This window comes from Myotis nattereri, assembly GCF_964212035.1.
Source record: "Myotis nattereri genome assembly, chromosome: 3".
In the NCBI taxonomy this organism is placed as follows: domain Eukaryota; kingdom Metazoa; phylum Chordata; class Mammalia; order Chiroptera; family Vespertilionidae; genus Myotis; species Myotis nattereri.
The window spans coordinates 76,822,897-76,894,985 of record NC_138077.1 but is presented as its reverse complement, the minus strand read 5'-3'; the positions used below and the strand labels follow the sequence as shown (position 1 = coordinate 76,894,985).

The following is a 72,089-nucleotide window of genomic DNA, read 5'->3' as shown; positions in this document are numbered from 1 at the left end:
TTGATACAAACTTCATCAATCCTGAAGGTATAGAGATACAAATTTTTCATATTTTATAACATAATTTTTAGTGTGAAGCTAAAAGTTTGTTTAAACTGAAAACTATGCTAAAACTGGTCTTACCTACCTTTTCCTTTAACTTTGAGAAAAACATATTTTACCACTTTGATATTGTATTGAAGCATTATATACATCTTCTGTAATCCCTTATAATCTTTCATCAGTAATTTATTTATTGAAATATTATTGAGTGCCTCCCATGCCAGGCAGTCTTCTGAGTACCAGGAAAGTATTAGGGAACAAGGAGAACCCACGCAGGGATTGCATTTAGGTCTTGTCGGGAGGGAGAAGACCTATAAACAAGTGCATCATGGAGTACGTGGGAAAATGGTAAGTACTACAAACGCTGATGAGATAGAATCATTCCGGAAGTAATTTAATATCAGATACCTAGTTTATAGCAAGGTGAAGAAGAAAAAGACAGCTCTGAGCTCCATCACTGAGAGGTAACATCATGGGACGGTGGTGGAAATCTATCTTTATTCCTTACCCATTGTACCAACTGCCGGTGAATGTCAATTTCATCATTCTAGGTTTGATTCTAAAAAAAAAAAAATCTCACTTTCATGTCCCATATTGAAAATATACTTATATTGCATGCTCGAAAAGATGTAACTTTCCTATAATTAAGATCCTAAAATACTGACTCATTCACTGTTTTATAATGGCTGCATCTGACCAAGAGGGCTTTTTATTTCATTTTCTAGCTGGGGCAGTTCAGTCACTGTGGCTTAGTTACATAATTTCTAAAGGAAGTTACGAAAGAGCCAGCTAGTTTGAGTCAGGGTGCCTTCCTAGTCTAAATTCGTTTTTTTTTTTAGGAACTGAAGGACATTGGTCGCTTTCCTTCTATTATGAAACATTATGTTCTTTCTGGACAGGATAATTGCTGAGATTTCCACTTCTGGTTGTATCAGGTACTAATGAATATTTTATATGGCTAAAATTATTTCCTGATATGAGCCTATGCTGCATGTACCCCTAATCGAACACTCAGCCAAGTCACAAAGCCTATAAGACAAGAAATCCTCTAATAAAGAACTCAGAATTTTCAGAAAGCTGGTAAAATTTTCCCTTGAAAGTTTGTGGAAAGTAAGACATGGCTGTTCATCACATTTTAAAAATGAAATAGCAACAAATAATGTCAGTTACTTTATCTCAACTATTTGATCTTTTCCTTGCTGAAAGCCTCTAATGGAATTACTATCTTTTTAGCTAACCAACTTGTAGAGTATGTGGGTAGAGGTATTCAATATTTATGAAATGTCCATTTTCTCATAGGATAGAAGCGACTGATTTTTTTTCATAAATGAAAGAACATATTAATTGCTACTTGAACCCGTTACATTTTCATTTTAATTCAAAGGTAGTAGAGGACATAATGGTTATGCTTTCAAAGTAAAAGCTGAACATTTCTTGAAAACATCTCGCTCAAAAGCTTCAGAGTCAAACAGCCTCTGGAAGAGGAAGGAAAGCTGCAGTTCCTGTCAACACAATTAGGAAAAGGCTTCCTAGAATCGTTTTTATGTTTTTAATAAGAGTGCTTAACCACAAAAAGGCAAGGACATTTTCATTAGTGGTATTCAAAAAATTGGTATGTTCAGGTATCTCATATTTACTCATGAGTAGAATGGTATTATAACTACGCTTGTTTATGGAGCTGACATGCCCCTGAAAAACATGAGCCTGGATTTGATGTAGAAATCACTGGAAATCTCTCTCAACACTAAACAGGAGGTGAAGGCAATGTAAATGGCCTCTGGCTACTGTTTTTTTCAGTAGTTACATCAGCTTTAAATTCACCTACCCTTTAGGGGAAGAGTTTGGTTAAGGGGGATTGATTAGAAATCTTAAAAAGCTGAAAACTCTTGTATTTAAATCTCCATTCACAGTAGCCATAGGCAACTTGCCTCTATCACAGAAGCAATTCAGAATGTAAATGTTGTTCAAGTATCCTAAGCCTATTGAACAAACAACAATTTTATCAAGGTATATCCCCCGTGCCTTTTCAGGGTAGCCATTCTTATTAAACAGCAGAGGGAGTGATATAAGCCTACACAATGGGTTCCTGTCTTCCCCCACAGTCATCCCTAAGAACGGTAGGACATCAAGTAAAGCCTTAGTCTGCTCAGAGTATCTCAAAAAGCTTTCCCTGTGGCACCTGAATCCCAGCTTCCCACTTTGCTTCCCAATGAGAAATTATAATAGCTATTGGAGTGGAATCCTTAGATGACGTCCAAACTGGGTCCAAGGCTCCAAAGTCTGGTGGGGTGAGAGTCGTTTGGAGGCCTCTAAACAAAAGCCGAGCTCATGAAGCAGGTTCAGTGCCTAGCTCATTCTTCACAATTGGGTCCTGTTGAGTTTTTTGCATTGACAGCCTCTTAGTCATTATTTTCTCAATCAAACCCGTTTTCACGATGATATTCCATATCCCATTTTCATCGCCACATGAAATGTAGTATTGAAAGGACCAGGCATCTTTCACAAAGCACAACGGGACATTGATAACTGTGCATATTAACTCTTGGTCCAATCTCAGGCCTTGTTTCTTACTTTATGATTTTTTTTTTTTTGACCAGCAGGCTTTCCCTCATCAGGCTGATGGTGGCTCGCTTCACACATACCCCTCAAGACTTCTGTACAGTATAAAATAGAAGATCAAAAAAAGATAAGAGAAAAAGAGTAAGGGAATGAAATGAAAATTGAAAGAAATGTAGTGGGAAGGAAACAAAGGTCTGTTTGATGAGCTCAAGTTTCATGTCGGTGATGATTAGTCTTGCAAACCCTTCTGAGACCTGTGGAAGCATTTGCCTAATATCCAGTTTTTTCTTTCTTTTTGAAGACTTCTAATAATGAACAATTATTCTCTCATCTGAAGGGTTGAGTCTTTTCTGAAAACGTTTGCTAAGGCCAGGCATTTGGACACTCAGTCACATGCGGCAGAAACAGGCACATGGAGGACAGCTGACTCCACAGAACCAGGGACTTGGGTAAGTGCCCAGCACTGAAGCCACCTCCAGTGACTGCAAATGCTGTCTTTTTAGTAAGCACAGAAAACTCAGTTTTGATTTAATAATGTTTTTATAACACAAGGCAACTTCTGGTGACTCTTCTGGTGGTGTGGTTTCAGGAATGGGTAAGGGTTGGTCTGGGCAATACCTTAAATATAGCAAAAGGAAGAGAAAAGCATCTTCCCATATTTGGATATAGAAAGGTAGAAACAAAATTTTACCATGCCAAACATTTTGATTAGATTTGGAGAAAGGACGGACTCTTTTGGTAGCTTCTTCCATTTTTAGGCCAGAGCTTGAGGTCAAAGTTGTGTTGGATTCACCACACCATTGTATTTCTGTCTTTAGTCCTGTCCACAGTCCACCTCCAGTCAGCTACAGCTGACAGATGCTCCATTAATGGAAGCAAACAGATAGTTTATATTTGAGATTTCTTATCAGGGTTCCATCATACCAGAAAAGCTGGCTGAATGTGTGGAGCATCATCTCTAATTACAAAGATGGTATGATCATTGAAAATAATGATTTGATTTCCTTTCAAATGAAAATTATTTTAATGATTAACCTCACATTGTTGCAAGTGACATGGCTCTCACCTAATCTAGGAGAAGTCAACCATGACTCAGAGGAAACATTGTGATTTTCATTTCTCAGGAGATCTCTAAGGCTCCTTCCATTCCAGGATTGCCCTTTGATAAAATCAGTTGTTTTTGATATTAAGGAAGAAACCTTGCTTCTTGGTTTTATGTATTTAAGATAATAATATTTTTGGTTCTTAGGAGCATGACATTATTCATTTGGCTACTCTGAACTGGCCTCTTATAATTCATTTTAGGGGACTAAGAAAAAAATCTAAACTGTCAGTTTAAATAAAATTGGTAGCAACAAAAGAAGGCTAGAGTATAGTTAAAATCTAATATTTCTTTTAAAACACAATAGAAAATACCTATTATTTTATTTTGCAGTCACTAGCTTTATAGTATGAGACACATATCAGAACTATTATTTGAACCATTGCTTTTGGTTATACATTTTTAAAGTCCCTAAGTGATTTTTGAGCTTTCTTCACTGACTATTATAATACTTAGATAAATATAAAAATCTATACTTTCATTTTAGAGATTTTTAGAAACAGCCTCAAAATAAAATATAGTAATCATTATTGTTAACAGCCACATAATATAGTAGGAAGATCATGCTAGCTATCAGGGCAATTCTACATTCCTTTCAAGACATTTAAAGCTTCCCCCACCTGTTTCAAGAAGGGCTATATTAATGATGCAGAGGTAATAAACAATTGAATTTTCTGCTAGGGAATCTTATTTTAAAGGTAACTTTTGAAGCATGAGCAGATGCTCACACTATAATCTATTTAGTTATGGCATCATAGAGTGAATTACTGAAGATTTATGTTTCTGTAGCTTTTTCAATAGCTTGTATGGCATTAAGTTCACTGATAATGAGAATGATAATCTTTTGCATCATTTAAATGCTTATTAGCAATGTTTGCTTTCAAGGAATTCAAATTTTTGGATAATTTACCAATATTTCCCTTTTTTTCTGTATTTAAACTGGGTCAAGACTATGAGTTAAGCTTGATATGGTTTTCTGTGTTTTGTCTTTGTTACAAAATGGTGTAGCTTGGGAGCCAGGCCTAACAGCTTCACCAAGACATGACAAAGTAAACATCAAGCTGTTTTACACATTCTGATTGTTATTAGATGTCTATGTTGATTTCAAGTGGAAAATTATAGGAATTCCAAACTCTCAAGATTTCAATGATGAGGTGAAGAAAGGTACACCTCAGAAAAGTAAACGATTGATTTGACCAGCTTCTTAATACTTTTCCAAATATTGAATGAACATCATGGAAAGTATTTTATTGTTGCTGGCCAATGGCCTTTACTGAAGCTTGTAGAAAAAATATATTAATGAGAAAATAAAAAGATTATATTGGCTAAAAGAAATCCTCTTAGACATATATTTTGTCCTCTCTCCCAGATGAACATGTTGCATGTGGATATAGTCATACGCCAATGTTTAAAGCAGGGTTGGCAAACTTCTCTGGAAAGTGCCAGAGAGTAAACATTTTAGTCTTTGTGAGTCTCTGCCATGATTACTGAAATCTGTCATTGCAGCTCAAAAGCAGCCATGAGAAAGACATCCACAAGTGAGCATAGCTGTATTCCAGTAATATTACATATATAGACATTGATATTTGAATTTTATGTAATGTTTGCTTTTCATGACATATTTTTTTTTATTTTACTTTTTTAACTATTTAAAAAATGTGAAAACTGATTTTGCTAATGCTCAGTGCAAAAATAGGTGATGGATAGAATTCAGCCTGTAGGCTATGGTTTACTGACCCCTAGTTTAAAGCATTAGTTTTCTAGAACTCACAAGAAGATATACTAGCACCTCAAGAAATATAAAAAAAATAAAATTACATACATGGATCTTTTTATTTTTATTTTTATAGCGACAAAAGTATCTAAAAAATATAGACCTAAACTGTGAAAAAAAGTTGCTAATCTTCAAGAACAGCAAAATTAGAGTCAGATAAGTATGACCATTTTGTTACTTCTAGTGCTATATCTGTGAAAAATCCAAATAATATATCTGAAAAATATTTTTACTTTGTTTAAAAGATTGTTGAGGCCAAATAAAAATGCCTGTGGCCTTGTTTATAAAAGTAAAGTTATAAAATGAGATTAACTTGAAATTTTCAATGACATTATAGTTATCATATTTTCAATTACTATGTATGGATGCAAAAGTTGGACAGTGAAGAAGGCTAATAGAAAAAAAAAATCATTCATTTAAAATATGGTGCTAGAGGGGGCTCTATGACACCGTTTTACCGCCAGAAAGACAAACAAGTGGGCTCTTGGGCAAATTAAGCCTGAAATACCGCTGGAGGCAAAAGTGACAAAACTAAAGCTGTCCTACTTGGGGCACATCTTAAGAAGGCAGGGTTCTTTGGAAAAGACAATAATGTTGGGAAAAATAGAAAGCAGCAGGGATAGAAGGAGACCAAATATGAGATGGGTTGACTTCGTAAAAGAAGCCATAGATGTGAGTCTACAGGAGCTGCGTAGGGCTGTTGAGGACAAGACTTTGTGAACATCACTCATTCATTGGGCCGTCAGATGTCGGAGCTGGCTGGCGCTTAACACAATATAAACTTGCATCATTAGAGTAAGAAAGAATGAAGACCACTTATTGTCACGTATTAGAATTTAAAGCACTATGTTTGCTCACAAATGCTTATTTAATAAATAGCCAGAATTCATATAACTACATTGTCACTCGGTTGAACACACCATCTCATCATTACACTACTGAATAAATCTTATGTAAATTACATGAATTGTACTTTCCAACTAAACCATTTTTCTTTAGATAAAATATATTGTGGAATTGGAATTCATGGCTAGTTTTTCTTTCTATTTTAAATGTAATTTATCATAATTTGGATTTAAGGAGTTAAAATAATTGCATAATTAAAAATACTAATCTTTTAGAGATTTTATATCATTATCTATAGGATATATACATTTCAAAAATGTGTGTATATCAGTGAATTATGTATATTTTTGCACATGTATTTGTATTCTGGCACAGCAATTCTATTTAGAAAGTTATTTTGAAGAAGCATTTAAAATTAAAGTAATATACAGTATTTTTGGCTTCTAAAATTTCTTGCTTTGTCAATTCCTTCTTAGAAATGTTTGTCATCAGTGCTAGTAGAGTGAAAATGAGCCATAGCAAAGGATTGAATTATTTAAGCTTGATGCTTTTTAGTTTTTTAGTAACTTTAAAAACTGAAAATATTATTTACAAGGCATAAAAAGTACTCACTAAACATTCTTTCTAAAAGTAGGCAATTAATTAAAGCCAATTAGAGAACATAAAAGTACTGACTGAGCATTTAACAAAACAGAATAAACCGACTAAATTTAAGCAATTTTTAATCCAAGTTTTACATATGTACCTGTAATTTCAAATAAAGTTCTAGACCCCAGATTCATTTTATTTTGTATTAAAAACATATAAAAATCAATGTAAATTATTTCTGGCAATGGGTGGGTTAATTTGAGAATTTTAATTGTTTAGATGGATTTGGAAATTTTAATTTCATTAATAATGTCATCTTTAAAAAGTGAAGCACTATCCTGGCCAGGACCAGATGTTGACACACTTGATTTTCTGCATTGTGATGGTATGGTCCACCCCTTTTGTATCATGATAACTATTCAGTAAACAAATTTATCTTCAGAATCTACTGTGGACCTGTCACTCTGCTAGACCCTAAATACAAAGGTGAATGCAATATTCTTGACCTCATGAATATTGAGGTTTACAGGTTTATCAGGGGAGAATGAAGATGTATATATCAGTCAACTGGGGTGATTTTGGCCCCAGGAGACATTTGACAGTGTTTGGAAGAGATATTTTTGGTGTCACAACTTGAGGGAGAATGCTCCTGGCCTGTAGGAGGTAGAAACCAAGAATGCTATTAAACATCCTACAATGATGTTAAAACATTCTACAATAAAGAATTATCCAGTCTAAAATGTCAGTAGTGCTTGATCTAAGTGTAACACATTTTTAGAACGACTATTTTAGAATGATGCACAGACTCTGATGAGAACACAGAAAAGTAATTGGTCAATTTGACAATTCAACAAAGCAAGCAGGGTTGTCTTAACAGAGGAATCGTTCAAAAGAAAAGCTATGTCTGAGTTGATTCTTGAAAGGCTGAAGGGAGAGATGTTCCTGTGGAGGGGAGGAATTGGGAACAGAAGCTTTCCAGACTGAAGCAACAAAGTGCGCAAAGGTGTGGTTGTGGAAAATAACTTCTTATCTTTGGGAACTATAAGAAGTCTAGGCTGGGTAGACTGGGTATGGGAGTATAAAGACCTGAAGTTGGGAGGGTAATTAGGAAATTTATCTTGGGAACTTTTCTTGCTATGTCATAGAGGTAGATTTTCTCCTGAAGATGGGGGAGAGATTGAGGTATCTTAACACACACACACACACACACACACACACACACACACACACACAGATTTACTCATGGAGCTGTGCTATGAATACAAAATATTAATCTCACATTTTTAACTTGGTTTTGCAATGATTTTAATTTAAAAAATTTCACCAGAAAACATACCGTTTTATTTTCATTAATAGTTAAACTGCATTTTCATTTTTTGGAGCATATATCAACTTTCAAATAATGGCTTTCTGACAGTGTTACAGACCAAGAGGGAACTAGTGTATGATTTCTTGTAAATTTCTTACAAATTTACAAGTTGGCTGAGTCTCACTCAGGTAGTAGAGAAATAATTAGAAATTTGAACATGGAGTTTTGAACAGTAATGCTTATACTTTTAAAAGGTCTTATTTTATTTGCCCAGCTCTGTGATCGGTTGGTTAATGTGACTAGTGAGAATGGTGTGATAAAGGAAAGCGCAGGAGTCTGATCTTCCTGTAGCCCATTCTCTGTTCTTTAGCTTTAGACCATACCGCCATCCGAGACGGCCACCTTGAAAATGTAGGCGCTTTCTTGTTAAGGTGCCACAGGAGATTGTACTGTGCTACTATGATTGTATCAACACTAACTCATTCTTGTAAAAAGTACTAAAATTACTAGCTCTACCACTTTATTTAACAAATAGTTATCATCTGTTTTATGCAAGGGGATGAATTTTTTTTTCATCTATCAGGAAACAGAAAAGAAATGGATGTTCAGTCTTAATTCTCTATGGGTTGTTTATAACATTGTACCAGTGAGCAGAAGAGAAAACACTATTGTTATAAATTGTCTTCTCCCTAGGCCCTTGAATATTTTCCTTTGAATTTCTCTTCTCTGCCATCAGTGTTCTCTTTGTGGAAAAAAATTTCCTTATTAATTTTTTCAATTCACAAACTTCCTTAAACAAGTATCTAATGCTTCTACTTCCTTAATGTAAATTTTTAACAAACATCATCCTAAGACATAAAATAAATAATCAATTAGACTCTGTTATCCAACTTTGAGTCATTCCTCAGAACGTTAGAACTTTCAACGTTATGCTTGTGGGTAGTTCAGTCTGGGAATGCTATTTTCTTTTTACTTGCTTCCTCTGTGAGGACAATCAAAACATGTTTGTGGGTAGGGACATCGAGTCTATGGGTACCATGTTGATACCATGTTCTAAACCAAGTGGGTTTCACATTTTTTACTATAACTCACAGTCTGATATTTTACATTATGATCTAGTATACATATAACTGTACATACAGTACATACATAACACTTTTGCATTTTACAAAGCATCCTATTCCATTCAAACCTATAAAATACCATCTTATTCTATTTCATGAGAAGTGATATTCTCGACCTACTAAACCAATATCCTAGCACAATAATTATTTCAAAAAGTTATTCTAATCTAAATCCATGATTTTCAGGTCCTATAGGGTATAGCATCCTTCTAAGGGGCTCAGTAAAACTCTCAAGAATGTATAGATAGTTTGAAAATGAAGCTGTTCTTTATTCCATTGCTTTGATTTATGTTTAGTAAAGAGAGTTAATTTATTTAGATTTTCAAATATCACATATAGGAGAAAATGAGATTATTTTATGTTTTTTAAACACTTAATCCCTACTCTTCAAATCCAAATTATATTTTTTTCATGGAGTCATCCAGTGAATGAACCAAACTAAACATGCACTGAAATTCACTTAGCAGTTAATTATGTATTGCTGGTCAAAACCTTTTGTGTAAATCTTTGGGTCACAGGCATTTTTATTTTGGTCATGATAAGCCTTGGATTTTGTAATGTTCTTTTTCATTTTATTATTTTTTATTAAAATTTTCAATGATTACATTACTGCAGGTGTCCCCCTTTCTCCACCCCCGACTTGGTCCACCTCCATCCACCCCTGCCTCCCCTTCCCTTGGCCTTCACCACACTATTGTCCATGTCCATGGAGTATGCATATACATTCTTTAGCTAATCCTTTCACCTTCTTTAACCAGTCACCCCCAAAATAAAATAAAATAAACTCTCCAGAAGATGTGGGATTCCCAAATACCTATAAAATTAATGTTCAGATTATCCAAAGGCCCTGATTTACTAATTAGGATACAATGTTTTCTGCAATCTCTCCCATGATAATGCATCCTTCTGGTAACCTCCGTCCCTGCTCACCTCCTTACCTTTGTCTGAGATCCACTGTAAGGACAGCTTACCTTGCCTGCTGTGGCCCACAGCCATATCTAGAGCTTGTTTGGTGCTTTGGATCCTGGAGACCATTTGTTTTATGAGACAGAGGCTGAAAAGTTGTGTCTAGAATTACTTTTTATATTCCTAAATCTGGCTACTACAGGTTTATGATTTTGTTAAAGTTATGTTCATCTTACCCAAGACATAAAAGCTCATACGCTATCTTCTAAGAAGAGGTAGCTTTCCTCCCTTTCATAAATCTCATTCTCCAATGTCTTAAACCATTGTCTTTGATCTTATAAATAAGTTAGGCAGATTTCTGCCTCTTTTCCCTAACTCTACTAGGTAAAAGATGAAATGTCCCTTAAAAAGATTCTACAACTAGGTCTGCTTTGTTATGGTTCTTAAGTCACTTAGATCATGTAGGTCCTTATTTTATAGATAACAAGAGGACCTTAGAGAGGCAATGTGAGTTATTTAGGTACCACAGTTAGAATAAGTTACCTATAGGTCACTTGATTTTTGAGTTTTTATTATGATAAATGTAAAATATACAAGAGATTAAAATAACATGGTATTTTGCCATATTTCCTACATACATAAACACACACACACACACTTTTTGATGAGTTATTTTAAAACAGAAATATTGCTGCTACTTGAAAGTCAGGATTAATGTTTAATACCTACCTTTTAATTACTGATTTTCAGAGTAAGGATTTGATTTGATGATCGTTTCAATTCATAAAATAGAAACTATTATTATGGTGCTAATTGAAATGTTTAAGTAGAAGTATTTAAAGTTTAGGTTCTCCCTGATTTGAACATCAGTTTTTAAGCATGTGTTTGTATATATACTACTTGACCCAACTGCCTAAAACTTTTGTGAAACGGATTTAATCATTCCCCAAAGTATCATATTTTGTGGATGCAATTTTGTTGTTAAGCAACAGCTAAGTTAGCAATATTAGAAATTATTATTCCAGGACCTGCTTTTAGTTATCTTTTTTAACATTATCTACAATGAGTTTGCACTAAATGGCAATATATTTAGCCACTTGGAATCAATTCCCACATCTAAAAGCAGAGGCAGCTTTGTTGGCTTTAGTGTATTTCTCAGAGTGGTGAAAGTTAGTATTACGTCCCCCCAAAAGCTCAACAAATAAAAAAAAAATCATGAACATTAATGAGAACAGGGTTGAGAATGTATTCGAGGGAGAGTGAAGTGCTGTTTTACATTATCAGCAGCCTATTTTATTTTGTGATTATTGCTTCCTAAAGACCTTTGAAGCCTTTGAGAAACAAACAGAAATATAGACACAGGGGGCAGGGAAGGGGATAAAAGTATAAACCAATAGCAAGTTACTTATGTTTCTTTCATGTAATTTTAATTTTGCCATTTTTGTCTGTGGAAGGACAAAGCTATCTGAAAGTGGAAGGGTTACAGCCTTCCTTTAACACCATTTAGATTAGCTTGTGGGACCGCTTACTGATTTTATTTCTTATTAAATGACAAGACATAGATATGAGGGTGTTCCAGATGCACCATTTGCCACCTCAGTGATTGTCAAGGAGAGGGCAAGAAAATGGTAGAAGATCTCTAAAGCCTCCTGATATAGTAAAGCCAGAATTCTGAAATGGAGGTGATTTTAGAAAGAAGACCTCGGGGAATTTATCACTATTTCCTCCTGCAGTTGTTAAAACGTCATGGTTTCATTGGCTCTTTATAGCTGGAAGTGATCTTAGTCATCTTCTAGTCAAGCACTTCATTTCACACATGAGGTAACTGACAGTAAGGCACATTATGTGACTTCCCAAGACCACACAGATAATTCATGATGGAATGAGAACCAGAGCCCAAGCCTATGGTTTTATTTATTCAAGGATATACTAGCTTACATTACATAAATGTCATGTTATGTGATTAATAGACAACATGAAAACAAAATATCTCAGTGAGTATCTAGGAAGGTGTTGGGAGGCCTGGTCTACAGTTTATGATGATAAAGCAATGTTTTTTTCCAAAGAAATCTTTCATTACCCCAAGATCATAAAGGTACTCCTATAAACTAACTTCTAAAAGTTTTAATGTTATTAATGTTGTTATTATGAAGCTAAAGTTTTCCTTTTGACTAAAAACTTTTTAAGCACAGAAATTTGTATTCAGAAATGTGTATTCTGTGCATTTAGTGAAGTCACACCAAACTGACATTTATCATCAAAAATTCAACTAGATAATCTTAGAAGGAAAAAAGAATGCAATTAATTAAATAATATATGTAGTCTTCCTGTTATTCCAGTCAATGAGTTTATTTATGACTCTGTAAATGTGAGACAGACCACATCAAACCAACATCCTTCAGTTGATATTGGTTCCCCTGTAACTCTCTGAGTGTAAGCATCTCAAAACATGGTGGATGATTTTAGTGTTTACAGATGCGGATTCTCTGACTAACATGGCTTTTGAAGCATGACAACCATGTATTTTGTGATTAATGTGAGGTTTCCTTGATGCTCTATATTGAATAATTTAAAAATACATTCTAAAGTTTTTAAGGGTTAATATTCATTTAAAGCAGTAAATAACCAAACCTAGCCATTCTTAAAGATTTTAAGTTTAAATTCAGACTTTTTGTCTATAAGTCTAGTAAGTTTTACCACTTATTTTTATGGGCCTTTAAATTATATTTGGTTCTATATGCAAAAGTAGTTAATGTACTGAAAGGAAATCAAATATACTACATTTTAATTAACAGATGTTAACTATGTTTGAATGAGTTTAATTATCTGATATAACAAGCCATCTCAAATATTTAATGCTTACAAATTAAAAATTGCTTTTAAATTTGTTTAACCTATATTTCTGTGAGTATTTCAATGTTACATGTAATCTTGGTGGCATGTCAATTTCTCAACTTCTGATAATGTAACCCTGATAATACAGATCTCATCTCTAAAGATAGCAATCAATTCAACTGTAAGAAGAAAAAACTAGCTCTGAAGAGCTCATGGGTCATGTGTGTCTCTGTACATAAAATTTGTTTGTATCACGGATACATCTGAATGAAGTTTTTGCTATTTCTCATTAAGTGAACTCAAATTACACAAGAGTCTGCTTTTTGCCCCTGGCAGGAAACATCTAATCTTTCCATCTCAAGATAATGCTGATTTAGAATTTAGTCACTGCTGGTTTGAAATTTAACTTCTTTGGGGTTAACTATTCAGTTACAGTCAAAATTTACTTTATCCCCCTTCTTTTAACCTCCTCATGTTTAATGTGTAGAAAGGGAAGGTAGGGAGATAGGGTAGTAGAGGTTTAAGAGCATGGATTTTGTAGCCAGATTACCTGGGTTCAGATGTTACCTCTACCTATTTGTAGGGAGTGACATAGAGTAAGCTACTTAACCTCTCTGTGCTTCAGTCTTCTCACCTGTAAAATAGGGACAGTTATAGTACCTATCAGATAAGGTTGCAGCAATAATTAAAAGGTAATATTGATAACTATTACTTAATAGTTATCAATAATAATTATATAAATAATAAACTATAACACATATGTAAATAAAATAAATAGTACTAATTATTGTTTATATTAGCTGTTTAAAAAAATTGATTGTCCTGGCTTTGGTGAGGGTATTTGGTTCACTTACCATCTTGCGATACTATTTGGGTTTAATGGATAACTAACTCTTAGCTGTTTGATCTTTAGATATCACCATTGCCCTTGCTGTGTCCACCATGGCTGGCATAACTTATGATTCCTTTTTTCAAAAGGATGAAGGCACAGTGGTTTACCCTATCTCCTACCACTGAATATACCTCCTTCCTAATACACATAATTTCTAATTGCTGCTGTGGGACTCAGACTTCTGACACAGCTATCCCTGCCTTTGGACCATCCATCTTGTAGCTCTCCACCACCTAACAGCTTTCCCGAAAGATATAACACATCTTGATTTTTAATTATCTTCTCTATCTCTCTTGAAGGGTTCTGAAAGCTTTTTTAAGGTATCTCCAAACAAGTTGGAAGATTGTATGGAGATTGTATGTGAAGCTATTTTAAGCCTTCTCTTTTTCTAGGTCTCTCCTATCACTGTTGCCCTCAATTCTGACTTCCTAATGTTGGTGCGGGTACTCTGGCATGTGTTCTTCTTGCTTATAGATTCCATGTACCTGCCTGGATATTTTTATCTAAAATGGGGAGCAGAAAAAGACCCCACATCAGAATCTAAACACTCTTGCTTTCCCACTTCTCTCCAAGCTCCTTCCCATGGAATGGAGCATTTCATTTACGGCATCCGCTATCTCACATCTCCTAGGTGGGTTTAGTGTAAGCTAAGTGCTCAGGTCTCCAAGCTCTTCACATTAAAGCCTGGATGTTGGAGACCCCAAAATCTCCTTTGTCTTTAGCATGCAAAAAACAATAATTTTTATGGCTATTTTCTCTAATTTGAGTTTAAAATAAGGATATTTAGAAGTCAGAATTAGGCAGCATTTTCCTTTTCATATAGGTTCTATTCTCATCTTCCTCAAAGAGTGGGCCATCATAAATGATCAGGAGGAAACTTATCTAGAACATTATTCTATTACCCATGCATCTCACATAAAGATGGGAAATTTAAGAAACTTTGGGGGTAATTTTGAGGTATATGAGGTAGCTGTAGACTCTAACTGCTCAATAAGATGCTATCCCTCTGACTATGTTAGAAACCTTCTCCTGTCAGTATATATTATATTTATATAAGACCCTCTGTGATAAGCAACAGAGGCTTGCCCTGGCAACTTAAAATGAGGTTGTTATACTGCCTCTTACTATGTGTTTCATCTTTTATAATATTTCAGTTTCTGTACAGAAAAATTAGACCCCCTTGCATTTGGCCATAATCCACTGATATCTTGGTCCTTCTCCAGCCTGGTTCCTTTAAATTTTCTCCATCTCAATATATGTACTGCTGTTTACCTGCTTGACCAAGATAAACTTGAGAGATACCCTTGACTCATTTCTCTTACTTACCTCTGCACTTAGAATTAAATACCACGTCCTGTTATTTTCGGTTAAAAAGAACATTCAAAATTTGTTCACTTTACCTCTCTCAGGATATTATAATCCTAGTCCTCAACTTAAAGGCTTTCAATTGCTTCCTATTCCATTTAGGAAAAATGATGCACCACGATCTCCTTGTCTGTACCTTCAGATTTTTTCTCCTGGCCCTTTCTTCTTTGCTTTCATCATGGACCGACCTTCTTTCAAATTTAACTCCCGCCCCCCCCCTCCCCGCCAAATTAATTGTTTCTATATATTGGGACCCATGGTTGTTCAGTGAGCTCTACCTGGAGTTCTCATTTCCAGACTGTGTCTAACTCAAATTAATCCTTTAATTCTTGTCAAATGTGATACTTCTAAGAAAGTCTTTCTTGACACCTTCCAGCTAAATTAGGTTGTAAGGTTTACTTTCTTGAAGCACTGTTTACTTTTCTTTCATAGCATTTACCAAACATATTTTGTGAGAATATTTTTATGTATATAATTACTAGTTTAATGACTATTTCCTCTCTAGTTTGTAAACTCTGTAAGCGCACGGATCATGCTTATTTTGTTAGCCACTGGGTCTGACACTTAGAAAGTGCCCAGTAAAAATTCCAGAATGAATAAATAATTGAATACATTAACAGAAGAATATAAAATAGTGAAGTATTAATAGATAGGTGCTCTTTTATTTTTAAGCAAGAGTCAAAAAATATGAACTTATCTTTCCATTATCATTACACATGCCTTTGATGTTTTGGAAGTGGGTTAATATTCAGCCAGAATATATCAACATGGTATCCCTTCTTGCCGATTCTGATGCTGTGGTGGCTCATCAATATTTGTATATCATCTCAATTGAGAAAGAAATATCTTCACTCTGAAATAATCATAGTAATAGTTAATTGTGAAATTAATTAAAAGAAAAAGGGACATTTAAGATAGTTACATTTTTAATTTGTTATTGCATTTCATGAAATGAGGAAGTCAACATATTAACATCTTCAGAACTGCTTCAGAAAGATGAAATATGCATGTATCTTGAGAATGAACCTGGTGAATTATAATAAAAAAGCATTTAGAGTGACTTAGTTCAATCTCTCAGTACTCCCAAAACAAGGTGCCAAGTAAATGTTCTAAACTAAACACAGATCATTTAAATGCTACTCAAGAAAACCCCGAACAGACAAGTGAGAAAGACAGGCAAAGGGAAAGAAATGAACATTCACTTTGTGTCAGAGAAAACTGGAGTAGGTTTTTTTCTTAGGAACAGCCTTTAGCACTTATATTTGCTTTTGGTATACATCAGCAACTTTAGAGTTATAAAATTTCTGAGTGTCTTCTTGATGGCTAAACTTATATCCTTCTGTTTGAGGCATTATTCTGAAAAGTACAAGTGTCAAGCAAGACAAGAACATGCTGTTAGAGGACGTACATAATAATGGGTATTTCCAATGAAAGTTTTATGTTTTCATTTTCTTTTGAATATATATGTTGCCTCTAATGTTCAAGGATGACATGGGAATAAAGAACATAGAGCATCATTTACTCCATTAGAAAACATGTTTCTTTATTAAATAGTCATGGTTTGTAGCACTTTAAAAATGGTGATTTTGGAGGGTGAGCTAATAGTATCTTTTTCTGGAGGCAAGACTGTGTAAAACCATGGGATGTAAGTAAGCAAGACAGCTGCTAACCTGTATAATTGCAATGCCTTTTTGCTCCAGAGCTTTTCGGGGCCCTGTTGGTTGCTTTGAAGGCGAGAGTAGGGCTTCATTCCTTAATGTAAACTTTGATCTCTGTTAAAATACATACATTTCTTCTCCTCCCCTTTCCTGAGAACTTTAAAAAATTTTAGTCATTTAAAGCCTAGTGACCTTTTTCTGATCTTTTCTGAGGATCAGGCTTGGATAGGTGATACAGAAGCACCAGAAATAAAAGTTATGCCCCTTGTAGGGCAAGCAAGGCTGTCTGAGTAGCTAGTTGGTCAATAAATACAGGGGAAGGCTGGGAATGAGAGGACGGGGGCCATCGCCAATGCCATACAGTCAATTCCATAATTTTGTGAATCTGTATGACAAGATAAGCAGATTTAGTTTAGTGGGAAAATACACAAATCTCAGATTGATGATTAGACATTTGAAGAATTGCTGTTTGGTTTGAGTGGTCTATTTTTCTTCCCAACTAGAGCAGCATGATACATACGGGCCTATGTGAAGGCAATAAAATTAAAGAAGTATGAAACTTTGATAAATTTTTGAGCCCATTTGTTTTTGCAAAAGTTATTTCTCAAGCTAGATAAAGGCACTTTTGAACATGTTCTCTTTTTTTCCTCAGGTCACAGGGGTGCTATTTAATGAATTACTTTTCCTGGGCACTAAAAGCTACCTTTATTCATTTGAAAAGGTTAACATAGCTGTTCAAAGTATCCAAGGTATTCCCAGAGAATAATTTATGCATTAAAAGTCTATTTTAATTGGGAAATGTCTAAATAGAAAAAAGTAAAGTAGAAATTAAAGACAAGTTGATACGATAGTTCATAACTGAATTTTTTTTCTCCTTGAGCTTCCTGTATATGGATTGATTTATAACCCTGGGCATCCCATTTAAAATTTCAATACTCCTTCTCCTTTACCCCAGAACTTCTTCTTATTATTTTTAATAATTTATTTCCATAGCACTTATCACAAATATAGTCTGTACTTTACTTATATAGTATGTTTTCTTTTGACTGCCTTCTAGAATGTAAGTTCTATGCAGATAAATGTTTTCTAATGGCTGTTCTTCAATTTCCCTGTACAGCCCATGCACATGTAAGCATTCAATAATAATAAATAAATGTAGAAATAAATTGTTATTGATCAGATTTAGCAAGGAATTGACAAATTACATATACTTCCTATTATAAGAATCATTTTCTGGAAGGCAGTACCACTTTATAGTTAAGGCTGGTTTCTGGAGTCATTGTGCATTGAATCTTGATTTTAACACTGGTTGTCTGTTTAACCTTAGACAAATAAATTAACATCTCTGTGCTTTAGTTATCGCATTCCCGGGATAAGGATAATAATTTACTTATCTCATCTATGAAGTGATTAACAAAAAGTCAAAAGTACATTTTCATAAACTATCATCCTTTAACATTCACTGATACTGTCATTAAATCAATTTGTGCAAAGAACAATATTCTTTTTTTTTAAATTTTGTTTTATTGCTTAAAGTATTACAAAGAGTAGTACATATGTCCCCTTTGTTTTTTCCTCTTGACCTTCCCCCGGCCTCCCCAAGAACAATATTCTTGATGCACTCATTGCCTAAGTGAAATAGAGCCATGACAATTATGTAGAAATTAAAAATATTTTGCCTCAATCATCTAAATCATTTAGTTCAAAGCATATTTTAAGCACATATTATTCATATAATTTACTTTCTGAAAGTTAGCAGGACATTAATTTTATGTATCTGACAAATTTCAACTAAGTCAAACAGTAGAGTTACAATTCCAAGAATCAGGCTTGGCTTTGAAGTCTGCTCTGCCATTTCCTAGGTATGTGGCCCTTGGTAAATCAATGAAAAACTTTAGGCTCTGTTTCCACATTTTTAACATGGGTAAAAATTAAATTTATGTTAACAGTTGAATATCAACAGAGTGCAGTGCCTGGCACATAGCAGATCTCAATAATAGGAAGGTTAAAAAATTAAATATATAAAATCGAGAGAACTATGTTTCTGACAGAACTGTATAATTTTGTATAAAATTAAGTGAGAATCAAAAGTGAAACTATATTTCTCTGAATCCAAGTTTAATCTTAAGGAAATACATTAGAAATTCATGTTTTGAAAGAAGCTTTTTTTAAAAAGAAAACAATATGAGAAATGTTGAGATATTTGACAGCAAATTATTTAGTATTTCCTTTGTTTTACTAAGTATAAAACACAGAGCCCATTAATACCAGTTTAAGAGATGAACATGATTCTTTTTACAATCAACACCTCTGAATTCCTTAAAATTCAATGTTGTATATACAACCCCTCTCCTCCCCTACCCACATTGATTTAAATTGATGGAAATTCTAAGTTAAGAAATGTACAAACACTTCCTGCACACACATCTTCAAGGTCATTATTATCCAACTAGAGGCCCAGTACACAAAAATTTGTGCACTCGGGGGGGAGGGGTGGTTCCTCAGCCCGGCCTGTGCCCTCTCGCAGTCTGGGACCCCTCAGGAGATAACCACCTGCTGGCTTAGGCCTGCTCCCAGGTGGCAGAGGGCAGGCCCAATCCTTAGGTGCAGCCCCTGGTCGGGCTCAGAGCAGGGCCGATTGGGGAGTTGGGGCACCACCCCTGTCATGCACAGAGCAGGGCGGATTGGGAGGTTGCCATGCCACCCTCAGTCACGATCAGGGTAGGGCCGATTGGGGGGTTGGGGCGCTGCCTCCTGTCACACTCAAGGCAGGGTCAATGGGGAGGTTGTGGCGCCACCCCCTGTCATGCACAGAACAGGGCCAATCAGAGGGTTAGGGCGCTGCCCCCTGTCACTCACAGAGCAGGGCCCATCAGGGGGGTTGGGGCTCCATACCCTGTCATGCACAGAGCAGGGTTGATCAGTGCCGTGAGCCGGTCCATCCTTGCTGTTTCAAGGGACCTGGCATATATGGCATACTGTTCTTAAACTCTGTTTGGGCGCCAGATGCTGGGGTCCAACCCCAGCAGGTCCAGGGGTCCCCAAAGGTGTGGACGGAGTCGGAGAAGAAGGAATGACACAGAGATAGTGTTCAGTTGATCAGCAGCCTAGCCAGGATCTCTAGCCAAGTTCTGGTCAGAATCTCCAGCGAAGTTCTGGTTAGGATCTCCAGCCAGGTTCTGTGTCCATGTTCTTTTGCTAGGTTCTCCAGGTTCTCCAGCCAGGTTCTGTAGCCATGTTCCCTTGCTAGGTTCTCCAGCCAGGTTCTGTCCAGGTTCTCCAGCCAGGTTCAGTCACCAGGTTCTAGTCAGGTTCTCTTGCCATGTTCTATCCAGGTTCTGTAGCCAGGTTCTGTCTCTAGGTTCTTCAGCCAGGTTCTCTCGCTAGGTTCTGTCTCTAGGTTCTGTGGCCAGTTTCTGTCCAGGATCTTTTGCCATGTTCTCTCCAGCGAAGTTCTTCTGTCTCTAGCTTCTGTGTAGGTTCTGTGTCCTGTTGTCTTGTTACATCTGTATTTATACCAGTTGATTCCAATCCTATCAATCTCTATTCCAAAGGTTAGGGCGTTTCTTATCTCCATTCCAGGGAGTAAAGATTATGTAGCTCAAGCATGATTGTTCGTAGTTAAAGTGATTAATTACCCACCTGGCACCTAGTTAAGGGGTTTTATTCCCTCCCTAACTTCAGGGGAAAATCCCTACCTGGGGAAACAACCTTTCTCAGAGAGGTGACCTTGGTTAAAACACATAGTGCCAAGAAGGTGAGCAAACATGTTAAGAACAGTATGCCATATATGCCAGGTCCCTTGAAACAGCAAGGATGGACCGGCTCCCAGCAAATCAGGGGGTTGGGGAGCTCCCCCGTCATGCACAGAGCAGGGTCCATCAGGGGGTTGAGGAGCTCCCCCTGTCACTCACAGAGTAGGTCCGATAGAGGAGTTGGGGCACTGCCCCCTGTCACACACAGAGCAGGGCGGATCAGGGAGTTGGGGCGCCGCACCCTGTCACACTCAGGGCAGGGCCGATGGGGAAGTTATGGCCCTACCCTGTCACACACAGAGCAGGGCTCGTGGGGGGCTGTTGGGGTGCCGCCGTCTATCACCCACAGAGCAGGGCCTATCAGGGGGTTGGGGCGCGGCCACTCTCACACTCAGGGCAGGGCCGATGGGGAGGTTATGGCTCTACCCTGTCACACACAGAGGAGGGCCCGTGGGGGCGTTGGTGCGCCGCACCCTGTCACACACAGAGCCGCAGGGCGATCAGGGGGTTGGGGCACCACACCCTGTCACACACAGAGCCGCAGGGCGATCGGGGGTTGGGGAGCTCTCCCCTATCAGGCACAGAGCAGGGCTGATCAGGGGATTGGGGTGCCTTCCCCTGTCATGAACAGAGCAGGGTGGATAGGGAGGTTGTGGCCCCAACCCCTGTCATACACAGAGCTGCAGGGCGATCAGGGGGTTTGGGCGCTGCCCCCTGTCACGCTGCTCCAGGGGCCAGGAGGCCTCGTTACTCCACTGATCCCAGTGCTGGGAGGCATATTGCCCTTTTACTATATAGAATAGAGGCCTGGTGCATGGGTGGGGGCCGGCTGGTTTGCCCTGAAGGGTGTCCTGGATCAGGGTGGGGGTCCTGCTTGGGTGCCTGGCCAGCCTGGTTGAGGTGATGATGGCTGTTTGCATCTGGTCACACCCCCTTCAGGGTGGGGGTCCCCACTGGGGTGCCTGGCCAGTCTGGGTGAGGGGCTGAGGGCTGTTTTCAGGCTGGCGGGTGACTGAAGCTCCCAACCACTCCTTTTTTCCTTTTTTTTTTTTTATTCTTTGATTTATGGCTGTCACTGGAGCTGAGAGCCGGCTTTAGCTGTGAGACCTCGCTGCTGAAAGCAGGTTTCTGGCTTTGTTTACTTTCTCTATTTGAAATTTTATTGAGACTCCAGCTCTGAGATCCCGGCTGACCCAAAACAGTTTCTGGGGTTTTGTTTAGCTTCTATATTTGCAACAATGTTTCTTAGCAGCTCAGAGCCCAGCAGCGGCAGGCGGGGAACTTTGGAGTCCTCTGTCACTGAAGCAAGCAAGCCTCCTGTTCGTGTCTGTAGCCTGGCTGCCGGCCGCCATCTTGGCTGGCAGTTTATTTGCATATTGCCCTGATTAGCCAATGGGAAGGGTAGCGGACGTATGGCTAATTACCATGTTTCTCTTTTATTAGATAGGATTATCTATTATCTAATTCTCTGTTGTTGATATTTTATAATTTGTCTGTGTTAGGCAGCCTTGTACACCTTGTTAGCACCACAATAGTGGATATTAAGTGGTTCCTGCACTTAGTTATGGTGGAGAAGAGGGGGAATGCTTCTGCTCTCGTTCTCTAACCATAGTTCGCTAGAGCCACAGTGGAACAGCAGGCACCTCAAGCCACCCCACAACAGACCACAGAAATCAGATTCTACCTGTGACATGAAGCCCAACTAAGTTTTTTGAGCCAGATCAGGACTGGGGTACATTTGTCTAGAACTGCACTTGCCCAGGAGCTAGGGAGGCCGAGCAACCAGGACATTATGCTTTGAGGAGTGTAAAGAGTTTCAACATGCTACTTTCCTTTCTTTAAATCCCAAGTGATCCTATATCAGAAAAGAACTTCCGGAACTGTGGCAATGTAGCATCTCCAAGTTTGCTACTGTGAATTGATGCCCAGATTTTCTATGTTCAGGGGAAATGATGGAGATAGGATTGGGAACAGGAAGTTTGCAAGTTAATAGTTCATCATTTTGTTTTAACTTGTATATGGGATATAAAGAGCCTCCCAAAGTCTTAAAAATACCATAAGTACTGCTGATGTTATAAGGGACCAAAATGTAGATGCTGCCTATATAAGACATGTGGGTGTCCTTTCAAAAATGCCCTCCTCAATATTTCTTAATACTAAAACACAGACCAGTGCAGATAACATTATAAATAGAATAATGTGATTCAACTTATCAGAACTTCCCCTAGTCTATGGACTCCTTTGTGTCGAGCAGTCTAGCTCCAGCGCATGTGACTTAGCCAAAGGATGACAGGCCCTGTCACCATCTCTTTCCATTAGATGCCCTTGTGCAGGTTACTACTTGCACATCAATGTGTGGTGGCCCTGAAACTAATATTTTAATACCTTCTGTATATCCAGACTGACTATGCTGTGTTCTGTTCATCACCTTGATTTCTAAATGACGACTCTAGAGATTGACTGAAGGGGGATTTGAATCCATTTATTTGAATCTGCTTATTTCAAAATCAATGTATTTTCTGTTAAAGCAAGCTGCCTTCTACTGCTACCTTCCTTTCTTTAAGAATATTTATTAAGGGTTTTAATTTCCATGACAGTGCAGGAGGTCCTATTCATGGTGTGAAGGGGAGAGGCATACCTCTTTTGGACAACCTCAGATCATATCTAAAGTGGTAAAGCTAAGACTTATTATTACAGTCAGTAGACCCTTTCAAATAGCTTGAATTTCTCATCCATTTTTGAAAAACACAGATGTGTCCAGTTTAGTCTATAGTAATAATTCTCACTCTTTTCATAATAAGGGCTTCTTTTTCCTTATTAAAAACATAATGTTTTCCCCTTATGCCCATATTATAAATACATCTGTTGAACATATTACATTAACTACATAAGAATTTGTTTATTCATTTTCAGTTGAAAAGATAATATTAAAGAGTACATAATTCAAAAATCTAAAGAAAGCAACTGATGATAAATGGCAACCTCCCCCACCCCCCCAAAAAAAGAAACAAGCAAACAAAAAAAATTATTTAGTAACAGATATTTAGATAATTTGTGCAGTAAACTCTGTTATCAGAAAGACCTGAAGTTGAATTCCAGTTTCTCTATTTGTTTTCCATGTCATTTAAACTTCCTAAGATGTATTTTTATTTCTCTGTACCTGTATCATCCAATTATGATAAGGAATATGAATGAGATACTATAGGTAAATGGTCTGGTACACAGTGCCCTCTATGTGTACAGTGTGTACTCCGTAAATGTTATTTTTATCTGTTGAGAGAATATAAAAGCTAGGAAGCATTTCAGAATAATAAAATAACTCATTGTTGAAAACTCCTAACTCTGTGAATCCCTAGGAATGGAAGACATCTCTAAAGTGAAGACGACAGTGTGGGTGTAGAGTCTCAAGGGCACCTATCATGAGAAGGGAGGGGCAGGGCTGAGATACGGGTGTGTGAGTTGGAAGATACCATTCAGAAACAAGCTGCTCTTTTTACTAGTAGTCGTCCAAAGACTCCCAAAGGGCAGGGAGGACTTAATCTATCTGAAGGGTCTCCAGGAACTAGGCAATGAAGGTGTAGGTGTGGCCAAGCGAGCCCACCATCTGGGTCAGTGATTGTGTGAGCGATTTTTTAGGGACTGTCCTGGGGGAGCAGAACTAATCAGACATGTGGCTACTCTCCCAAAAGTCATTAGGTTTGTGCCTGACTGTTATGTTATAATGATGAAGAAAGGAAGCTCCTGTTGAGTTAATATTTGTTCAGACTATTTTTGAGCGTAAACTCATGCCTTCATTTCCCACATCCTCGCCAAAGTGACGTCGCTCACCATGAACGTGTTATACGAAAATGATTATTCAAAAACAAGATGTGTTTCCTTCCTTTTGCTAAAGACTTGAGTAATTATCCAAGGGCAGATTTTAAGGACATCTAAAACATCATTTTCTCCCCCAAACCTCAAGCTTTTAAAGTGCACTCAATTATTTCAACCAACCATTTACAATTTTATTTTATTTTTGCTTTTTATGCATAAACCAAAACCACCAACCTAAAAGATTATTACTATTATTTTTTTTTTTTAGTGAACAGACTACACTCTATGAATAAGTTGGGCACTCCTGGAACATGTTTTAACTTTATCAGGCCAATAAAAAGACATTGAGAGGAAAACAATAATTAAATACCAGCCTGACTGGTGCTTAAGTATTAAAGTCAATATATGTTTGTTTATTTAATCCACATTGAAAACTTAAAAATATCACTTTCCATTACTTTTTTGCAAGAGTTCAAGGTTTTGTATGTCTATAGCAATCCTTATTACCCACCAATGAGCAGCCATTGGAGGAACCACGGTGTTGTTCCACATATAGTGCCTTTCTAATCTCCCTTTTGCTTTATGCCTGTGTTTCCTGACAAAATGACATACAAACCAATGGTTTGGGGAAGTAGTCTGGAATTTCTTTCTTGAGGGGAAATTTTTCCTGACATTATTTGGTCATTGAGAGTATTAGAATTCTCTGAGGATCGAGTATTAAGTGTTAAATTTCTCTGCCTTTATGTATATGGGTATTTTCAAGTGCAGAGTTTTCTCCAAATTGGTCAGTTTGCCTAACTATGTTGTTCTAATATGCCAAATACTAAAATTTGAGTTCTTCCTATTTCTATTGAAGATTTTTTTTTTCTTTTACAAACGTTATAGCTCTTCTATGACAAAAGCCTGGCTTTGTCGCCCTGAGCAAACTGAAGCCAAAGGATGAAACTAATCTTGACGTATTGTAACCAACATCTCTGCCTTGTTGCTAATAATTATTTCTGATAATCTTTGGGCCTTTAATGACCTTTGCTTGCAGGAATATAGACTGCTTGCCGATCCAACGGTGAGTTAGATCAGCCTCAGTATTTCCAGCAAGTAAGAGTGAAGGCTGGTGGTAACATAATAGGTAACTCTTTTCTAGGTTTTGCAATGGAACAGATATGGCTGCTGTTGCTTCTAACAATAAGAGTACTTCCAGGGTCTGCTCAGTTCAATGGCTACAACTGTGATGCCAACCTCCACAGTAGATTTCCTGGTAAGTCTGAGCCTAATCTTTTCTCTGATTATATCTGGAAAGAATGATTATGTTTGGAAAGTAAATCATTTAAATACATATGAGAAATGGTGTGGGGACCCCTCTATATTAAGTGGATATTAACAAATGGCAAATGACAAAAGACATTTTTCTGGAATGTAAATTACATCCACATTAACATACAAAGTGTTCATCATAGTTAATACCATTATAACAGCGGCTCACACAGATGTGAAAAATATTGGCTAGTGGGTGATAAAATTGGGAAAGGCTAATTTTATTCCAAATTTGCCTAATTTATGCCTTTTTCCCCCTCATAAGTTAATTCAGACTCGCAAAACTGCTCATATATGCTAATAGATTTATTAGAAGTAACACTTAAGAAAATAATTGTGAAATATTATGCAATACTCAAAAAATACTATTTCCATAAAATGTTGGTCACCATTAAAATACAAGGCCAGTTTCAGAGTGCATTTCACAGCAACCCGTCAGTTTGGTGACAGATAGGAGATTTTGACCATATTGTTAAACATGTCTCTCAGGTTGCTCAAATCTGCACTCAGTGAGATGTAAACCCAACAATTCATGTAAGTATTTGTCATTTCATATGAGATAAAGTTATAGAACCACAGTTCATCATTTTCAAATTAAAGGTTTGACAATCTGAAACTACTTTTTCAAGTCTCCCATCCAAATTAAAATATCTTCTACCACATTTTACATTTTTCCACTCCTGTCATTACTCCTGTGTCCAGAGCAGGCTGGGGTAACAATACACGCGAACGGAGCAATAGTAGGTTGTTACATAGTTGATGTGAGATTTCTAGTTTATGGGCAGAGAGGCAATCTGGCTTTCTCCAGAGAAAAGACCAGAGTGTGTGGGAATGTCTTCATGAGCTCAGACCTAGGATGCAGATGTTTGGCAGGTTAAGTAAAACATGGAGGTCAGGAAAGAGAATGTGTAAAGGTAAGCATGCAATGGCCGGTTTGTTAATGGTTTTGAATACCAGAAATGATGTTTTGCTTTGGTTGGTTTGTTTTTACTTTTTTTTATTATGGAAAATTTCAAATGTATACAAAAGTAGAAATTAATAAATAGAGCACTTATATTGATTATCAGCTCTATCAGTTATCAAAATTTATAAATTTTGTTTTATCTTCCTTATCAATCCCATCTCTGGAATATTTTAAAATAAATTCATAACAAAGAATAATTTAAAAATCATTATACTTCATGTGCACATCTAATGAACTTAATAATTCCTTAATATTATCTAAGACTTGGGCATTTTGTTTTTAAAACATCCACATTTATTAATATGTGTCTTAAGTCTAATTTAATTTATAACCATTCCTCTCTATCCTTTGCTTTTATAAAATTCTATCTATCTCTTTAAGTAATTTGGTCATTTGTTTTGTAGGATTTGTAGGATTCTGACACTGGATCTCGTTGACTGCCACTCCGATGTGTCATTTAATACGCTCCTCCTTTCCTGTATATCCTATAAACTAATTAGAGATTTGAGTAAAGTCAGGCTCATTTTTTTTTTTGACAAGAATACTTGGTGTGTTATTTGTGTAATAAAAGTGTTTGTCTTTATTTTATAGGCAGTGAAGAGTCATTTGGTCTTTTTAAACATGCCTTCTGATAAGTTTGAAAAGTCACATTTTGTTGTAAAAGCAGACATTGGGAAAGTATAGACATAGACACACGTCCGGAGAGACTAGCGGCAGAGAGAAATAGCATGGAGGCCGTGACCGTGGGAGCGTAGATACGGTGTGGTGGACTCCCACCAGCACTTAAGGACTGATTCCATTTGGGAGGTGAGAGAAGACTAGAGGATGTTTTGAACATGGATAACTTTATGTTGATACTGTTACCTGACAGCAAAAGTATAGGGCACTTGCATATTTTAGAAAGCAATTCTGGGTTTGGAAAAAATGAACTTGAGGTGCTTTAAGAACTTAGAGTAGCAGCCTCTGTTCAGTAGTGGAAAATATGGCCCTGGGCCTAAGGGGAGAGGTTGACACTGGAAACAGCTATGTGAGAGCTGAATCCCTGTGCAGCAAGTGAGCAAGAAGTGGGGGAACAGAACAGGGAAACTAAAGTCATGAAAATAGACTACTAGCTAAAATCAGTGGTTCTCAGCCTTCTGGCCCTTTAAACACAGTTCCTCATGTTGTGACCCAACCATAACATTATTTCCGTTGCTACTTCATAACTGTAATGTTGCTACTGTTATGAATCATCATGTAAATATCTGATATGCAGGATGGTCTTAGGCGACCCCTGTGAAAGGGCTGTTCGACCACCCAAGGGGTCGCGACCCACAGATAGATAATTTTGGTGGTAAAGGAAAGGAAGAAGTAACTTAACTCAGCTATTTAAATGAGAAGAATTTTAGGATTAGAGGACTAGAGACAACTGAGTATACATGAGTAATGGGAAGTACTCAGAGATTTGAAATAATTGAGATAACAAGGAAATAAAATGTGGAAGAGATTTAAGGTACAGGTGGAGGAGTTAACCTTGAAAAGTGGTAGCTGATTCTTTGATGTAGGAGCAAAGGAGAAATAAGACACAGGCAAAGGAGTTGAGAGATGCTAATTGTCTTTACCTCTGCAGTGAGGTGGGAGGCAGAGGCTCTCTTGAGAGTGAGGGGCCAGGGCGTTGGCCAGGGCCTGAGGAGGATGGTCAATGCTTTCTTACTCTGTTATGGATGAAAAAGAAAGCCCAAATGCAAAAAAGATTGCTTAACAGAGAGGATCGAGCTGTTGTTGTAGTTATATATTTGTAAAGGTAAATAAAATGTATAAATGAGCCATGGAGTGATTAGCACAGTAAAAGGAAGAATTTTTCATATGGTAAATTTTAAAAATTAGGTTAAAACATCTATTTACAATGGTGCCCACTGACCACCTGCACCAGAATCACCTAGGCTAGCCGTTAAAGTCTGGACTCTACTACTTCACCCAAAATATGTAGTGGCAGAATCTCTGAGTATGGTGCTTGGAATCTGTATTTTAAATCCTGCAGATGAGTGAAGTACACATTTATGGTTAAGAACAACTGACAGAGTATATTCTATTATTCTCTCAAGTCCATTATTCTAATTAAAAGCTCAGTCATGTGTTGGGGAAACAATTAAAAACAAAATCTCTCAATCCAGAAATCCTCTCCACAAAGACAGTGGAGATAAAAACACTTTTATCATTGAATAAACATTAAGCTAGAATGTGGTGCTCATCACAGGCAATCTACTAAGAGGTTGCAAAGACAGAAAGAAATCTCTCTCTTTTATTTAGCCAAGCAGATGCAATCCATTACGGATATGTTTTCAAGATAAACAATAACAAGACCTGAAGTAGGAGGACTTGACACCACTATTTTTCACGTATAGTTTATCCTAAAATTACTTGATAATTCTGTTAGCATATTGGCTTTATCCAGAGGAAAAATAACATTCTCATGTCTTTATGAAAGGAAGTACTTTTGCCAACTTGAAGCAAGGATCTCACTGAAGTTAGGCTCCCACTCTCCCACAGGGTGCTTTTATTTTTTTGCTATTTATATTTTCAAGAGATGCTTCCCAGTTTGAAAAAGACATTTCTAGGCTATAGAGCCGACAAAAGACCTGTCTAATTTTCCACAGGATTTATATACATTTCAAAGAGAGGAGAAAGTACTTACAATTATGTTTTCTGATGTAAATTATCTAAAAGAGGGAGAAGTCCTTTCCTTTATTTTCAACAAGGAAAATTAAGCCTCTTATTTTTAATTTCTGTTTGTCTTTATAAATCTTAGAACTTTTAGTATTGTCTGGCTTAGACAATAACTATCCAAATTTTCTAAACACACACACACACACACACACACACACACACACTGTTGCAATTTAAAATTTCTATTGAAAAAGAATTTGAAATCCAGATAAATCAGGAATTCCAGCAGAGGCTTTAAGTTTATGTGGGTACTTAAAGGCCCAGTGCATGAAAATTGTGCATGGGTAAGGTCCCTAGGCCTGGCCAATGATCAGGACTGATCTGTGGGGTGACTTGCAGGGTGATCAGGGGGTCCCTACTGGCATCTGCCTTGGCCGGCCTAGCACCTCCCGCTCACTGGCCCTGCCTCCCACCCTCCACCACCTCCAGTCACCTCCCATGGCTGTCCTGGGTCCTGTGGGCTAGGGGCAGCTCCTGTGTTGAGCGTCTGCCCCCTGGTGGTCAGTGCACATCATAGCAAACGGTCATTCCACTGGTTCTGCAGTTTGGTCGATTTGCATATTAGGCTTTTATTATATAGGATTATTTTCAAGTAAGTCCACTTTTGCAGATCATTTGCAAAAGATCAGAGTGAGCTAATAAAGCCTAGAGGTTAATTGCTTACTCCCCTCTTGACTCACTTTTCCATATCAAGATCACCCTTGATGTCATCAGGAGCTTCACAGGCAGCTCAGCTACTGAGCAGTGGGCTAGAATGAGAATAAGTCTGGTAAAGGAGAGGGGCTATCTAAATGCAAAGTAATGTTAATAATGAGAGTAATCATCTCACCCTACCTGACCTTTGTGTTTCATGGCATTAGAACTATTTTCTTTAATTTCCATGGCATTTTATCCTTGGGCCAAGGGAAATACCATGGTCTAATTCATTTCCAATTTAAAGGGATAACATTTAATTTTAAGGTGGTTAACTATTGGCTTTCTAAGTCAATAGCAGGGAATAGAGATATGCCCAAATAACATTATAGTTGTGCTCTTCCCAGAATAAAATTCAAACCACAGTTGATTTGAGGGTTCCAAGGAATTATTTGACCATAGTGAAATACATAGATAATTGCATTTGACCTCTGTTACTGATGGGAACTAGCTCCTTTTGCAGGGAAGATGACAGTTTATAAGGGTTAATCTAGACTTTCAGATTTCTAAAGAAGTCTTTAATGATAAAGGCACAACCAAGGAGAGATTAAGTTTATGGCATCATAAACTTTGTGGCCTGACACTGTTTTATGGTGACTAACCAGTTATGGCAAACTGAATGTATATCAGTGTTACATAACCTATCATTAATAAGGAAGAAAATATATTGAATACTAGGCACATTACATAATTCTCTCTTTTATTTTTTTTTATTTTTTTATTGCTTAAAGTATTACAAAGGTTATTACATATGTGTCCTTTTTTTTCCCCCCACCCTTGATAATCCCCTGGCCTCCCCTACCCCACAGTGTCTTATGTCCATTGTTTATGCTTATATGCATGCATACAAGTCCTTTGATTGATCTCTTACCCCCTCCCTCCTGCCCCCCAACCCTCCCCAGCCTTCCCGCTGCAGTTTGACAATCTGTTTGAGGCAGCTCTGCCTCTGTATCTATTATTGTTCAAAAGTTTATAATGGTCTCTATTATCCATGAATGAGTGAGATCATGTGGTATTTTTCCTTTATTGACTGGCTTATTTCACTTAGTATAATGCTCTCCAGTTCCATCCATGCCATTGCAAATGGTAAGAGTTCCTTCTTTTTGACAGCAGCATAGTATTCCATCGTGTAGATGTACCACAGTTTTCTAATCCATTCATCTACTGATGGGCACTTAGGCTGTTTCCAGATCTTAGCTATGGTGAATTGTGCTGCTATGAACATATGGGTGCATATATCCCTACTGATTGGTGTTTCTGGTTTCTTGGGATATATTCCTAGAAGTGGGATCACAGGGTCAAATGGGAGTTCCATTTTTAGTTTTTTGAGGAAACTCCATACTGTCTTCCATAGTGGCTGCTAACTTACACCATACACAAAAATAAACTCAAAATGGATAAAGGACTTAAATGTACGACGGGAAACCATAAAAATTCTAGAAGAATCCAAAGGCAACAAAATCTCAGACATATGCCGAAGCAATTTCTTCACTGATACAGCTCCTAGGGCACTTGAAACTAAAGAGAAAATGAACAAATGGGACTACATCAAAATAAAAAGCTTCTGCACAGCAAAAGAAACCATCAACAAAACAACAAGAAAACCCACTGTGTGGGAAAACATATTTGCCAATGTCATATCTGATAAGGATCTAATCGCCAAAATTTATAGGGAACTCATACAACCTAACAAAAGGAAGATAAACAATCCAATCAAAAAATGGGCAAAGGACCTAAATAGACACCTTTCAAAAGAGGACATTCAGAAAGCCAACAGACATATGAAAACATGCCCAAAGTCACTAATCATCCGAGAGATGCAAATCAAAACAACAATGAGGTACCATCTCACACCTGTAAGACTGGCTATCATCAACAAATCAACAAATGACAAGTGCTGGAGAGGACGTGGAGAAAAAGGAACACTCTCTTTTATTTTTTAAAACAAGCATACAACACCATTTTTTGAGAATTTTTAATGTTTTTTTGAGGAAAACTAATAACATATGCCAGGGAGCAAGATCTCAAATGCTTTAGAAAATAATAGTTTTGCAGTTTCTTTTATGCATTTGAAATTGAGGGAATGTCAGGAAAGTAAAACCATTTAAAAAATATATATATATATTTATTTATTTTTATTTCAGAGAGAAAGGAAGAGGGAGAAAGAGATAGAAACATCAATGATGAGAAAGAATCATTGATTGGCTATCTCCTGCATGCCCCCTACTGGGAATCAAGCCCACCAACTGGGCATATACCCTGACCTGGGATTGAACAGTGATCTCCTGGTTCATAGATCGATGCTCAACCACTGAGTCATGTCGGCTAGGAGCAAAAAATTTTTTTAATCCTTATTTTATGATGAGAAAATTGAAGAATAGAATTTGTCTAATGCTGCCAAGTTAGCAATTGACAAATAAAAAATTCAAAACTAAAAACTAGGACTTTTTCAATCAAACAATGATGCCTAAACATGAATTTTAAATACTAAGTTTAAACAATGATGTATACAAACAACCAAATAATCCAATTAAAGATGGGCTCCTGAATAGGTATGTGAAAATTATTGAACATCACTAATCACTGGGGAAATGCAAGTCAAAACCACAATGAGATATCATTTTATACTTGTTAGTATGGCTATCATAAAAAAGACAAGAGTTAGTAAATGCCAATAAGGATGTAAAGAAAGTTGGTATAGCTGCTATGGAAAACAGTATGGAGGTTTTTTAAAAAATTAAAAAATAGAACCACCATATTATGTAGCAATTCTTCTTCTGGGTGAATATTTGAAGGAAACAAAATCACTATGTAAAAGAGATATCTGCACCCTCATGTTTATTGCAGCATTATTTAAAATAATCAAAACATAGAAAAACCTAAGTGTGCATCAACAGATGAATGGATAAAGAAGTTGTGATATCTATCTATATCTATATCATCTATATCTATATCTATCTATATCTATATCTATATCTATCATCTATCTATCTATATCTATATATACATACATACATACATACATACATACAATGGAATACTATTCAGCTATAAAAAAGAAGAAAATCCTGACATTTGTGACAACATAGATGAACTTGAGGGCATTGTGCTAAGTGAAATAAGTCAGACAGAGAAAAACAAACAGACAAATACTATATGATCTCACTTATGTGTGGAATCTTTAAAAAACACATAAAAAGACACTAGATTTGTGGTGGGAGTGGAGGGTGAGAGAATTGGATGAAGGGTGATTAAAAAGTACAAACTCCCAGTTACATAATAAATAAGTACTCGGGATGTAATGTACAACATAGTAATGATAGCTAAGTGAAATCTAAAAGCTCTCATCACAAGGAAACAAACATTTAAATGAACACTAGTGTTCCACAGGAAATAAAAGAGAGAATCACCTATTTAATCAATATAATTCATGGGTGGGTCAAGCAAAATGAACTGTCTGGTTTTGTGTTAGGCTTTGCTTAACCTTTGCAGTGTTCTGTACCCAAAAACAAAGTAGGAGCAAATACTGGAATAATTACCCCAGGGAATATGTTCTGGACCTCTGTGTAGATAAGAAAGAGCAGGTCTCCTGCCTTCTTCCTCCGTAGTGGTGTTTGGTCTCTTAGGTTGTGAAGAGGTTGCCTGCTTCCACTGTGCACCTGTGAGTGCAATTACTGCACCCGATGGGGCAGAAGATCTGATCCAGGCAGCGATTGCTGATCACATCCTGATTCATCTACAGTGATAAAGTGCAGTGGAGAGAGGAGCAATTAGTCAGCAAGTTCAGTGATTGAATAATTCGGTCCCTACCCTTCTTTACTTTAATAACAAAGTTCTTTATTGGATGAATTTTTCACTTACTCTGCTTGTAGAAGCAAAACCTATTTTTTTTTTTCTTCCTGAAAAAGATGACGAAACTCCTCCAGTTTGGGGAAGCCAGTGTGGGTATACATGTGCACAGTTTGCCTCATTGTTCCTACAGCACTGGAAACAACAGCTTGCATTTGCTAACAAGAAACAGATGTGAGAAACTGAGATGGCAAGAAACCTGTTCAATATAGAGAGGAAACCTGAATTTCTAATCCACTTTAAATTCTTCATCAGCTGCTGGCATTTCATGTAGATGAAATATCAATACCCCTTCAGGACGTCTTGCTCTTTTAGCAACAAAACCTCAATATTGTATAAAAACTTAAGAGGAATAGTAACTTTAAAAAATGAGTTAAAGCAGCATACATAGCATCTGTTCTCTAAGCAGTTTTGTTTATGCAATGCCAAATATTGCTGCTCTCCTCTTACAGCAATAGAAACAGAAATGGTATATAAATTACTCTTTAATCTGCTTAAATGGTATACATTAGTTTTGGGATGTCTACCAGGAAGTAAATCGTTTCCAGGTGAGGTTTCTATGGCAATACAAAGTGATTCGCTCCAGCATACAAAAGGCTCCTCCTATTAGATTGGGGAGATTTTGGTTCATACTGTCAATTTTAAACCAATGCTACTATGAACTACGGATACAGGTGCAGTCATATGTATGCGGATACCTGCATCTGATCTGCACAGAGCCTCCCAATAGACTCACCTACCCTTCCCCCATGTCTCTGACCATAGTTCCAGAGAGTTCCCTGGGCATGGCTGCCCTTTGAAATGGACTATCTCCTTCCTTCCGTTATTAAACTGCTATGCTTTGTTGAATGGAATAGAGGTGGGGGTAGGAGAAGACAAATCCTATTCCCAGTTTTGTTTCATACATTGCCACTTGAGCACTAGAATGGACTTATTTGGGCTAAGTCTCACAACATTTTTCATGAATCTTTATTCACTGAGGTTCAAATCAGCTAGTTCCTCAGACAAGGAAGAAATTCAGGTGAAACACATCCATCTGCTTCAAGACTCATTCTCTCTTGTCTCTCTCCTGTCCCTTATACATATAAATTTCTCCCTTATAAGCATGTGAGTCATACAGTTTTATAATAGAAAATAGGTATTTGGTGGGAGTATTTAATCCCACTAGACAGAATCTACCTAAGGGTTAGCTTCTGCTTAGTCAAAATATATAGTTGTGATTAAGGAACTTAACTGGTTAAATAATAGACGATACTTTGGCCTTACCTGGGAGCCTGTGAAGAATGCACCAATCAGGCCCCACACAGATCTACTGAATCAGAATCTGCATTTTATTTTATTTTATTTTTTTAAAAGTATATTTTATTGATTTTTTTTACAGAGAGGAAGGGAGAGGGATAGAGAGTTAGAAACATTGATGAGAGATAAACATCTATCAGCTGCCTCCTACACACCTCCTACTGGGGATGTGCCTGCAAGCAAGGTACATGCCCTTGACCGGAATCGAACCTGGGACCTTTCAATCTGCAGGCCGACGCTCTATCCACTGAGCCAAACCGGTTAGGGCCAGAATCTGCATTTTAATAAGACTCTAGTCATACATATGCACAGTAACATATAAAAAAGTGCCAGTTAGGCACGGTACTCATAATGATTTGTTAGCTCTGGGTTACAATATAGCCACGGTACTCACGTCAGTCTCAGAGGCTGTCATGCACTTGCTTGCTACTAATGACAATATGGATTAACAAAACTATCACTATTAAGGGGAAATGATTAAAAAAAACTCATTAATAATGAGGGAAGATAATTAGTCTCTAAGACTAATGCATTTTAAAAAGGTTAAGTAATTAAACAAATAATTAAAATCCATTATATTCATATTATTTAATGGGTTGAATTTTCTTAATTAGAAGTCAGAATGTACCTGACACTAAGGATTTGAATTTTCATCTAAACCCCTGAAAACAGGAATCATCTCAGGCAGTTGGCAGCATAGAGATAGGAAATATGAGTTATAGATGGACAGTCCAGACAAATCCCTATTAATTGTGCACATTTTTTGTCTGTGAATCTTAGGACTTAATATTAAAAAGTCAGAAAGCATGCATGCTGTTTGTGAAAGAATTGAATCACGTATATTTTAATAAACATTTGCTGGGTATTTCTTAGGCACTCTGGGGAAACTCGGAGCTTTCAATGAGTTCATAACTTAGCGAGAAAGTAAATATTCATTCCTAGATATAATATAAGCAATATAGTAGACTCACAGCTAAAGTGATATGGAGAATCATTATGTTCCATCAGGGAAATGAGGGAAAGTCACATTAAAGGACAGTGTAGATACAATTTTTTTGTTCTCAGCCTATTTCTCTTCTTATCTAAGTGCTCTCTTGGGCAGTTCATCGATTGTTATTGCTTATTATTGACATCTTGAGTATTTGGTGATTCTTAATTTTATATTTTTTACTCTGTTCTATTATCCAAATATTAGACTCATATTTCCTACTACCTGTGGTATATTTCTGCTTGAATGTCCCATATGTACTCCAACATCTCAAAAACTGAGCTTATCTTTTTCCTTCCTGTATTCCTTACTTCAGGAAATAATCCACTCAGTCATGAAAGCTAGAAACCTGAGTATCATTTTGACATCCCTTTTTCTTAATGCCATCATTTATTCAACTTTTTATAAAATTTAGCCAGTTAGAACTATTTTATTTTTTCCCCAACAATTCTTTCCAGATGCCTCTGTTCTACCAAACATGATTGTATATAACATGGTATACAGGCCTCTATTGTATCATTATCAGGCTGCATTATAATCATCTGGCTTTCTTCTATCTCCTTTACACAACCATAAGCTTTGTGCAGTAAAGGACCCTTGTTAATGTCTTTATCTTCAGAGTCCATCACAGAGACTGATATATAATATGTAAACAGTACATATTGCTTGAATTTGTTGTTGGCATGAAGTAGCATGTAGTTTAGATCTTGAAATAAGTAGAACTTAATTAAAGGGGTGGCACTGATTTTGTGTTTTCAACTCCTCTTCCTGTGCAGCCCATCCTTTTTTTAATATTATGCATTGACCCCCAAGATTGATTTTTATACAGATTTTGACATTTTTATATAATTGGTGAAGGAACATTTTGAGCCACTGCACTGCAGTGCTAACTAGAAGCCGACGGCCAAATTTGGGGGTGTTACCATGTTTGTTTGTATTGCAGAATATGTGTGTGTAAATTATTTGAATAATTACAATGATCTGCACTCTTATTATTCCAGGTAATAATAAAAAAATGTTAAAATAAATATTCTGACACTAGTGAAAGGAAATGTTCTCAAACTTAAAAGTATTGACATGAGTTGAAAGTCATTCAGTCTATCACCAGCTAGGAATACTTAGCCTCACTCAGATGCTATTAGTTTTAAGCCAGTTGAATATGCAATTGTTGAGGAATAAAAAACAAAGTCAGATATACTTATTAGATATGTGAATGATATGCTGCAAATATATTGTCAGTGATTATGTCTAAAAGGAAAAGTATAATTAGGTGTTCTAGGAATGGAACTTTATTGTGGATAAAGAAGTAGAGTGATATTTTAAAAAATCTTTATTGTTGAGAGTATTATAGATGTCCCCTCTTTTTCCTCAAAAAATTGGATCCATACCCTCTTAACTCCCATTTACATGGCAACCATATTCCATGAACCCCTAATCAGAACACCTTTTTATACATAGGTAGATGGTTGACAGTGTGACAGTATATTTAAAATGTAATAATTTTAGATAATCTGAGACAAATACATTGCCTGATTCATAGGTGAGAGGAGTGCAGAACATTTCTTTAACCTGAATTCAATTAAATACTGTATTTTTAAAATTTCTATGAAAAGGTTGGCTTGGATAAAATATCAAGGGAAGAAATGCCATTTTGGCAACATAATGGCACATAAATTCTGTAAGCAGGACTGCCATTGAAGACATATTTGGTATCTTTAAACACAAAACACTAAAAATTCAACATCTAAAGGCATTTATTCATTGATTTTGTTGTTGTTGTTGTTTAATATTGGGTTGTTTAATATTCAAGTATTGTCCCAAGGGATGTCACAATTCAGGCCAGGGATTAAACAATAAGAAGGTTTAAAAATGTAATTATTGAGAGAGACTGTTCTGCAGTATCTCAAAAATAATTATTTGCCTTTGTCAGAAATTGCTCATTGGCGACTTGAAGTAACTCCCCTCTACCCAGAGCCTCACAAATGGACAAATTGTGCTGAATGGATGTCTTTAGTATCTACAATCAGAAAAAAAAAAGTGTTTCTTGGGAGAGGCAGCGAAAAGTCTTTAGAAAACTGGGTTAGGATGGATTTGAACAGATCTCTTTTCTTACACTGCAAAAAGCCTTCAGTTTGTTGTCATATCTCCATGTGGGATCAGCCTGTAGCAAATTCAGTTCCATTGCAAGGGCTACACCTCTTCAGTGACAAAGCAGAAAAGAGAAGGGAGCTCTACATCTGGACAAAGTAATCACCGCCATTTGTAAAGCTATTGTAAACATCAATGAATTCCTCTGAAGCAAAGGTGACAAAGCTCAAGTCTTCAGTTGGTTTAAGCTAAGAAGAATGCTATTTCTCTTTTGTAACATTTAATGATATGTATTCACTTCGATGCATTTATGACATGCCAAATAATGCAATGATGCTTGCTCTCTATTTCCCTGGGCATAAAGGGTTTTTAGTGAACCCTCCAGTAGATGAGAATTTGATGGGACATTCAGGTAGACATTGTGTTATTTTACAGAGTCCGTTTTCTACATAAATGTTTCTGGTGATCTTGCCTGCAGGCTTGCCACTTGTTCTCATTCCCTGCCATTTCTTCCTTTGCATTTTAAATCCTAATGAAAACTGAACTCTCCAGCTCCCAACCAGAGCATGTTAAACACTTGTGTCATTATTTACACTGTCCCCTCCATGTTATACATTTTTCACTCTGTGCAGCTAACTCCTATTGATATGTCAACATTCAGCTCAATGCCATCTTCTCTAGGAGGCGGCTTCTAACTAGTGGATCTGGGTGAAGCTCACTTTCTACCCCCTGACCCCCGCCACCACCTCTCTGCCCAATCCTTTGGATACTCCCCTTATGGACTGTGATCCACTTGACAACAAGGGCCACTGCTTTGTAAGTCCTTAGTGCAGTCTGTGGCTCCAGCACTGTGTGTAATTGATTAATTAATACATTGAACACTAATTGGAGTACATTGATGAATATCATAGTTTCCTGCTTTTCAGGACTTTCAGTTTAATGAAAAGACAAACATACGATGCATATATGATTCTAAGGCAATATAACAGCTTACAACAGAGTGGAATAAATTAGACTGGAAATCATGGATGTCTTTGGGAAAAAGACAATGAAATCTGAGACCTGAAGAAAGAATAGGAGTTTCTCAGACAAAGGCTGGGGGTAGGAGGAGAATCCCAAGCAAAGGAGAGAACACATACAGAAGACCTTGTGTATGAAACCTGTATTAGGGCTTTAAAAAGGCTTGATGTAGGTAATCAAGGAATACTTCACATACAATACCATACAGTTCTCAGGGCACATCTTGAAATTTTAACATGAACATGTGCTCATGAAATCACTACCCAGGTTAAGATAGAGAACATTTGCATCACCCCTTAAATTTTTTCTTGTGTCTTCTATTCTAGGCAGCTCCACTACAGGAGGTAACCACTATTCTGGCTTCTATCACTCTTAGTAATGCTTTTAAATAATTGAGAGAAGTTCAGTGAAACAAGTGTAGGGAGCAAGGGGAATAGTAAAGAGAGGGGAATGCAGAGGCAGGTGGGTGGCAGAGCATAAGATCACGGAGAGGCTTGAGAACCAGGTTCAAGATGTGAAGTTTTGACCTAAGTGAGTAAGCTATGGAAGATCTGAACAAAGAGATGAGATGATTGGATTCATGTATTAATGGCTGTGTTAATGAGAGGAGTTAAGAGTGGAAATAAAGGGACCAGATAGTGAGTTGATGTAATATTCCAGGGGGTAAGGTAATGGTAGCAAGGGCCAAGGAATATCCCAAGGATGGAGAAAAGTCAATAGATTGAAGATACATTTTGAAGTTAGTAGGCATTCACTAAACCTTTGTTATAATTAATCTATTCTTTAGTAAAGAGCATCATTTAAAAGCCATGTTGGCATTTAAACAGTTAATGTTGCTGAAGGCTAATAGAGATGCTGTCTCAACTGAGAGTTGTAATTATTTTTTCTATGTTAATAAAGTGTACTTCATAATGAATTCATTTTCCTTTTCTACCTACAAGGGGACTATTGCTTGGAATTTTCCATAATAACTAGCTGAATATTGCCTTTTGGACACGAAAATAAGATTTTCTTTGTTTTGTAAAGAGTTTAAAATTATTATCAAACCTAGGAGTTTCCATATTGACTTATTCAGATGCTCAAAATATGATTCACATTGCCAGCAAAGAAATATGCCATTGAACACCTTTACCCTTATATTAGAATTGAAGTATTTAAGGAAATTAATTCTATGCCAAAAAATCCCTGAATAACATTTACCTTTTTCTTAGGTGAACATCCTATCATTTAACAAAAATATTTTTAACTTACTTGTTTTCTTTTTTTGAACAATCAATTGCATTTCTCCACAGAGCCTATTCTGATTTTGTTTGTGTTCACAGTCTGAAAACTTGATGCATGCTTTGGATTCTTTATCAAAGTATAAAATAGAGTGTTAAAAAGTGGCAAGGTTACTGCATTAATTACCTAGAGCTGCCATAATGAAATGCCACAAGTGGGGTCATTAATACATTGGAAGTGTATTGTCTCACAATTCTGGAAGCCAGAAGTCCAAAATCAAGGTGTCAGCAGAGCTTTTCTTCCTCTGAGACTCTGAATATAATCCTTCCTTTCCTCTTCCTAGCTTCTGGTGGTGGTTTGTTGACAATCTTTGGCACATTGGCTTATGGAAGCCAATTCTCTGTCTTCACATGATGTTCCCTCTGTATTTCTATCTCTTCACATGGCATTCCTTAGGACACCAATCATATTGGATTAGAGATCCCCCTACTCCAGTAATACCTTAGCTAAACTACTTATATCTGAATAACCCCCTTTCAAAACAAGGTCACAATCTGAGGTACTAGGGTTTAGGGCATCCTTGTACCTTTTTTTTTTTTTTTTTCTGGATGGAGGGCACAATTCAACTTTTAACAGTTACCAAAACCAATAAAAGTAATTGCCTTTGCTTCTGGCAAATTACCTTGCAGGAAACCTCTCTTCATTTTCTACATATATTTTCTTCATTACAAGTAGAAAAATAACTAGAGATATGAAAAGCGTGTGTGTGTGTGTGTGTGTGTGTGTGTGTGTGTGTGTGTGTACCTCTACAAAACTAGAATGGATCTCATCACTGCTAACCCACAGTCATGGAAAACTGCAAATTGTGTTTAACATTTCCATACCTAGTTTCTTTTATTGAGGCATAGTGATTGGCGAACTTTTCTTTGACTAGGCTATGCATTTCTTTGCTATATCAGAACACTATTTTTTCATTTTATTTCTCTATTGGGATTTAATATAGGTAAAACAAAATGGAATTCTAATGGATGGCTTTTGTTTCTACATCCTGGATAACATAGGTTACAACATATCAAAGTGCTCAACAATTTTGGTTTAGGATGGATTTTAACTGTTTCTTCCTTATGATGGGAACATGCATCATGTGGTGAGCCTCACTATTCTAGACAGGAGATCTGAATAATTCAGTCACTTTAGTTCTGGATTTCCTCAGTAACCTGATTTTTTTTTTCTACTAAATTCTCTAATCATTTGATATCACTCAACCAACATTTAATGCACATATTCTATGAGGGAAGCAGAGATGAACTAATCTCTATACTTACACATCGCTCCCTGAATAACTAAAACAAAGATTGTTTTTCCTGGCTGCTTTTCTTCTATACCTTTCCCATTGGATTATGGTGTATTCAAATACAGGAATGAGTTAAACAGATTGAGAGGGCAAATAAATACATCAGGGAATGTTAAAGTCATTCTTGTATCCTCTACTGTGCTTTTATGACTTATATTTGTTTTTTTATGTATTTTTATTTCAGCTGAAAGAGACATCAGTGTCTACTGTGGGGTGCAGGCCATTACAATGAAGATTAATTTTTGCACAGTACTTTTCTCCGGTTATGCTGAAACAGATCTTGCCCTGAACGGAAGGCATGGGGATTCCCACTGCAGGGGGTTCATCAATAACAACACCTTTCCTGCTGTGGTTATTTTCATCATCAATCTCAGCACCTTGGAGGGCTGTGGCAATAACTTAGTGGTAAGATTCGTGTAAAATAGTCTTCTAGGTTTGAGGTCATAACTGAAAAAAAAAATCCCATTCCATGAAATAACCAGAAGTTCAATCTATCTTTCAAGAGAAAATTCCAATAAAACTGAACAAATCACTTTCCTTTGCCTGCTTGAGACATCTGATGCCAAACATACAATTTTATTTTTCAAAAATGGTTTTCTTTATTGTAGCCGGGCAGTTGTGGGCCGGAGATGGGCTGTGCTACTCTTAGCAACATTATTTTGTGTGAGTGACATTGATGAATATTTCTCTCCAGTTTGTCATTAGCTACATTCCTCTTGCTTTTTATGGAAGCTTCTTATCATTCAGAAATTATTTGTTCCAGTGAATTTGGCAATAAATCCCTTGGCCTATTGCTTCTTAGTGACCTCATTCAGAAAGAAAGATGAAGGATAGAAGGGAATTTTTAGAATTGTCTAAGTTTTTTTGTTTGACATTGAATAATTCACACCAATGTTTTGTAAAAGAGGGCTGTCAGCATATCCAGTGTGAAATTCTTCATTGTTTGGGACTGTCCTTTGAATTTCATAATGCCTATCATTCCCAATCTTACCCATGAAATCCCAGTTGCACTCTTTCTAGTCATTGAGAATATCAAAACATCACTTCAAATATCTCCCCCCAGAATAAGAACTACTAGTATGAGTCTATGCTATCCCTTTACTTATTCATGCACTGAATACCAAAAATAGAATTGAATAAACCATTGATTCTCCTGGAATTAAAATTAATTGAAGTAAAAATGTTATGATCTGGGGAGAGTTACACTGAGATTCATTTTGTACTGTTTTTTTTTTTTTCATTTTGCTTATTTAAATAAAATATTATTGATAAATCCTAGCAAAGACAAAAATGAACTATGATGAGCAAGGTCACTTAGCCTAGTGAAGAAAGAGAAATTGGCTTTTCCTCTTCATAAATTATTGTTTGGGATTACAGGGGAGGCTTGTGTATTCTGAGGGTAGTTTCTAAGACTTGGTGAGAGAGGGCGACAGGAAAAAGAGAGTCCTTTATCTTTTCCCTGGGGTCAGTTAGAATATTGTGCCCATGATCATCCCAAGCCTGCAGCTTGAGTATTGTTGACTCTTTATTAAAAACATTTATTCATCTCTCTGAGCTGTGTGCAGAGAGATTATGAAGTGGCCTAAGGGGCAGTGGTGCAGGTTGATTATTACATGTCTGTTTCCTGGTGGAGAGAGCAAGCTCATGTGGAGAGCAGCAGCCATTTCTCTCCCCTCTACCACACCTCAAGGCCTTCCTTCACTAAGCTTTCTTCTCTGGACTGGTCTCGCCCTGCTGCCTACAAAACAATTCAGTTGGAATTCCAGGCAAAACGTGTGTGTGTGTTTCACAGATGGAACTGGTATATTTAGCGAGGGGTCAGATAAGTGGTGAGAAGAGAGAAAAATTTGCTTATTTTCTGTTTTTGTCTTTGATGTCACCAGCATTGGAATCTATTCCAAGGATAATCCTTCACGGGAAAAATTAACTAGACTAGTAATTACTTGAATTTGAATCAAAGTGTTCATAATGATTCTGGCTCTGTTCATGAATTATTAGCACATTAGCTTTGCATGTGCTCCTAGGTTCATGTATACCTAAAGTTTATTCTGTTGCCCCAAATTAAGTATTACAGGTCTCCATAATATCTGCTAAAAATACTTATTGAGTGTCATATAGGTATTTGACATAGTGAAAGAGGCTGCATTCCTCTATGGTATTAGGAAGGTCAAGAACATTACCTTATTAAGATTATTCTTAATATGGTATGGCAGTTCTTAAATTTTAGTGGGATTGGAAAATACAGTGAAAGCTCCTCAGGCCCAGGAAAATACACACATGGCCTATACTTTTGGGAGTTCATGATCCCCCTGAAACCCATGTATGAACTATTGCCCTGGAAGGAGATAGAATCTGTATGTACCACAGAGGAAGACTGGCTGAGAAGATCGACACTCAGAACATTTGTGACCTTACATTCTTTCTTTAGAATTTATCTTGGGGGCCCCAAGATGCCAGCCTCACTGTGCTATGCTGAAGATGCGAAGGTGAACAAGGGCATGTTACTATGGCCTCCTGCCAATGAGGAGGCTGCTCGTGCACTGTGACCACTGCTACGATGGAGACAGGCATTGCATGTGCTGTGGTGGGGGCGGGGTGTCAAGTGTCCTAGGGAAGATGAGATGCAGGGCAGGATTAGGATGCGTCATGGTGAAGTGGGGAAAGAGGAGGCAGAGGAGTCCGCACAAAGCCCTGAGCAATAAGGGCCTAAGGGGCTGGGGCTTTACTATTAACCATGAGTGGGAGCCAGGAGACATGAAGCTAAAGTGGAAAACAAGATCAGATTAATCGGGATCTTTTAAACCATGCCACAGAGTTTGGAATCATCACGAACATTTTCAACATTTCCAATTACTTGTTATAGCACTATGAACGTATAATCTCTTCTTTATTTATGAACTGTCTTTGGTGGTAAATATAAAGTTTCATTTAGTTCAGACACATATAATCACTTCAGGATAGCATTATGTTTGTTTAATTTTCAATCATGATATGTTATAGTTGAAAGAGACCCTAAGAATGACCTGGTCTAATGTTTTATTTTACGTATGAAATGCTGTGATTTATATATAGCTATTTACCATCCCAACAGGTATCCACAGTTCCTGGAGTCAGTGCTTATGGAAACACAACTTCAGTACAAATAGGAAATATTTCAGGATACATTGATACTCCAGATCCACCAACAATCATCAGCTATCTACCTGGGCTTCTTTACAAATTTAGTTGTAGTTATCCATTGGAATACCTGGTTAATAATACACAGCTTGCTTCGTAAGTTCCATTTTATTCTTGGTGTCTCATATTGCCTTTATGTTTGAGTCATTTTTTATCCTTAAAGGAATTATAAAGATTTATAAGGATTTATTTAGATGAATTATTAGCACAATCATTAGCACAACATTGTTTGTTGAGAGTAGCCAAATTAATGTAATGGAAACCCTATTAAGCCCTATTAGGTCTTATCTATCTATCATCTATCTAAATTGTTATGGTCCATATCAAAAGCTCGAGTCAAAATATATATTATATGTTTATATACTTACTAGAGGCCTGGTGCACGAAATTCGGGGATCAGGCCTAAACTGGCAGTCGGACATCCCTCTCACAGTCCTGGACCACTGGCTCCTAATCGTTCACCTGCCTGTCTGCCTGGTCACCCCTAACTGACCCCCCTGCTGGTCTCATCGCCCCTCACTGCCCCCCTGCTGGCCTGGTTGCCCCTAACTTGCTCCCTGCTGCTGGCCAGGTCACCCCCAACTGCCCTCTTCCTGCCGACCTGGTCGCTCCTAACTGTCCCCCCTGCCAGCCTGGTTACCCCTTACTGCCTCCCCTGTTGGCCTGGTTGCCCCCAAATGCACCCTCCCCCCCCCCCACCAGCCTGGTTGCCTCTAACTGCCCCCCTCGCCAGTCTGCTCACCTCTGACTGCCCCCGCTGCCAGCCTGGTCACCCCCAACTGCCCCCCCCCACCGGCCTGGTCACCCCTCATGGCCCCCCTGCTGGCCTGGTTGCCCCATGCAGCCTGCTTGTTCAGTAATTTGGTCATCCATCACCAACCCCCCTGCTGGCCTGGTCATAGGCAGCCAACTTGTAAGGGCATGAGGGTTAATTTGCATATTACCTCTTTATTATATAGGATTATATATATTTCCCTCCAAATTAAACCTCAAACTAATCAGGTGTCTGCCTCAGGTTCTCCTTGTACCCTTCAAAATAGCCCAAGAACCTAAGAACTCTGGGTGCTTGTGCAGTCCAGAAGGACCTGTCATATTTTTAGTGTGTAGAACATTCAGTAATTACCTTGTTGGGTTTGTGTGGCTTCAGTCTCTGCCATATGCTCATTGTATTCTGCTGTCTCAAAATCTGAGGCATCACCTGCCCAGATGCTGATGATTGGCAAAGAAAGGTGGCATGGCCCAGAGCCAAAGAGCTCCAGCTATAGACTGAGTTCATAGCCTTTGTTTATAGTTATGTATCCATTCATTTTTCCAAAAACACATATTCCAAGACAGTTATGTCCACATCTTATATGATAAAAGCCTAATATGCTAAGTGTCTGGTCATCCTGTCATCTGTTCAACCAATCAAAGCATAATATGCTAATGATATGCTAAGGCCACTCAACTGCTTGCTATGATATGCACTGACCACCAGGGGGCAGATGCTCCAACCAGTAGATTAGTGTGCTGCTGGGGTCTGGCTAATCAGGACTGAGACAAGCTGGACACGCCTTGGAGCCCTCCTGTGGTCCCTCCCTGGCTGGCCAACCTCCTGCATCCCTCCCCAGCCCTGATCATGCACCAGTGGTGTTCCTTGGCCTGGCCTGTGAGATCAGGCCAAAACCAGCTCTCTGACATCCCCTGAGGGGTCCCGGATTGTGAATTCGTGCACCGGGCCTTTAGTTACAAAATAGAAGTATCTTTGACAAAATGGGATGATCTATAAGAAACTTTCCCTTTCCAATTCCAGGGTTTGCTATCACAAAGGTATAGTTGTTGTTTAATCTTAGTTACAAGGGAATGTGAAGAACACATTTTGCTTCAGATAAAAAACATTCATAGCTGATTTTAATGGCACAATGATGTTAAATATTTTAGTCAAAAAGAAGTTTTTAATATGGAAAACAAGATAAGAAAGGCCTTGAGTCTAATGGATACAGGGGTAGAGAAAAGCAGGTCTTACTCTGCCCACACTCTATCTCCACACTAAACATATACCTGAGCTCCACTGTGCATGGACACTCATCATTCAATTATTTAATAAATATTATTGGTGTATAATATGCACCATGCCATGTTCAAGTAGTGAACAAAGTAAAACAAAATCCTTGATCTCATGAAACTTCTAATAGAATTGATGAAAATATATGCACATCAGATTCAAATACTGCAAAAAGTCTCAAATAGGTAATGCAAAATGAGGGAAAAGATGCTTTTATAAATTAAAAAAAAATTATAAAGAACAGTTTGTCTTTACTTTTGGCTGTTCTTGCTCTTTTATTATCTATCTCTAGTGATTTAAACCATATGCCCACTCCAATCAGGCCATACTTAAAAATATAACAGGCCTACTTAAGAATTTTAGTGCCTTAAATCTAACATTAAGGTATAGCCAGAACTTTTAGTTTGAAATTCTATCAATATGTTGGGTTTTTTTTCCCCTAACTCTATTTTAGGTCCTCAGCTGCTATTTCTGTGAGAGAGAACAATGGTACATTTGTCAGCACTTTGAACCTGCTCCTTTATAACGTAAGTTGACGGGTGAAGGATGTTATTTTCTCTCCCACTGTTCTGAGGAACCATTTATGCAAATGGATTTTATATAAAAATCTACTGAAAGCAACATTAACTTTGTTATCCTTTGGTACATTTATCCATTTTTCCTACCATTTTTCATAAATCTTGGTGATAAAGGTGTAATAAAAATTTATTATTTCCTAAAAGTTGATAAATGACTTAAATTTATTTCATAAATGTGGTTCTGCACAGTTATTCTAAGTGTCTCTCTACTTTTAAGTGTATATGTTTATTTATGTGTGTGTGTGTGTGTGTGTGTGTGTGTGTAGCCACAGTCAGGGTCAAGATTTGAAGAATAATAATTTTGTATTAAAAATATAGGAAAAATCCAAATGACATTTCTCTTGAAGGCATGCTTGGTTATGAATGTGTTAATATATTTAACATGGATTTTGATTGATGTCAATTCTGTCACATTTGAAATAATTTGGGTTGACTACATAATATTACCTAAATGTTCATCATGTAAATATCAACAGTGGCAGCAAAATATGAAAAGTACATGAGTTTCTATTTTTAGCTCTAACATTAATCCTTTAAATGATATTTTCATGTTGATTAAAAAATTATTCATACATTTTAAATGCCTGATTTAAATATCAATTTTTCAATTTATCAACCAACATTTCTGTAAATTATGAATCTGATTTTTACATTATTATTTATGTCATCATGGCACTGAGTTATAATTCACGCAACTGATTTAAAAGTCAGTGCTTTATACTTTGAATATAATGAGCTATAAATATTGTAGTAGGACATTTTCCAAAGGCATTTTAAAAATCATGTTTATAAGTTTGTAGTCTGACAACAGAGAGTTCTAAATAACAAATTAAAATCTATTGGAATGAAGATTGCTTTTGTTGGTATGATTTTCTGTCATTTCTAAACTTTCTTATGTAAGAAGCTGCCAAGTTACTTGGTTCTATAATTTCAGGAAATATGTGCCAATATCTATTCCCAATATGACCAAATGTTTATTATTATTGTGAACAATATCTTAATTTGAAAAGTTTCTATTTGTTGATTTGTATGTGTAAGCTCCCTGAGTCAAAATGACTGGTGTGGATTCACTATCATTTGCTATAATTGAGTGAAACAAGAATGATAATTTCTGATCTTAAAAAAAGTGAAAAATATATCCAGATGGTATTTGATATTCATACTAGGGGCCCAGTGCACAAATTCATGCACCTTGATAGTAACTGTGGACTGCAAGGCTGTGATGCTGTGGTAGGCACAGGGGCGAGTCTCGGCCCATCCTCCGCTCCCCTGCCCAGCCCCTTCTGCTGTGGCCCCTGGTCCGCTCTCTGGCTGCAGCCCCACTCCCTCTGCTGCTGCTCTCATGCATTGACGGTGCTGGCCCCCTCGCACCCACTGACAGCACGGAGCATTTGGGGCCAGTGCCAGCAGTGGGTGCAAGCAGGGCTGGTGCCATCAGGGAGTGCGAGCAGCAGCAGCCAGCCCCAATCGCCCCTCAGGAGCAGGGGGAGGTGGAGAAGCCCTGAGGGGCATTTGAGGCCAGCAGCCACTGCTTGCACCCACTCATGGTGCTGAGAGATTGGGGCTCGTGCCAGGTGCCAGCAGCAGGTGTGAGTGGTGGCTCCAGCACTGGCAGCAGGTGTAAGGAGGGCTGGCGCGGGCTGCAGGTGCGAGCGCCAGGCAGGACTGCGGTGTGCAGGAGCAAAGAATTTTCCATAACCACCAGAGACTCACCCCAATAACAGCAACTGGCACCCTGCCTTGGTCTGGTGCTCCCTGCTCACCTGCTCCACCATCCTGCTGCGGCCAACATCTACCATGTTCTGCACGAACCCCCTGGTGGTCAGCACACATCACAGCGACCAGTTGTTTGGTGTTCAGTTGTTCCACCATTCAGTGTATTTGCATATTAGCCTTTTATTATATAGAACTAGAGGCCCGGTGCACAAATTCATGCACCGGTGGGGTCCAGCCAGCCCACCCTGATCAGGGCGGGGGGGAAAGGGCCAGGGGCAGTTGGCTGGCAATTTTCATATTAGCCTTTTATTATATAGGATATTCTGTGAAATTAAACTATTTTCTCATTGGAAAAGCAGAAAATCAAAATTTAGACATGATAATTTGAGGAAAACTGTTAAAATATTCCCTTTAGCATTAGAAATAATGTAATAGTACCATTGCTAACTAGGCATAATTTTTCAAAAGAGTTTTTTAGAATATTAATGCTAAATAAAAGCCTATGACTTAATGATAACCTTAAGATTTTAATTCCATGGTAAAAGGTAAAGAATTGTTGGATATCAGACTATCAGTGAAATACGTAGTGCCAGAATACTTCTCATTTTTAATCAGTTTGAAATAAAAATATTACTAATTGTTGAATTAAAAATTAAATTGAATTTTAAAAGTTATTTAATAACTAATTATTTAATAGAGTTCAACCATTTCCCAAACTTGTTTTTTTTTAAATTTTTATTAACAGACTTTATTTTAAGAGCAGTTTTAGTTTTATAGAAAAATTGACCTGAAAGTACAGAGAATTCCCACAGATCTCCTCTGTCTGCAGCCAACTTCTATTATTTTTGAGTATGTTTGTTACAGTTGATAAATCAATATTGATGTAGTATTAACTGCAGTCCATAGTTTACATTTACTTTCACATTTACTTAATGTTCTATAATCTGTGGGTTTTGACAAATATCTATGACATGTGTCCACCTTTACACAAGAGTTTCACTGCTCTAAATTACTTAAAAACAAAACAAAACAAAACATGGGACCATAACAATATTTTTCCAAGTTATAAGGCATCACAAAGCTAGTAATTTGTAATAGAAAAATGTTTTAGTATACTTTCACTAATTAATCCCAAATCATATTTATTACTTGTTGGAAACACTAACATTCAGCTACCCAAATGTGATTTTACTGTAGCGCTTCAAATTAAATAGTATTTTAAAACCATGAAGATCTCTATCTTCCTATTTCACGTGAAGGCACTTATTTCTAACCTTTAGGAATGATGAAAAGTTGCATTATATACTTACTACTCTTATTCTCCAGTTAGTCATTTGGAGAGGAAAGTTATGCTTACCCAATTGGGATTCAGCGCAATTGTTTATTTCTATGTGTTCTGGGATTCAGTAAATATTACTTAGAAAAATTTATTTATGAAAAGTAATGACTATATAGACTATGCTATTTTCATATATGGGACTTTCAGTTGAACTGTGGTCTTATTTCTGTGCAATATAAATATATCATTTTCTCCTCTGCAAAAATAGAAAGTGAGGTTGACCTGTGAATTTAAATCATACCTAAATATTAGTTGTCTTCTGAACAGATACAAAAACAGTAAATCTGAAATAATGAATGTTTTAAAAGTTGAAGAAAAAATCTAAAATAAACGCAATTTATTTTAGAGACAATATTGTACTGACTAGAGTAAATACATCTATCCAAAATAGTCAGAGAACTACCTTTTAGAAGCAATTTTAGGATGAAAAATCTGATGATTCATGGTTAAACCACATTATTTGCAAATGATTTTGCAGTATAGTACTTATAAAGAAGTTTCTTCTGGACATTATTGATGCAAGTATAAGAGAAAAATGCTGCATAGTTAGAGAAAAATTACTTGAAAGTTCAAAAAGGGAGGATTTAGGGTTTGGCTACTGTCATGGGTTGTGAAAGAATTCACAACTGAAAGAACAGATATAGAGAGAAAGTTTATTTTACTTTCCAGGAGAGGAAAGGGCCAAGCATTGCTAGTCAATACAGCGCAGGGAAGAGAGGTTGGCCTACTGTTTTAGGCAGTGGCTATTAGTAACAAGGAAGAAAGGGGGATTCTGTTGAAGTTGAGCACATACCAGGGGTTATCTTGAAAAGTTACCATTTGTTTGCTTTCTAGGAGATAGTACCGCAGATGTTCTAGGGAGGTGTCATCTCAGTATTTCTCCCAAGCCTGTAAAACAAGCTTAAAGAAAAAGTTATAAATAATTTAAGAGGCTTATTTAAAGGTTAGGAGAGAAGGGAAATTTTCTACTAACTAGAGATAGAGACTCCTTGGTGTGAATTATCCTTGAGTTGTGGAAACAGCAAGGAGGAGGGGGATGCAAGAATGTAGCCTTGAGAGTAACTTATCTTGTACCACAGTATAAACAGAAGAGCTAACAATCTTGGGGTTTAATTACCAGGTGTTTTTCATAAATTGTGGAAGGCCACAACAAAGAAAAGGAAATGTCTTTTTCTGTCCTTACAGGGAGCCAGAAAGATAATTAAATAAAAATACTACCTATCTAAAATGGCTAGAGGAGCTATTATCATTTATCACAGAAATAAAGGAAATAAGTACAGCATATCATCTCTCATTTATCAAGCTTATTTTGGAATGAAATATTCCACATGATTGCAACTTTTTAAAAAGTTAAACATACAAACTATTACTGTATTATTTTTGCTACAAAATAGCAATATCTTCAGAGTTACTGAATTTGGGGAAACAGTTTACCGCCAGACTAAATGATTTGACAGTTTACAACTCTATGGCATGCATTTTGACAACTTGGAGAACATGTTGATCTCTTTTTTGGGTTTTCTATTAAATTTTGTAATTTGAAATTGCCAGAATAGTGATTTTGGGTAAATACTTTCCAGCGTATAGACATTCAACTCACATGGCAAAGGGCTTAAACTAAAGTAGATGTAATTTAAATAAACTTTTTAAATAAATAGAATGTTAGTTTAAGTAAACTGAATATTGACAATTGAATATGAAACAAAATATTAACCATTGACTATTAACAATTAAGTATAATTTAAATTCACTTACCATCAGATATTGTAAAATAGGGAAAAAAGATTTATGCATGGGAAATAATTTGTTACTTGGATATGGTTTAGGACAGTTTTGACAAGAACTAGAAGATTAACTAGGTCCTTTTTGGAGTTGGTTTGTTAGATTTACATTGATTTGCCCCCTTTTTGATGACATTACTGTTTTAAATGGTAAATATGCTATTGTTGGAAAGGCGATAATGTATTGTTTATTTTTTTTTTCATCATTAGGATTCAACCTACAGTCAACAGTTAATTATCCCGAGTATAGGATTGCCTTTAAAAACCAAAGTATTTGCAGCTGTGCAAGCCACTAATCTGGATGGCAGGTACTTTCACACTCTTCTCTCTTGTTGGTTAAAACATTTTTGTTGCCTAAAACCTCATGAACCATGAAGTTAGCTCTCATTCCTTTTTAATTTCAAAAACACTGTCGTTGCCACAATGTTTAATCATGCTAATAAACAGAAATAACAAATTACAAAGATTAAGGGTTAACACTAATTTTTATGTCATTAATTGGAAAATAGCAAGTCTTCCTATAAAGAAGGAGGGGTAGTGACTGGAAGAGGGCAAGGGAGATCTTCTGAGATGCCAGAATGTTCTTTTTTTTTTTTTTTTCTCCTGAAAGATGATTAATCAGATGCTATCATTTTGTGAAAACTTATGATTTGTGTGCTTTTCTATTTGTATGTCACTATTCAATAAAAAATGTTTATTAAAAAACCAAAGCACTCTCTCCACAAGAATCTAGACCAAATTTGTATAAAACAATCCTCAGAAACATCTCTGTAAAGAAAAACCACCAAAAAAAAAATCATTCCATTTCCATCTGATACTTAGAAAATTTATAATGATCAAAATTGAAAGAGAATTCAAAAGCTAAAAATCCAATCCTGTCCTATAAAAATTTAATATGTAAATGGCTTATTTTGGGTTTCTCACATTTTATTACTTAAACTTTGTATCCTGAAGAGGTTATAATACTCTAGAAATTTGGTTCTATGTTAGCTTCTCTCTCTGTCTGTCTTCTTTTATTGGCATTCAATTCCCATGGATTAGTAATTTTTAAAACACCAGAGTAGGAATGAAGTAATGTATAAATGTAGGCACAGTCTGGCCTTGTGGAGGAAGGCTGTGTCTTTGCCTCATGGCTTTCTTTTACATAACACAGTATATATATATATATATATATATATATATATATATATATATATATTCCCACTCCCACCACTACTGATTCTGGCATAATGTAATGTGTGTGAGTTACACACCAAACTCCTTTGATGTATGTGGTATTATAATATTCTTGTCATCTGTTAGAGACAGTAACTTCTAGAAACAGATGACCATTGTTCACAGTGAATTTAGAAGCATCTATGCAGCTCACTTTTGGGTTTTGTTTCCTCAGGCTTTGACCACTCAGTTGCCTTGTACACACATCCATTTGATGTAGGATGGCAACTTATTACAGATTTTAAAACACCTTTGAGTTTAGGAGAATGTCTTAATCAATAAGAATCTTCTGCAAATAACTAATAAAAAACTATGTTTCATGCAGTAAGACAGTTGTCAATATTTACTTGCCCTAGATTAGTAACTAGTACCTAAAAGGAGTTGTGATTCTAGATTATGTTTGCCTCTTCCTGCAGATGGAATGTCTTAATGGATTATTGCTACACAACCCCATCAGGGAACCCAAATGATGATATTCGGTATGATCTCTTCCTTAGGTAGGTGTCTAAGTCTTGCATTGATAGCAAAAACTAAATTGTAGATAATTAAATTGGAAAATACAAGCCATTGATAAAAATTATCGGGTACTTCTATAGTTTTTAAATATAAAGTTTTACATTTTGAACTTTTAGTCCTTATAAAACTGTAAGTATAAAAGTTGAAACCAGTTTTCAACAAGAAATGCTGATAAGGCTATTGTTGAATGAGAGTTGCAAGTAAGTTAGGTTCATCAAAGATGTTTTATTCATGTTTAGGATATATGGGAATATTTCACTGTCTTAGCAAAAGCAAGGCTAGGCTACTATTGTCAATAAAAGAAAGGCAGTGGGAAGGTACTATTTATTCACAGCTAGACTGACTCATCGCAAGTCAAAATGAGAGTAAAGTTAAAGTAATGGTCTAGATAATTTAGACCCCAAAATGCTTTTCTCCATCTATCAGTATTTAATATGGAAGTATAAAATAGACTCCTACTCCTTTTTTATTAGAGTCAGTAACTTCAGCTTCATTCCCCAATAGACAGTGATAGAGTGAATGTAATCTAAATTTGGGGAAAGGGGACATTGATCATAAAAACATTCAATCATCTCAGTTCCCTTTCAGCATTTTTATCTGATAGCAGAACAGACTTGAGAGTCAAGCAATGGCTTCTAATCATCCTTATAAAATTCAGTTGGCTCAGATCACTGCTGCTTATTGACACATGATGCGAGTAATATGATGAGAAACCAAAAGAATCTGTTTATTGGCTAATCAAGGTGAAGATGATGTTCAGAGGTTATGGTCAAACTGATACTCATATCATATTGGTGGAAATGTTAATTTGGGCAATATTTTTGATAAAATTTATCAAAAGCCTTAAAAGATTTCATGTCCTTTGGATCTATTTTTTTCCAAATTGGGAAGCATATTCTAAAATATTGATAATTTCCTGGTCTATCAGTGCTATTTAAAATAGAAAACATGGGAACAAACTGTATGTTCAGCAATGAGGAAATGGCTAGGTGAATTATGGAGAACCAGTAAATTGAGAGCTCACCCAGGCACTGCAATCATGTAATTATTTATAAAATAGAAAAAAAAGGTTGGTTATATTTTACTTTTTTCCTTTCTGTGTTCTCAATGTTTCTATACTTGAAATATAGAGTTCTTAAAATTTAAATGTATTAAATAAGGAGTGAAAGAATGATATCTAATTATATATAGAGTTAACCTCATTTATGTTATAAATGATAGAAGTGATTGTAAGGAAATACATAAAATTGTTCACAGAGATTACTAATTCATGGTGAAATTGTGGATAATTTTGTTTTGACATTTTTCTTTTTCCAAAATGTCTATAAAAATCACAAATTGCCAATGTGGAGTACAATTATCAGACTTCTATCTGGTATGACCATGATTTCAGCTTAGTTCTCAATCTTTTTATTTTTCTTGTTGGAAACTATAGAAGAGTGAAATGCATAACTAAAAGAAGTCTCCAAAATGCCATTTTCAGTAAAACTAGGAGGAAAGAAAGCCCATTGAAAGTCCAAAATGTGTTAGTGTTAATAAAAGCAGTTAAGATTAAAATAAAATGATGGAATGTGCTCATGAATAAACCTGAGAAACACAGGGCTGAAACTCTCATGAATATAAATTTAGAAAGGCAGAGAAAATTCAACTGCACAATTACATTATTAAAAAATATTTTCCTGTCATTGTAAAACAGGAGGGTGGCCCATGAATTGGGGAAACCATGAGGAAGGTCATTAATATTCTACATTTTACCCTATGAGTTCCCAGGGTAAAAACAAAACAAAACAAACAAACAAACAGGTCTGGGGAAATCCAACTCTTTCAGATATGAATGGTCAATAAATGAAGGCATTTCTGACAACGTTCCTATATACTACAAGAGAAATGTGAAAAATGTCAGAAAAAATTGTTAAAGATGAATTAAACTCATTAGGAAAAATATTGCCATTAGGAAAAATATTGCCATGTACTGGTTGGGTAGCTCAGTTGGTTGGAGTGTCATCCCGTACACCAAATTTGTGTGGATTTGATCCCCAGTCCAGTTGTGTACTGGAGGTAACCAATCAATGTTTCTCACATTGATGTTTCTCTCTTTCTTTCTTTCTCTCTCAACATATCCTGGGTGATGATTAAAATCTATACTAATAACAGGGTAATGTGCTAATTAGAACAGGAGACCTTCCGGATGTCCTATAGGACAAAGCCATAGTGGCAGGCTGAGGCAGAGGTGGTTAGGGGCGATCAGGCCAAGAGGGGAGGGAAGTTGGGGGTAAGCAGGCCAGCAGGGGGGGCCAGTTGGGGGTGAGCAGGCTGGCGGGGGAGGAAGTTGGGGGTGAAGTGGCCAGCAGGGGAGGGCAGTTGGGGGCGAGCAGACCAGCAGGCAGAGTGGTTAGTGATCAGGCAGGCAGGCAGGTGAGCAGTTAGAAACCAGCGGTCCCGAATTGCAAGAGAGATGTTGGACTGCCGGTTTAGGCCCGATCCCTGTGGACATCCCCCGAGGGGTCCCAGATTAGAGAAGGTGCAGGCCAGACTGAGGGACACCCCCTTCCTGCACAAATTTCGTGCACCAGGCCACCAGTAGTAGTAAGAATAATAATAATAATAAAAATAATAATAATAATAAACATTGCCATGAAACAGATTTGTAATTAAACAATCTAACAATAATTTTGTTTTACAATTTAAGAAGTAATTATAGTTATGAAGATACAATCAAAAGAACTCAGGTCAGAAAGGACAGTAAAATGTAAGGCCATGAAAATATGAAAAGAGAATTGGGAGACTTTTAGATGAAATAGAAAAAAACAAATCTATTACAAATGGAGGACATAATTAGAAGGTGTGCAAAGGAGAATAGACACAGCAGACAGCACAGTGTGGGGCAGGGAAGATAAATATAACAAATGCAATTATAAAGAAACATATGTGAAGGAGATGATAAAGAGGTTAGAGTAGAAACAATAGAAATAAAATATAGCAAAATGAACGAAATGCATGTATAATATGTGTAATTGGAACCCCCCAAAGAAACCAAACTAATAGAGTAAAAAATATAGCCCAAGAATACTCTCCTAAATTAAAAGAAATTTATACCAACATAGTGAAAGAGTGCATTGGATAATACTGAAGCTTTCACAAAATGGAAACTAGAGGAACAAAAGACATAGTCAGAAATATAATAACAGTGAAAGACTGATTACTCTCTCTCAGGAAACTTAGTTCTGGTGGCCAATAATTAAGTAAGGATATAGGAGATTAAATGGCATAATAAATAAGCTATATATCGATAGCTAGCAATTTAAAACAATATCAGAAAACAGAAAGTTCTTTTAAAAAACATAAAATAGAGAAGTGCAAGGTACTCAAATCAAGAAAAAAGTGATAAAGTACAACTCCATAAAAACAACACCAATAAAACGTGGAGATAAGGAAGGTATAGCCCTACCAGAAATTATAGTTAATAAAATCTCTAAAATTATTCAATAAATGTGATACTGTGCAAGACCAGACACATAGATGACAAAAATTTTGGAAAAGTAAGCTGAGAAATATATCCAAAATGTTGGGGATCTACTATATGGTAGGCTGTGATATCGCAAAGCAGTGGGATAAACAGAGATGTTTAAAATCGAGCTGGATAATGGATAACCATGAGAAAATATAGCACTAGATCTATACTTCACTCAATACACCATAATAAACTTTACACAGATTATTAACTTGAGTATAAAAACTACCTTTAAACGCGGTAGAAACATATGTTAACATAGAAATATTTTTAAAACTTTGAAATATGGAAAATCTGTCTTCAGCCCTAAAATTAGACACCATAAAAGAAAATACTGAAAATATAACATAAAAATAAAAGTGTGTATGTGTGCAGACACACACACACACACATACACACACACACACTGTGAGGAATGTCCAAAGCCAAACAACAAAGTAAAACAATATGGAACTTATATAACAAACAAGGATGCCCTCTTCCTAACGTTTAAAGAACTTGTAGGAATCAGGATGGAAAGGCCAATAATAGAAATTTGGGCAAAGGACATAAGCAGTTTTCAGATTAAGAAACACAAAGTGGCTCTAATGTATATGAAAAAATGTAAATAATAATTATATGGCAATAGTTTATTCTTCCTATCAAATAGGGAACAATCCAAACATTTTTCCATAGGTTTTGTTCCTGTAGCTCTGGGGGAAAATAGGGATTTTTTTCATATATTACTGAAAAAGTATAAAAATATAACAATATTTATAGAGGGCAATGTAGCAAACTCTATCAATTAATCTCATAGATATATTGCATAGATACCCTGCACATGTTCAAAATGCTGCATTATAAGGCAACCTATTATTTACTCTGTTTGTAAAAAGCAAAATATTCCAGGATACACAATTAGGTAACTAAATAAACTCTGTCAAATGGAATACTATACAGCTGTGGATAAAGAATGAGGAGGCTCACTAAGTATCGATATGGAAAGATCTCTTATGGTACATTGCCAAATTTTTAAAAAGGCAAGGTTCAAACATATAGATTGTGCTGTAGTTTGTGCAAGAAGGAAGGAACAATAAGGATATGTTGCTTGTGCTTCTCTTTGTACGTTCCCTGGGAGGACACAAGGCAAGTGGGATCACCTCTGGCAGGTTTGTACCTGGATGTGACTGGTATGGACAGGGTCAAAGATGGGAGGAGACTTTTCACTATATATACTTATAGTTTTTGGATTGTTACCATGTGAAATTACCTCTAAAATGTGACAGTAATGTCATAATCAGGAACTGATCTATTTATGTTCTATGATCAAAGTCATTCTTATCATATCTGTTGAGCTAGCTTATTCTCTTATTAAATGTCTCTAGCACGGCATGATTTTGTTAGCTTTTAATGTAGTGGGGTACTTTTAAGACTGCAGAGATTTATTTACAAGTCCCAGTGGGCTGGTAATTTCCAATAATATCCTGTTTTCACATTTTCTAAAATGCAGCTGTGACAAAGATCCACAGACCACGGTCATTGAAAACGGTAGAAGCCAGCAGGGACGGTTCTCCTTTGAAGTATTCCGATTTGTGAAACACAAGAATCAGAAAATGTCCACCGTCTTCCTGCACTGCGTTACCAAGCTCTGCAGAGCTGATGACTGCCCCTTCCTTATGCCAGTATGTTTCTGAGCAACTTTAGTCTAAATTGTCAAATTGATCTACGCTGAAAGGTTATCAAGTGCTCACTGATTTCTATAGTGAGAGTGGGTGTGCATCAGGTCAAACTGTTTGCGGTAGGATTTATTCATTCATCCAGTGGAGATCTATTGAACGCCGACTTTGTGCCAAGCATTGTACTGGTGATACAGAGATGCATGCATGGATTCTGAATTCAGTGAGCTTATCCTTTAGGAGCGGGAAATAGTGATGAAGTGAAACAAGAGAAAAATGTTATGGCACAAGGCAGATGTGGATATGGGCTGTGGTAAGAGGCAGTGCCCATCATTGTGAGAGAGATGAAGCAGAAGATATTGGGAGGGTTGGTGGAAGAGATGAAACTTGAACTGTGCCAGAAGATGGATGAACCCAAAAGGAAAAAAAAAAATCAAGACTGCGAGAGACCCTCCATGCCAAAGAATGGTCAGAGCCACAGACACTTAAACAGAGTAGCCAGGGAACCTCCAGTACTACAGTAAGGCTGTGGAGCAGAGTGGAAGATGATGAAAAACCTGAGGAGGGGGCAGGGCTGGCACTAGAAAGGGAGATTGGGGCCAGCTGGCCTAGTAATCCCTTGGATTAAAAATGAAAAGCTATAAAAGGTGTGACTCTGAAGTGCTTAAAGCCATCACATAAAATATAGATCCATTTACTAGGGAATAAAAAAAATTCTATTGCTGACAGACCTTCTTGGGGTCATGTCAATATTAACCTGAGAAAAATACAGGCACATTTTATAATATGAAATGACTTTAGTATGTTTATATTTATGTTCAAATTCATGAATTTCTGTACCGTTATGGACTAGTTTAGTCCTAACTAGCTATATCAGATGGGGTTAAATGGAGAGTCCACATTACCTGGGCTCTGTGCTGAGCAACATTTCAGGGAAAGATTTATTAAAGGCTTGAGAGAAATAAAAGAGGAAAAGTTTGATAAACACAGCTCTTTTTTTCAGGGGAGCCACTGAGCTGTGTAAATTAATGAGGCAATGCACTACTATAATGGGAGGAAATAAGAAATGTGGCCACGCCAGGATAAGAAACACTGTAGCAGTTATATGTAAAGTAATTAAATAAATGCACAGAAGTAAATGAATAAAATTAAACATGTGGTATCTCTTCTAAAAGAATCTGCTTTCCAAATGGCCATAAAGAAACAATTTCGTGCCAGTGTGGAATTTCATTTGTTTTCATTAACTCCTCAGAGTTGCAGCCACAGAGAAAGGAGGGATGCAGGGAGGAGGACCACTTGGAGCCCCCAGAGCACGTCTGGAAATGCCATCCTCTCTGCGGGGCCCATCATTACGCGGAGTGGTAAGAGTGCCCCCCTTTTGTGTGTAGTAATCTTCGGTTACAAAATGGCTTGTTAGTTGGCTTCTAAGGAGAACACAAAGTGGTTCCTAAAGAGCGCTAATGAACTGTAAGACAAGATAAACTGCTAAACAACTTTAATTTCACAGTAGTTTCCTGTTTACTCAACTTACTCAAAGGGCAGTATTGTCTTTATCACATTTCCCTTTACACACACACACACACACACACACACACACACACACACACACACACAGAAAGTATACCATCCTGGACAGTTTCACTTGCCCTTCCCAATTCACTCTACTTTCCCCGCCCTGCCCTCTGCCCCTGAAGACTGGCCTATAGGCGGTCTTGCCATCCAGTTTCTGGTTGGGCTTGGCCAATAGGTGGCGCTGTCAGAGAACGGGAGTGAAGTCCACCCATCTCCTGCCAGACAGCTCTCTCCACAGAGCTGGTCTCAGAGCTGGTCCCTCCCCTTCACCCATTGCCCAATTAACTTTACTTTCTCTTATGAATTCCCTACATTTTTATTAATAGTCCTATTAAACTCTCCTTAAATGGCCCAGTTTGCGTACCCTTTCTTTTCTCCCAGGATTCTGAATGTTACATAACCCCGTCTAATGTACTCTTTCATACTCATGAATCTACTAATAAATCAGCATGAAACCAGAGACATCCAGAATAAAACAGACATGCAGTGTAAAGAAAACAAATTAAATTTTAATTAAAAAACACCTGAGTAGTTCCATCTTTTGCCCTAACAAGCTTTGTGACTTGGGAATTTTATTTTAGTTCTGTGGGCAAATGTTCCTTCATTTTTTAAATAAAGGTTTTTTAAATAAAAGTAGCTATAAAGATTCTTTCTAAATCTATAGTTCTAAATTTGTCTTAAAAAGCAGAATTCTGATTTGGGTTATATTGTAATATTTTTTCTCTATTTTATATTAGCCATAAGTCGATTGTTGTATTTCAATTAGATTATCTTTACCTTTTTTTCCATCCCACAGTGAAATTTTTTTTTTGCCTGAAGTAGGTAATTAAGCAAAAAGTGGTTTGGGCTTGAAAAATCCACACGATTGCTTTATTCATTCCCCTGTGTTTGTATTGACATAGCATTTAAAAAAGCTAACAGGCCTTTTAAATAATGCATACATTTATTAAATATAAAATTTAAGACTTAGTCCACACTCCTGAGGGTTGGTATGTGTTTTGAATGGTTTGAAAAGAGCTAGTTGGTGGTTTATAAAAGGCCCAAATCTTATCTCTATTTAACTGTCTGAAATAGCTTCTATAATCACACTGCATGGAAACTCAGCTCTTGTTGCCAATGATTAGGAATGTTTTGGGGTTGGTACAATAAAAATATTTTTATTTCTATAGAGTGTGTCTAGTGTCAGTTTGCTGTAAGAAAAGAACCTTGAAAGTTGAGTAGATGGCTTTTCCTCTTATTAACCTCTTTGCCTTCCCTTTTACTGGAACCAAATTGAATTTATTTATTTTTTAATTTAAATATTACACATTTCAAATAATTTGCTAGTGTAAGATAATTTTCAAAAAGACCAAATTTTCTATAGATCACCAAGTAGAAGTTTCTAAATAGCTAACCAGCGATTCAGGTTTGCAGGTTTATTCATTCAAAGTATCAATGTTAAAAACTCAACGAAGTAATGCCTTTAATCACAACACCACTGATGCCATGCTGGTTTCCTTCCTTTCTAAGTTCAACGTGCTTTTACCTCATGGGTGATATTTAGTCCCAACACAATGAGGTTGTCTCTTAGTCACCTTGGGCTCTCCACTGGCAAAGCTCCCAAAGGATTATGTTCAAACATTACAGATCTGCTTCCTTCCTCTCTCACTCTCCGTGGATTTATTTTTCATAAGTTAGATAAATAGCAATAGGATGTTTCTCATTTTTTGGTGATCATGGTGATCTCACTGTATAGAGGACCATATATAACAATGTTTCCTAAATAATGTAATTAGTTACTAAATAATATTTTAAATTCCACGTAAACCCAGAATTCAGGAAATCAAGCTGTATCCATCCTCAGGAAATCCAATATAAACTTAATGTCCTGCTTAATGACCAAGGCAACCTTCTTTCCTTAGTTTCACTCTGTTTTTACCGTAGGTCAGCTAGAATTTATCTCTCCAGATCCTATGGCCGATTTTATAGAGAGAAGTCCAATTTCAGGCTTGATTTGCTCTGGTCAAACCTCTCTGATACTTGCAAGTTTTGCTTTTTTTTTTTTTTTTTACTCATTGGACCACTCCTTTCCCCTAGACATTTGGCTTAGGTCAAGTTTAATAAGATGATAAACCCCAGAACTTTTGTTTTGTTTTTGTGTTTTAATGAGATCAAATCCATTCTGGTTATTTTTACCCAACGTTGTTAAATCATTTTGTTAGTTGATTTAGGAAAATATTTACATCCTCAAAATTCAAATACCCACAAAATTCCTGAAGTGTTATTCTTTAAGATCCAAAATACTAAAACTGTTTGGTAGGGAAATGCTTATCATGTGGTACAATTCTGGAAATTTAAACGTATCATCACTGAAAAACAATAGTAACAAAGTTTATTTACATAAATTCTAATGGAGAATTCCAAGACAAACTCTTGTTCAACTACTCTACTGAGTATTTTGGGTAGTTAATAATTCACCTAAGTGAATTTATTTAACCCCTATAAGGGATAGGCACTCTGATAGGAATTTGGAATATAATAGAGAACAGGCCATAGTCTTTGCTCTCAGTGATCTCAGAGTTCAAAGGTAGAGAGAGACTATGAACAAACATAACGAGGTGGAAAGTAAGAAGTTTGAAGGCTCTGAACTTGAAATATGTGGTTCATTTTACTACATACGTAATTGAAAATTTTTTAAAAAATAACTTGTGCCCAATTGGTGTAGCTCAGTGGACTGAGCATCGTCCCATGGACCAAGAGGTCCCAGATTCAATTCCCAGTCAGGGCACATGTCCAGGTTGCAGACTAGATCCCCAGTAGAGGGTGTGCAGCAGGCAGCTGATTGATGTGCCTTTCTCATCGATGTTTCTCTCTCTCTCTCTCTCCTTCTCTCTTCCTCTCTGAAATCAATAAAAATATGTTAAAAAATAGCTTGCTCTAAGAAAGAAAACTATTCATCTTGCATATATCTTTGTACTAATGTTCTTTTTTCCCCATTTATTTCAACTACTTATATGAAAGAAAAGCAGAGAATGATAATTTATCTGCCACATGTGGCTTTGGAACAGCTGTGGCATTGCTGTGACCACTTTTCTCCTATTGGTCCTCAGCTAACATTGTGTTTTTGAAGAACCCATCAAGTTTAGTATTCTAATATGATCTAATTCCAGAAGGTATATTTTGGCATATATGTCTATGTTAAGAACAAGAGGACATGAAAACAAACAAACAAAAAACAGGAGTGTGGCCCTAGCCTGTTTGGCTCAGTGGATAGAGCACTGGCCCAGAGACTGAAGGGTGGTCTGGGCGTGTCGGGGAGGCAACTAATCGATGTGTCTCTCTCACATCATGTTTCTCTCTCTGTGTCTCTCCCCTTCTCTTCCACTCTCTCTAACAATCAATGGAAAAATATCCTTGGGTGAGGATTAACAAAAATATAGAAAAATAATTTAAAAAAAATACACAGGAGTGTGTGGTGACAAAAATTTTCTAGAAAATGTCTACCTCCCCTTTCTGGGCTCAACGGTGCTTTGATTTGTTTCTTTTTTTAATTGCAATGATACTAATATTGCTGGGCATCAGAAAAAGCAGCCAGATCAAATTATTTTCTCAACATTTATCCACTATCAAATACAATTCCATACACTGTTCAAGTATTACATGCTTTGATTTCAGCCATCTGCCAAACATAGGATGCTTCCGGTTTCAGAGTCCTAGAACCTGGAGCTGGTATGGCTCATGTGGCCTTGTGTCCCCACAGATATTTTGTTCACAGCCAAGTCTCCGTGGGTGACACCTGGGTATAGGGCGCGGCTATAGGGTTAAGCCTCAGACTGACTTGTTGTCAAAGCCGCAAACAAGTCCCAGCTTAGAGGGCACAGTCCTCTTAGCATAATTAGGCTTGACCTTACCACGCTCCCTACATCCTTCCTGGGTAGCTAATGGGCTGTGAGAGGTGCAGCAAGTGCTGCCAAAACAAGTGAAACTCACAAGAACATTGTAACTATGGTGACCACTACCTTGTTTACCTCTGGCTATAAAATAAAGGCTCAGCTTGCCTCTGGATCTCTCTCTGTGGCCTCAGCCAGGCACAGGAAGATCCACCTACACCCAGCTTATTCTCTTTGTCTGTCATTTCTTCATCCTTCACCGTCCTCACTCAGGCTTGTGAACCCTTGGCTGAGCTGGCTCGGCACACTGGGATATTGTTTTTACAGAAATGTTGGAGATAATGTGGGAGAGGAGAGGATACTCTGACTTTTCTTATTAACCTCAGGATGCAGAAAGTAGTTGGGGTACTTTTGTCTAATTTGGGACATATAGGAGAAAGGAGCTTTCTATTTTTTTAAAGAAACATGTTTTAGAGCCAATGAGTTTGATTTCTAAACAAAGAATAACTGTTAGAAAAATTTTTAGAGTGTTATATATTCTCCTCCATGTTCCAGGGAGGCAGTTTGCCTTAAGAAAGAGTCACATGGACCCTCTGGGTGAATTGATCACAGTTCCTTCATCCCATCTCTTTCCATGAAAAGAAAGTGTCTATAAAATGGTGTTGCTTGGAGGTTAGGATTTTCCTAAGGGTGCCTTATAAGGAAAATTGGAGCTGTTTTTCTTTTTGTCCTATAGCAATGCACCACACCATTCTAAAGATTCCCAAGAATGTGTGCTCCATTAATTTTGGGCATTGCTCTTCAGGGATCAAACAGAGGAACCATCATTTCTGCCAAGACTCACATGTCTGAAAAGAAATGGCATCAGATATTTTATAAATATCTCACCAAGTTCTCCCATCAATGGTTTCAAACGCTAATCCTAGAGTTTTGAAGCTTGAGATATTCATCTCTGACTAAAAATATTTTTTCATACTTGGCTAGTTTATATTATTTTAGAAAAAAGATGCTGAAACTGAGCTTTTACTTAAACACATGTTTACTTTATCAAAGAGGCTGTGACAGATGGAAGTTTCTTCATCTTTACAGTGGGGGTAGCAATCATATCCAAACCATATGGTTATTATGAGGATTAAATGTGATAAAATCCAAAACAGCACTTTGTAAACTGTATGGCACTACATACACATTAATTGTCATAATATTTATACTCCAAAATCTGTCAACTGCACTAATTTTATGGTTCAAATAACAGTCACAGACGCACACACAACCACATATTTAAACACAAATACAAAGTTCACTCATTGTACAAGCTCCAAGGGTTAATTGCTATATGATTACCAAACAGGTAGTGAAGCCAAGTGAATGTGTTCATTGCATCTATTATTATGTTTGCCAGGAAAAAGTGAAAAATCAACAGCTTCCTAGATGCAAATTAACCTACAACTCAAGCTCAGACTTCATGTTTCCCTTTCAGTTAGTTATTAAGTGTGAATTTATCTTCTTGGAACGTAAAATGATGTTTTGCTGATTACGATGGGCAAATTGGCAACACTTAAAATAGAGCAGCACTAAATAATGAATATTTCTCTATAAGAGAATAACAAATGGCAGGATATAGGGCTATAAAAAATGTAATAACTGTTAACAATTACTGCCCCCACTAACATGACTAAAGAGATAATGATGAAACAAAGCTGGCAGAAAAGAATACAGAACAGTATATTTTGCAATTATATTTGTGGCAGTGTATGGGCTTGGGAAACAGATAGATGATGAAATTTTTCACATGTGGAATGGAAAATTGGAAAGCAGAATGGTTTAGGAGAATTTTTGTTATCGATTGCCTTCCCCATGGAGCTTGTGGGTGAAGGTGAGGAGACATGTTGATAAAAAGTAATTATAGAATTATAATAAACATAGACAAATATTTGGAGACATAATATTGCTATTCTTTTTTTCTTTTTCCCCTTCCAGATGAGACTCCAACCAACAATTCACAGCTTGGTAAGATAATTAACATATACTGAAACTAAAATGATGATTTTTTTAATTTTAAAGTTTTTTTGGTGATCAGTTGCAAATTCATAATCAAGTAAATATATTATTAGTCTGTTATATTTTAAATAGCAGTTCACTGAGGATTTCTGAATTCGTATGTGACCTATTGGTCAATTTTTATTGAATTTTATAGATGACCTATTACTTTTGTTTGCTACCCTGTGGCTACCAAGCTTCTAAACAATATAATCCTTTGGTTGTTGAATTAAAAAATAGTCACATAGATTATTGCTTGATCTAATGTCATGCTGTTATTCTGTAAGATACCGATGGCAGATGTTTTTCATATATGTAGGGATAAGATAACATGAATCTAACATTGGGCTTTCCACTGTGTTTGTCTTATTACTTACAGGTTCTCCAAATGCACCTCCTTTCCAGCTGAATGCTGTCACCAGCGCACTGATATCAGGAATGGTCATTCTGGGCGTCACAAGCTTTTCCCTACTCCTGTGCTCACTGGCCCTTCTACACAAGAAGGCACCCAATAGTTTGGTGTTGAATGGCATAAGAAACCCAGTCTTTGACTGACTGTAATAGGTTCTTGCTCTGGAGAGAAGGCTCACTGTGAGACCGCAGTCAGTGTCCCATCTGAAATGAATGTGAGCCAGCACTTGATATTTGTAGGTTTGGTAGATTTCACAGTGTAGCTCTTCAGCGTGATGCTAGTGAAAGAATTTTGATAATATTGCTGTTGTCTCTTATGGATGTGGTCAGCCATATCTGTATGGCACCAATGATTATACTGACAACAAGCAAATAATATTCAGGATTTATATCTTACAGGATAAGTCATATTTTATTTTATTTCAATTTTATTTTGATTATTGGTTATAGAGATAAAAGATTGGAATAGAGGGAAAAAAAGGAATTTTTTTTTTACATTTTGCCCCATAAGCATTAAAACCCAATGCACTGGCATTTAGATTTACAGTTCTGAAATGAAAATTGTTTTTGTTTTATTCCAGATAGTTTCAGCTTGGGGATATACTTGGGGATTGGCCAATTTAGACACCTGAGATATTTTGGACTGATTTCCCAAATCAACATTATTTTCTAGAAAAACTTTTGGGAAATGTTATCTTTTTAAAAAAATTATTGAATTTATTGGGGTGACATTGATTAATAAAATTAAATAGGTTTCAGGTGTACAGTTCTATAAAACATCATCTGTATATTGTATTGTGTGTTCACCACCCTTAGTCAAGTCTCCTTCCATCACCGTTTATCCCTCTTTTACTCTCTTCTACTTCCTTCACCCTCTTTCCCATTGGAAATCACCATACTCTTGACAGTGTCTGAGTTTTTTGTTTTTTCTTTGCTTAATCCCTTTACCTTTTTTTTTTTTTTCCTAGTTGGGAAGGAATGTTGTGGAGTATCCATTTCTGGTCAAACAGTAAAAGTAGTTTTCAACCTCTGAACGATACTCAGTGACCATAGACCATTATTCCTTTGGCTGTGATCAGCTTCCCCAAGTCAGCGTGTGTTGGCTCTTCTCCAGCAGCTGTGCTTCCAGCAGTGAGACAATTGCAATGATTATTCTTAACTCAAGGACCACTATTTGGAAAAGCAAGCTGTAGTTGTGGGAAGAGGACCTTGTCCCCAAATATAAGCATAATGTTCTTGTGTGGGATTTTAACGATCTAGGTCTTTTTTTAATTTTCTCCCCTAGAACAAAGAGAAAATAGGTTAAATGTATTTTGCATATATTTGTTGGAGTCTCCAAAAATATTGTTCTTTCCTACAAATTTCGGATGCTGACAAAACAAATAGCATGCAGGAGGCTTTATGTTAAAGGTGTCTTCTTGAAAGTGTTATAATTGCTATTAAATAAACAGTATTTTCTTCTAATAATAAGCTGCAAAAAGCATTGGACACTTTACCAATTTTGCTAAAATTTTAAAAAGCCAAGTTTTAAGCAGTCTCTGTTCTTACAAGAAGAAAGCACACAAAAAAACCTTCCCTTTGATCAAGATATCCACAAAATTGAACAAATAAAACAATTCAAATACCAAAACCTAGAAATGCTGTGTTAACTATAAACATTTATGTAGAAAATAATTTCTACTCAACATTTGTGACCCATTTTTCAGTACTTAATTTACTATCCTACATGCAAATCACTATGCAATTTTAGATCTGACTCAAATAAAGTATCTGAATACTTTTTGTTGTTTTTTATTAACATTTTTTAATGTTGACATTATAGCAGGTTATCCCCCCTTTTCACCCTCTTTGTCTACCTCCACCCACCCCCACATCCCCTACCTTGACCTTCACCAAATTATTGTCTGTGTCCATGGGATATGCATATATGTTCTTTGGCTAATCCCTTCACCTCCTTTATCTAGCCACCACCTCCTCTTAGGCATGGGCCAGTCTGTAAGTACGTACATTCTTAAATTAATAATTAAATCAATCATCAAATCAAAAAAGCGCCTTTTATCCAGTTTGGCTGAATAGTTCAGAAGAATGTTTATGTTACAATATTTAGCTATATAATGGCCTCAATTTTCTCTTTCAAGGTGTAGGCATAGTCAGATTGACATGGGATCTGGAAAGTTTCTGGATAATTTCTTCAATATTAAGTCTACTACTTAAAGAGAAAATCTCCTCTGTGATATTTCACAATAACTTTGATGTGACCTTCTGAACTCTATCTGTGTTAGCAAATTTATTTTCTAATATAAAGGGAAAATTGTGCAAAAAGAAAAATATGGACAATGGTACTTATGTGACCCTAAATGTATGTAGATCATATTGAAATATTCTGGAAAATCTATTTCAGATACTTTAAGTGAATTGCCATTGGCCTGAGGATTAAATCCTATGAATAGGACATAATATCATTGCCACTAGTTTGTCAGTTTGATTTTTGTGTTTTAGGATGGCTACTGTTTCAGCTATTGACCTTTTAACTTATGTACACCATATTGTAAAACTGAATAGCAGGCATATCATCTCACAAGCAACTTAAATCTCATATTATTTTTTGCCACCCTTTCTGCATAAGTGGGAGAATCAGAGCTATTAAGAGACAAAGCAGATCTCTTTTATATACCTTCTTACAAACCTGCAGTTGCTTGTAGTATGTAGCTATACTAAATATTCTGGTTACTATAGTGTGGAAACCTTACAGATTTGTGCAAATGTTCCTTCAGTTTTAATACCTCAGACTGTTGTTTGCACTTCAGGGGTAAGGTGTGATGACATGTAAAAAATGATTGTTTAATAAAATAATTGTAAATGAATTTTGTTAAAATAGTGACTCTTTCAAAAAAGATAATTCTCCTTTCTATTCTTTCAAAAACATTGAGGAAGATTAGATTTAAAATAAAATGCCTAATGCAACAGGGAAGGGCAGTGATCTCTGAATGTAGCTACACGAAGCCCACCTCTCCATACTGAGCTTCCTTCCTAGTCATGGCCCTGTGTTGGGAGACATATTTATGAGGTCAGCAGAGGCTAGAGAAAATAGTACACTTTACCTTGAGTCTGAGCTCTCACTAAAACAGACTGCAATTTGTCAAACTTTGAGGGCAAAGTCAAAACTGAATAGACAAGGAACTCAGCTTCTGCCCAGAGTTGCATAGTCACTCATGACAGTTTCATCAGGCTTGAGCTGTCATCCCTTGTTTGGGATGTGACACAGAGTTAAGGAGAAATCCTTTTCCTAACTCAGGGAGAATTCAGTCTTACAGAAGTGAGTACTACTCTGGGTCCTCAAGAATTGGCAATCAGCTTTGGGAGCATATAGACATGATAGTTCATGAAAGGGCCTTGTCAGCTTGTGGAAAATATAAAGCAGTAAACTTCCTGAGTCATGAGCAGGAGAAGGCATGGGAGACACTTTTTTGTGAAAACATGTGAGTCATCGTTTGAGGGTTCCCGAGAGCACTTGGTGGGAGAGAAATGGAACAAGATGGAGAGCCTTCTATAATGACAGTGGGGGCTGTTAGGCCAACACACATTTGCTGTCATTCCATATTTATAAGAAAAAAAAGGCAAGCTGTTCACAGATTGATTGCTTTTGAGAATGAAATTCCTCAAGTGTACTAGTCAGAGCCATTTAATATGAAATCATCTAAATTTGTAATTTAGAAAACAATATACTTGGGTGGTAAACAAAACAAATAGCAGAGTTAGCTGATGCATTAGTCAGGATAGTCCAGAGAAGAACGAATAGGACACATTTGAAGAGACTGATTTTAAGAAATTGCTTACATGATGACAGAGGCTGGCTGACAAGTCTCTGTTCTGCAGTCATCAGCACCCAGGAGAGTTGCTGGTGTATTTCTGGTTAGAAAGCCAGTGGCTGAAGACCACAGAAGAGCCATCTTTTTTATTTGTGTCCAACACAGGAATAAACCAGTGTCCCATCCTTCTTGTTCACGGGAGGGTCAGCCTTTTTGTTCTGTTCAGGCTTTCGACTGATTAAATCGGGTCTGCCCACATTAGGGAGGGCAATCTGCTTTATTCATTTATTCGAATGTTAGTCTCATCCAGAAAAATTCAATAGACCTACCCAGAATAGTGCATGACCAAATGTCCGGGCAAACTATGGCCCAGTCAAATCGACACAGAATGAGCCATCACAGTGGGTAAACTTGCAAACACACCATCAATATGTGTCACACTGCTGAAAACCAAGTGATAAACAACCCAGTAATAGTAAGGGAATGAACAAATTAAAATGTTGCAAAGTTTGACAGTCTACAAGTAAAATGATTTTGAAATATTTACTGTTTGGAAGTAGGGGCTTATGAGCATAGGGTTCTCTTTTATATTAGCTGGCAATATGGCTCAAACAGAGGAGAGACAGGGGCATAAGTCCATGAGCTTATGATGAGCTCCAAAATCACACCAAATGATCACACACCATCAGGAGAAATCGGGCAGGCGGCCTGGCATCTGAGCGCTGATGGCCCCGCCTCCTGCAGGCTGGTCACTGGAGCAGAGTGAGCGATGACATCAGCGGTGACAGCAGGCCA

At 36.8% G+C, this 72,089-nt stretch overlaps 1 protein-coding gene across 1 annotated transcript; it reads left to right on the top strand.

Annotated features, from left to right (window-relative positions):
• Positions 1 to 25,702: 25,702 nt before the first annotated feature.
• ZPLD1 (zona pellucida like domain containing 1) lies at positions 25,703 to 67,629 on the top strand (the record flags this gene model as incomplete). Its single annotated transcript, XM_081088246.1, has 10 exons — positions 25,703 to 25,823; positions 42,246 to 42,466; positions 45,153 to 45,334; positions 47,737 to 47,809; positions 52,907 to 53,004; positions 54,328 to 54,408; positions 59,428 to 59,599; positions 60,846 to 60,954; positions 67,015 to 67,044; positions 67,454 to 67,629. Exons 1-10 carry the CDS (start codon positions 25,718 to 25,720, stop codon positions 67,627 to 67,629), a joined length of 1,248 nt encoding a protein of 415 aa, XP_080944372.1. The 5' UTR covers positions 25,703 to 25,717.
• Positions 67,630 to 72,089: the final 4,460 nt, after the last annotated feature.